We start from the raw sequence: 60,948 nt of genomic DNA, 5'->3' as shown, positions 1-60,948 counted from the left end.
GCCAGTGCTAAGTTCAGGGCCTAAGCAAGAGCCTTGTCATGTGTGGTGGCAGTGAGTACAGCTCTGCCTAAAGAAGAGCTTTGGGCCCTGATTAAGTGCAGACCAGAGCCAATGCATGCAGTGCCATCAGCAACACTGGACTTCACAGCAGAACTTATATTTGATAAAGGAAGATTTGAAGTATGTTGTGCCCAAGAGTTGACATATTTTGACATATCCCATGGCAATAAGAAAAATGAACCGTAACGTATCTTATTTGCTCTGTATGTCACAGGGCCTTATACTGACAAGGGTGACAGTCTCCCCCTGGCATTTGAGCTGCCCAGCTTCACACTCAGTCATGGTCCGGTGGGCAGCTGAGCCACTCACTTCAGCACAGATCTGGATGTCTTCCTCCTTGCATGGCCTGTCTTCATCACAAACACAGGTGCTGGATTGCTCTAAGCAAAAGCACAGAGGGAAAACACTCAGGATGGTACCCAGATCAACAAAACCCAGACTATTATATTTCTAGCAAAACTGTACAATTGAGACTAATTTTCTGGAGGGTGCTCAGTACACAAACATAAACCTGTTAGAGTGGGTCCAGAGGACAGCCACAAAAATTATCAGAGAGATGGAACATCTTCCTTATGAGCACAGGCTGTAAGTTGGTGTTGTTCAACACAGAGAAGGGAGACTTTATTGTGGTCTCTCAATATAAAGATGTTTACAAGAAAGAGCTGATATTCAGGTTCAGCAGGAAAACTGGAAGTGGAAATGAGCAGTGCACTGCTGGACCTTTCTGTGATTGGAGAGGCTGATTGTGCTTGTGGGAAAAACTTGTTCCAAGTGCCTGTGACATTGAACTCATTGAACTGGTGAGTGTGTCTACCAGTCCAGAGTCCAGGCAACGTATAAAATGAGAGATCTGTCCTTGGACAGTGACAAACTAATTATGCAAACATTTATAACTGGTATCTTTCTTTATAAACAGGTAGTTTTGCTGAGTTCAAAGGATCTACTCCTAAGAGTGAATAGTTGTATCAGTGACAACAGCTAAATAATTACAAAAGAAGATCCCTTCTGAGATCTATTCTTCATAACTATGTTTTAGTTTTAGTGTTGAACTTTGTTCTTTTTTTGCCTGTATTTGTCTCTCCTGAAGTTCCAGACAGTTTTGATTATCAATTTCTGTTTGGGTTTGGCGTTTCTTTGGGTTTTGTTTTGTTGTGTTTTTTTGGGTGTGGGTTTTTTTTTTTTTTTTTTTTTTGTTGTTTTGGGGTTTTTGTTTTGGTGTCTATTCAACCTTGTTTAACAAACCAGATTAATTCCTATCAAGTAATCTTCTTTATTTTAAAAATATTGCAATAACCATGCCTTTATCTGGGGCACTCGTAAAAACCTAATTTACTTCTTTGTCTTTCCACTTCTTCCCCTCCATTAAACGCAATGAAGTGTAGGACAGTCAGGGAAGTGAGATCAGGGAATTTGAAAACTTCCACTGCAGATAGACTGCAAAAGACTGGAATTATTTCTCTGACTGAACAGACATTCACCTTTGATCAAAATGGGAGAAACTGGGCATAGGCAGTGAAGCAAAAACAGAAGTGGTGTTCCTAGACAGTAGAGAACAAAATATGCAATTCCTTACCACGAGACACTCCTGGGGGTGCTGCTTGACAAATTTCAGGAAAAGATTAGTTACTCCTCTGGGCCATAAGGACTCCCACAATTACTGTGTTAAGGAATTTAAAACAGGTGGGTACTGTAAAGAGAGAGCTGGGCAAGGGTTTCACCCAAAACTTTCAGAGGACCAACGTGGTAATTCACTTCACAGTGAACTAGGAATAAGATTTTCCTCTAGATGGTGCATTTTGTTACAACATCCTGCAGGGTTTTCTTTGCCATAGTTGGAGCTTCCTCCCATATTTGGACACCAAACACTGGCTGATGGTTTGAACCAGTCTAGCAGATGCTTCTGAGAGGGTCTGGAGATACCATGCCAGGGCAGACTTACAGCTAATGCGCAACTAATGTCATATGAACAATACTGCTTACAATTGTGAAGAATTTATTACCATCACATTTTTCCCACGAACGGCACGATCCACACGGTATTGCAGCTGCCTGAGGTATTTTGCAGTTTTCTCCATTAGTAAGAGTGTATTTTCTGCCCATACACTCCAAGGCACGCATCTTGCAAACAGTTAAAGGTGTGTTGCGCTTAGTTCTTTGATCTGTAGCACAGACATCCAGGGAAGGACTGAAAACAAAAACAAGGATCAAGTTATTAAAACATTTTTATCTTGGTATTTTGAAAAAAGAGCTGAGGGAGTCCAGTTCCAATTTAGGGTCCATTTCCAATTTTCCTGTTCATTGAAGTACATCTTCAGACTGCAGCAAGGGAGCTCAAGACATAGACATATGAATAATTCTGAGTCTTTTCTTTTCCACAGGATGCTGCCTCTCAGCAGAACCAGGCCCACCAGGCATTGTACCCTCTGAAGGATGTGAGTATTACAGGGTATTTGCCATTATGGTCAGTAGCAGTGAGAGCAAGACTTAAGAAGAGTTCAAATCTCAATTATTCTTTAATATATTACAAATGTGTGCACCTAAGAGCATATGCAGAAAATATTTCCTATACATATAATGATATATATACACACAGGCACATATATTTAACTATTTTATAAGCATTTCTTAATTATAAGACATTAGAATATACTTTTTTAAAGCCTCAGCTTTTACTAAATAAAATGTTATGATCCAATGTCAGAGATCAAAGACATTTCTGGAAATATGTGTGCATCTCCACAGAAATGTTATGAAAAATCTGCTCTACTTATCCAGGGAATTTCCTTGTTTGTTTCTTGAAACTTGAATATTGTTCCACCACACAAACATTAGCATCTGAAAGTGGTAATAACAATTCTTGTACAACCATACACAGTTTGCTTTGCAGACAGTCTCAGAAAGTCATCATTTATGTTTCACAGATTCACAGATTGCACTGGGTTGGAAGGGACTTTCAAAGGTCAGCTTGTCCAACCCCCCTGCAGTGAGCACGGTCACCTCCAACTAGATCAGGCTGCCCAGAGCCACATCATGTCTGAATTTGACTGTCTCAAGCGGTGGGGCCTTCACCATATCTCTGGGCAACTTCTTTCAGTAATTCAGCACTGTCATTGTAAAGAACTTCTTCCTAATATCCAACCTAAACCTACTCTGTTCCTCATCTAAACAGTCCCTCCCCAGCCTTCCTGTAGGTCTTCTTCAGATATTGAAATGCTGCTATAAGGTCTTCCTGGGGAATTCTCTTCTCCATGCTAAACAACTCCAGCTCTCTGTAGGAGAGGTGCTCCAGCCCTCTTGTGGTTTCCTCTGGATCCACTCCAGCAGGTCCATGCCATTCTTGTGTTAGGAGCCCCAGAACTGGACACAGCACTCCAGGAGAGGCCTTATGAGAACAGAGTAGAGTGGCAGAATCACCTCTCTTTATCTGCTGGCCATACTTCTCTTGATGCAGCCCACAATGTGATTTGCCTTTGGGCTGCAAGTGTATACTGCTGGCTCATGTCCAGGTTTTCATCCACCAGTACCCCCAGGTCATTTCCAGCTTCTCATCCATCAGCACCTCCAAGTCCTTATCTGCAGGGCTGTTCTCAGTCTCATCATTCCCCAGCCTGTATTGATATTGAGGATTGCCCTGACCCAGGTACAGGACCATGCACTTTGTATTATTGAACTTCATGAGATCCATTTCAGCCTGTCCAGGTCCCTCTGGATGGTATCCTGTCCCTCAACTGCACTACTCAGCTAGGTATAATCAGCAAACTTGCTGAAGGTGCACTGCATCCTGCTGTCTATGTCACTGATAAAACCATTAAACAGTACTGGTCCCAGCATGGCCCCTGAGGGACACCACTGGTCACTGCTCTCCATCTGGACTTTGAGTCATTGAGCACTACCCTCTGGATGCAACCATCCAGACAATTCCTTATCCACTGAGCAGTTCACCCATCAAATCCATATTTCTCCAGTTCAGAGTGAAGGACTGTGTCAAAGGCTTTGTGGAAGTCCAGATGGATGACATTTGTTGGGTCTTCTCTTGTCCACCTATGTAGTTACTCCATTGCAGAAAGCCACTATGTTGGTGACGCAGGACTTGCCCTTGCTGAAGCCATGCTGGATGTCTCAAATAACCTCCCTGTCCTCCATGTGCTTCAGTATAGCTTCTAGGAGGATCTGTTCTGTGATCTTCCTAGGCATGGGGGGTGAGGCTGACAGGTTGGTAATTCCCTTTTTAAACATAAGCACAACATTTCCCTTCTTCCAGTCTCTCTAGGGACTTCACCTGACTGCCAGGACTTTTCAAACATTATGGAGTGGGGCTTTGTGACTACCTCAGCCAATTCCTTCAGGACTCTGGGATGCATTTCATCAGGTCCCATAGATTTACGAATGTTCAGGCTACTCAAGTGGACCTGAACCAGATCTTGCCTTTCAGTGGGATGGACTTTATCCCCATGGTTCTCACCTAGTGGTCCATCAACCTGGGAGGGGTGAGGAGCAAGATTGCCAGTGAACACTGAGGCAAGGAAGTTACTGAGTACCTCAACTTTATCCTTCTCTATTGACACCAGCTCACCATCCCCGCTCACCAGAGGAGGAAGGCTTTCTCTAACCTTCCCTTGCTGGTTGAGGTATCTGTAGATGCCCTTCTTTTTATTTTTTGCAGCACTTGCCAAGTTCAGCTCCAGCCATGCCTTGGCCTTCCTGACCTCATCCCTACACAACTGTGTGGTGTTCTTGTACTTCTCCCAGACTAACTGTCCCTGCTTCCACTGCCTGTACAGTTCTCTCTTGCTATTTATGTTTACCAGCAGGTCTCAACTCCTTTCAATGAGTTGTAGAGATCAAGAAGGTCTTCCCTCAGTTTCCTTTTCTCCAGGCTAAACAACCTGGGTCCCTCAGATGTTCCTCACAAGACCTGTTCTCCAGACCCTTTGCCAGCTTTGTTGCCCTTCACTGGATCCACTCTAACACCTCGATGTCCTTCTAGGACAAACTCATTGAGCTTTGGCCAACGCTCTTTGCCCAGAGGCCAAGCAGAATGGCCAAGCTCACTGCCCCAAAAGAAGGGGGCCATCTTCACACCTAGCACTGGCAAGGACTCCCAGCTCATGCTCCACCTTCTGCTCTGCCTAAGGATTCTTTGGCTCAGATTTTGTTGGCACAAATCAGAACCACGTCATGAACATGCTGACCATCTCACAGTGTCTTTTCACCCTTGGAGTCCAAAACCAGAGGCACACATAAGCCTTCCCCTGCAAGAGGCTGCCTCAAGGTTCATGTTTCTTTCTCTGCTGCAGCTCAGGTTTCAATGCCAAGCTGAAAAGCTTCCCCTGAAGTAAGATCACACGCTCAGCATGTGCTTGGTGTCTTCTGAGGTACTCATGAAGGTCACGTGGGATAGGGTCCTAGATGGTTATCCGGATGCCCAAGTGAGCTGGTCAATACTCAAGTGTCATTTCCTCCAAGCTCAAGATTGGAGCATCCCAAAGGGTAAGAAATCAGGGAAGAGAGCTAAGAAGCCTGGACTATTTATGTCGGTCACAGTGGTTAACAAAACTGAAATAACCCCAAATTTTTGAAGAAGAGAGATCAAGAGAAAAAAAATCTGAAGTCTTTGGAACTGGATGAGAACTGGAGACATTCTGACACCAGAAAAGACAATGTAGGCTTAGCAGTTCACAAAGAAGAGGATTTTAGTTAAAATAAGGTGCAAGAAAGATGTAACAGCTTATAAACAAGTTCTGACCTAAATACATCAAGAAAGACTGTAAAGGATAAAATTCAGTCTAAAGGATTATTTAAATCCGTTTTTCACTTACTATCAGCTGAAATTCAGGAGCCAAACTAGACAGTACTTCAGTGGCTGATGCGAAGAGACAGGTGATGTTGAATCCCACTCATCAAGTGCAAGTCAATCACCAGCTCAAAACAGATGAAAAAGCAACAGCACAACAAACAACTCCCTGTACATAGGATCTCAACATATCTAGCCTTCTGTTTCTGAGTTCACAAAATCACAGAATGGTAGGGGTTGAAAGGCACCTCCAGAGGCATCTCCTCTGGAGATCGAGCCCAACACCCTGCTGAAGAGAACCCCTAGGGCAGGCCACACAGAAATATACCCTGACCAGCCCTGAAAGTCTCCAGCGAAGGAGGTTCTACAGCCTCCCTGGGCAGCCTGCTCCAGTGCTCTGCCACCCCCATAACAAATAAATTTCTCCTCATGTTGATGTAGAACTTCCTATACTGCAGTCCATGTCCCCTGGCCCGTGTCGTATCACAGGACACCACTGAAAAGAGACCCCAGACCCCTGCCCCAAACACCCACCCTTCCAGGCACCCATAAACATCAGTAAGTTCCATTCTCAGACTCCCTCTCTGTAGACCAGAGTACCCCAGCTCTCTCAGTTCTTCCTCATCAGATAGGTGTTCCAGTCCCCTCATCATCCCCATAAACTTCATTGGGACACTCTCCAGTATATCCCCATCACCCTAGAACTGGACACAATACTCCAGATGTGGTCCTACTGGGGCAGAGTAGAGGGGAAGGAGAACCTCCCTTGAAGGTGGGGTTGAAGAGTCTGAATTAATCATTGCCTTCCTTTCTCTCCTCTCTTTCCCATCTACCTCTTCTGAACCAAGGTTTGAATTTGTGCACAAAGCAACCAAAACCACAGAGATAATTTGAACTGTGCTTTAGAGAACATGTACAAATGAGTTCTTCAGCTGTTGGAGTTGAAAATCAAATTCTCTTCCATGCTGTATGAAGTTATTTTGGAAAACAAACAAACAAACAAACAAATCCTCCCAGGATGATTATCTTCAATGTTTAACATTCAATATGTTAAAACAATCTCAAGTGTTTCAAATACAGAAGAAAGGTAGATTTAGGTTTTGGTTTTTTGGTTTGGTTTGGGTTTTTTTCTGAGAGAATAAAGCACCTACACATTTCACAGAAATAACCCAGAAGCTGGAGAGAGCTCACCTGAAACTACAATAGGAGACCAGACTGACTTGAAAGCAGAGAGTTGAAGGAAGCTTATAAATACACTATGAGGAAAACTTCAGCCAGATTCTGCAGATGGTGAGGTAACTGCATCAGAAACCACAGAAGCATGGAATGGTTTGGGTTGGAAGGAACCACTAAGGGTCATCTAGTCCAACCTCCCTGCAGTCAGCAGGGACACCAGCAACTTGGCTGCTCAGAGCCCCATCCAACCCCACCTAGAATATTGAGCCTCATGAAGTTCTCCCACTTCTCAAGATTAGCCAGATCCCTATGGATGGACCCCATCCTTCCAGCATGTCAAACACATCACTCAGCTTGGTGTCATACACAAACTTGCCGAGGGTGCCTCTATTCCACTAGCCATGTCGTGGGGAAGACAGGCTCTAGCATTGGTGCCAGTAGGAATCCGGGAGGGACACCGCTCCTAACTGGTTCCCAGTTGGACATGGAGATGGAATTCAGAGATTCCAACTCTTCTTTTAACTTCTAACCCAGCCTTCCCCTGTCAAAAGCTGGCAGAGCTGGCAGGGGTGGGGCAAAACACTGGAACCCCCACATTCTGTCTCCCAGGAGACAAACTGAAGCAGCCAGATTTGCAGCCACTTAACTCCATTGAGCATGAGACTCTCTCTTGATGTGAATCAACAAAGATAAAATCACCTTTGCTCCTCACCAGACAACAGCTGCCCAGGGAGGGGAAGGTGGAAAGACCCTCTGGCAATAGAAACATGTAATGGGCGGACCCCACTGGTGCTCCCTGGAATGTGCACAGACAAGATCAACTACCCGGGAAGGGGAGAATGGTGAAAAGGATACAATGGATTCACCACCTGGCATGATATTCCCCTGATGTGTATTGTGTGTACGGGCAGGGAAAAGGCAAAGGAGGAGGCAGAAGCCTCCCCCCTTACAGGACCCCTGTAAGCACACAAGTAATACAGAGGAAGATTCTCTGGGGACAATATCTGGACACATACCTAAAAAAACCTGTGACTAAAAGACCTGTGCGATGCCTACTCAGGAGAAGAAAAAACAAAGAGAGAAAAAGACAGACAGAACTAAAACCATCACCATGAACATCCAGCCTCAAAGCAGTCCAGGAACCCTCTCTTCACCACCACCAGCAAAGCTGTGCCCTAAGTTTTGCCTGCTGTAAGAAGAAAGGTAGAACTCCTGGAGAAGCGAAAAGACATCTTACTGAAGACACCACATGTTGGAGGCTGCTCAGAGAAGAACTTGGTCTTGGACTTTGAGATCTTTCCCACCCCTCCTCCAGGGCAGACAGCACAAGCCAACCAGGATGTAGCAGCACCCTTCCACAGACCCAAATCGTCTTGGGGCTGGGAGTGGGGCAGGGTGGTAATATAACACTTTCACTGCTCTCTCTCTCTCCATTTTCCCCCTCTCTCCCTTCTTCTGCTCTGTCCACTTTACTCTGTTAATAAATAGCCTCAATGTTTATATTTTGGCCTCATTTGTGCCTCTAATTTCACAACATGGGAATGTTCAAAAGGAACCAAGTCTCTTTCTCCCTCTGGACCTAGACACCATGGCACTGCCAGCCACAGCCATGGTGCAGCCACCCTCTGTCCCTTGGGCCTCTGCATTGCCCCAGTTTCTGAAGCCACCCAGCTTTCCCCAGAGCTTCTCTGTCAGAGGTAAGGACTCCAGCAGCTGCCTGACTCCAGCAGCCTAGAGATGCCCTTCAGCCAAATTCATAGCCCACCTCCAGAGCACCTCTGCCTGCTCCTGCTCATTTCCCTTGAGCATCCTCCTGCCCCAGGTTGGCATGTGACTGCCACCCTCATCTCCCTTCATCTCTCTCAGGATCAGCCAGCCTCTGCCAAAGGCCTGGGTAGCAGCCGCAGCCCTTCCCTGCACCGTGGGCAGCCCCAGCTCAACAACACCCAGTGACCACAGCTACTGGCTCCTGGCCAATACATGCCCAAGAAATAGGATCTATGGGCCCTTTCCCAGGAGCCTAGGGATGTCTCCCTCATTTCACCTTCTCAGATCTTGACATCTCTCTCAACACCAATGTTGAAATGCATGATGCCAGCTCAACACACCATATCTCCCTTGCTACCAATGTAGAAATGGATGATGCCACCTCAACATTCCTTGACATCTCCCTTCCCACTGATGTTGATGCAGCTCCCCAGCTGCAGCCATCTACCTGAGCACTGCTGGCACCAAATGTCAGCACAACATCAGCTGGCCTGCTCCACCCAAGGTCTCTGCTGAGAAATGAGTCCCCAGCACCTCCAATGTCAGCTGGAGCAGGGACCAACTCAACAGCAAAACCATCAAGCCTCAACATCCATGGGAGTGTGCTGGGACAGCCCAGAGAGCAGCCTAAGGCAGTGTGGCCAAGCACAACAGCAGGATGGAGAAGTGTGGCCAGGATCAGCACAATGGTTCCAGTGCTGGGGCAGGAGGGAGGGTTTAAGGGGGGAAGGGTGGTCGTGTGTGTCTAGGGAGAGGGTCGGAATGTTGATGTAGGAACTTATATTACCCTTTTCTTCTTCCTTTTTCCATTAAAATCTATGATCCAGAACTTCTCTGGGCCTGGCTAGGATGGTGAAGGAGGGCAGGAGACAACAGGAAACGGCACCAAGGAGCTGCTAAAGTATTGCTGAGCCCCACACCTGATACACCAAGCCTCAAGGGCAGCAAGCCTATGGTGGCACAGACAGGACAGACAGATCAGGCAGGACAGACAGCTAGGCAGGACTCACAGACTTGGCCCCACAAAGAAAGCAAGGACGGACCTGTGCAGCCCTGACTTCAAACTTCCCATTCTGTGGCTTCAGCAGGGCATTTCCCCTGTTCTAAGCCACCCCACCATGGCCCCACTTCAGCTTCAGAGATGGCTCTTCAAGATCAAAGGGGCTGCCTGCCCTAATGGAGAGCTGGGAATGTTGTGCAAGGAGGGGAAGAAAAAGTCCTTCCATTATTCCATTATTTCATTATCTATCTCAAACTCCAAATTTCTCCACCTGTTCTTAGTGAGATCAATGGCACCTCTATGGAGTGAACAAAAAAGTGCCTGTGCCCTCCTGGGTGAACTTTACAACAACAGGTAAGATGCCATGTAGCATATGAAAGCAACAGCCATGCTCCTAGGGGATGGAGTGTCAAAGGCTTATTTTCATCATGCCTACTCCTTTTGAGACCACACACAGTCCTACAGAAACTTTTAATGTTTAATAGATCAGTTCTGAGGGTCAACCTCAGCTAAACAGGTGAAGAGGCTGATAAGGAACAGGCAAATGTCCCTGATGAGCTTCACAGAATGTCAGCGGTTGGAAGGGACCTCAAAAGATCATCTAGTCCAATGCCCCTGCCAGAGCAGGATCACCTACAGTGGGTCACACAGTAATGCATCCAGGTGGGTTTTCAAATGTCTCCAGAGAAGGAGACTCCACAACCTCTCTGGGCAGCCTATTCCAGTGTTCTGTCACCCTCACAGTGAAAAAGTTTTTCCTTATGTTTATGTGGAACCTCCTATGCCTCATCTTGCACCTGATGTCTCTTGTCGTATCATAGGACATCTCTGAGATGAGCCTGGCTCCATTCTCCTAACATTCACCCTTTACATATTTATAAACATTAATGAGGTCACCTCTCCAAGCTAAAGAGCCCCAGCTCCCTCTGCCTTTCCTCATAAAGGAGATGTTCCATTTCCTTAATCATTTTTGTAGCTCTGCACTGGGCTCTTTCAAGCAGTTCCCTGTCCTTCTTGAACTAAAAGGCCCTGAACTGGACACAATATTCCAGAGGCAGCCTTCCCAGGGCAGAGTAGAGGGGGAGGAGAACCTCTCTGGACCTACTAACGACACCCTTTCTAGTACACCACAGGATACCATTGGCCTTCTTGGCCACAAGGGTATATTGCTGGCTCATGATCATCCTGTGGTCCAGGACAGCACCAAGCAGCTGATAAAGGAAGCCAGATCATTTGTCTGCATTGCATTGTTTGCTCATCTGGCTACATGGTCTATGAGTAGTTAGTGATGCACTGATTTCCAATCTGAAAGATCCCTAGGGAACCACTAGGGTCAATTCACACAGTATAGCTGGTGTCCATAGTGTTAAACCCTCTGCCTCCAAAAGATGGAGACTGCAGCAGACTGCCTGTTAGGAGCTATCTCTGAGGCTAGTAACTTCTGTGCTGTGCCTGGGAATTATCTGGGAGCTGACTCTTGCCAAACTCTGCCAAGAGTTGCTTTAGCAGTTTCGCAGCTCTGGTCCTCAGCATTGTTCCCTGCCTTTAATTCTTGAGGGAAGATGTAGCCTAAGGCACCACATGATGAGGGACAATCAACCCCTCACCAGTCCATTGTGGGGTTCTCATGATGTCCCTGGAAGTCTCAATTGTTAGTCTCTTGGAAAGTGAAGAAGGATAGATCTGGAACCATGCTGTTCTGGAATTCCCACATGAACTCTTTATTCAAGCTCAGGTTGCTGCTAAAAGTCACTGCCACAGGAAAGCAAACCAAGTTACTTCTGCTCTCTGAGGAAGGACCACGATCTGCTTACATGCCTCACTCCTACAGTTTTCACAGGCTGGCAGATTAATCTGAGTTGACAGTTGATGATTTATCCTTCTATTATTAGATGTGTTATTTCAAGACAGAGTGAAAAGATGGCATCAGGTAATAGAAATTACTGTTATCTATCTTTCTGCCATTTTGAACATAATTATAAAAAAAGACAGAAACAGGCAATTGATAGATTAATTATAACCTGAATGCCTATCTGAATGTGATTAACTACTAAGATTATTGTGACTCTGCCCAAAGCTGTCCCTAGCATTGTGTCTTACCCTCATCCTTCACTCAACTAACCTCTGATGAAATAGAGGAGGGGTTGTTGCCTCACTGTAATGAATATTGAGATAAAAACAGTAGGACCTAATTATTTAAAATATTTAGTGTTTAAGGACATCAATGGAGTCTTAGCAGAGTTGTTACAAATTTGGCTCTTATTTTTGCATACAAAACAATGGCCTCAGACCTAGGGAAGCATCCAGTAAGTCTACAAAAAAACCTGAACTAAGATCACCAATTTTAATTTTGAGTTCTTAGAGTTTCCAGACTCCTCAGCATCTGCTGTAGCATAAGTCTTGCCAGATTTCACATCCAGAGCTCACACCCACTTTGAGGACTTTATAGGAGACTTCATCCAGCCTGTGAAAACCAGCTGAGATGTTGGAAGGCTGAGCTTTTTGGCACATCCGGTCATCAGTGCCAGGTGGTCTCAGATATCTTCTTGTTTCTCTTCTGTTTTGCCTCTGTTACCTCCATGTTTAGCAAAGAACTAATTTCCTTAAATTTCTCCTGCATTGCTGTTTTGCACAATGTGGGCTTAGATACAAGAGGGAAAAATAAACTCTAGTCTGGAAGTTAAGATGTCAGAAAGGGTGATGTGACTGGTCTGTGCACACTGCTGTGTAAATGGGAGATTAGATTACTATGCCTCCAGTCCCTCAGAAGGGAAAAGAAATTTGGTTTATTTCACTAAATTACTGCTTTGATGGTTTATGTCCCAAGAGCCTCTCTTCTAACTTTTCCTGAATTTCCTAAATCTTGGAAATATTATTTTCTCTTTTTTTTCTATTTATCCTATGGATCGAATAGAGCTGAAATTATCCCTCCATCTTTTGTCATCCAACCAAATTCCACCACTTCTAAAACCCACTGACAGCTCTGCCAAGGCAGGTAAGTGTTGAGCAGGACATTGATTGAGCTGTAAAGCAAAGAAAGTACAATACCTCCTTCTCATATGAGTAAAGCTTTCTCATCTGTCATGGACTAAAGACTTAAGAAATTTAACTGGTCTTGAACAAAGTGAAAAAGTCATTGCCAAAATCAGCCTGAACTTACCCACACTCGTAGGGCATTTTGCATACACATTGCAAATGATGAACTTTCTCCCATGGTTGACATTTAGGCTCTGTCACTTCTGGTTTCACAGTGGGCACTGAAGTAGAAGAACACAGACAATGCTATTAAGGGTCAGGAAAACCAGGGCTGTTAAAGGTCTACTCTGAAATTACCCTATCAGTTGACCTTAAAAGCCACTGAATTATACAACCATGACATCCTGCATGTTCAGTAAAATACCTACTGAGTGGAAGGAATCAACACTACTAAAAGGATACAATATGCTTCACAAAGCTTCTGTTCAGTAATTTATCCACAGGTCATGAATCAGATGGAAGGAGATAGCTACTCTGTCCAAGCTTAAACATTCGTCTCCTTTCTGCAGCAGTTTGTTTCTGCTGAATTTTTCCAGAGGTGCTGCATCATAGCAGTAACAGCTTTATCACTAGCTTTCAGCGTTACTGACTTAGCTATTGTCACTAGAAAAGTTCTATGCAGAAGTGTGAACCCAAGTATCTTTATACAGTGGTGGTATTGAAAACCACATTTTTGACCACTAGTCCAAAATCTGCACAAACTTTAAAATAAAAGCAGTAGTAATTTGCGGGGAATTTTCATGATTATGCATTGCTGTGGTTCAGGCTCAGCTGGCAGCTGAGCTCCACTCAGCCTCTCATACAACTGCTCCCATACAGCCAGGAACAAGCTGTTTCTAAAGACAGAAGTATTCAAAACTGGTTCTAATTATTATTGGACTTTGAGCACATGATGTAACAAAACCCAGTGAAAATCAGCCACTAGGCTAAGCCTAAGGAGTAATCTGCAAGAGTACTTTAGCACAGGTACTCTAACACTTCAGAAGCAATGAGCTGTTTATGTACAGTTACGTTATTCCTGATGAAATCCTTACACTTCTTGTGCACAAAATAATACAATTGTTTTGGTTGGAAAAGATCTCTGAGATCACTGAGTCCAACTGTTGACCTAACACTACCATGGCCATTAATACATGTCCCGAAGTGCCACATCTACACGTTTTTTGAGCACCTCCAGGAAAGGTGAATCCACCACCTCAATGGGCAGCCTGTTCTAATACCTGGCCACTATTTCAGTAAAGACATTTTTCCCCATATCCAATCTAAACCTGCCCTAGCACAACTTGAGGCCATTTCCTTGTTCTATTACTTTATACTAGAGAGAAGAGACTGACCTTCACCTCATTACAACCTCCATTCAGGTAGTTGTAGAGGGCAATGAGGTCTCCCCTCAGCCTCCTCCAGACTAAACAATCATGGTTCCCTCAGCCACTTCTCATAAGGCTTGTTCTCCAGCCCCATCACCAGCTTCATTGCCCTTCTCTGGACATGCTCCAGAACCTTAATGTCCTTCTTGTAGCAGGGGGCCCAAAACTGAGCACAGTATTCAAGGTGAATGATGACTACAGGGGGACAATCCCTTCGCTACTTCTGCTGGCCATGCCATTCCTGTTACAGGCCAGGATGCTGTTGGCCTTCTTGGCCACCTCAGCATACTGCTGGCTCATGATCAGCTGCCTGTCAACCATTCCCCCCAGGTCCTTTTCTGACAGGCAGCTTTCCAGCCCCAGGCCTGCAGCGTTGCATGGGGCTGCTATGATTCATGTGCAGGACCCTGGGCCCCAAGGCACTTGGCCTTGCTAAACCTCATATAATTGACCTCAGCCTATCAATCCAGCTTGCCCAGACCCCTTTGCAGAGCCTTCCTACCCTCAATCAGATGAACACATTCACCCAGTCTGGTGTGGTCTGCAAACTTACTAAGGCTGTACTCAATCCCCTCATCTAGATTACTAACAAAGATACTATAGACAACTGGCCCCGGTACAAGCCTAGGGGAACACCACTTGTGACCAGTTGCCAACTGGATTTAACTCCATTCATCACCACTCTTTAGGCCCAGTCGCCTAGCCAGTTTTTAACCCAGTGAAGTGTCCATACACCCAAGCCATGAGCAGTCAAGCTTCTCCAGGAGTATGCTATGGAAGACAGGGTCAAAGTCCAGATACACAACATTCACAGCCTTTCCCTCATCCGCTAAGAGAGACCCTTGTCAAAGAAGGAGATCAAGTTTGTCAAGCAGGACCTGCCTTTCATGAAGCCAAGCTGACTGGGCCTTATCACCTGGCTGCTCTGAACATGCTGCACCATCACACTCAAGAGGATCTGCCCCGTGACTTTCTGTGGCACGGAGGTCAGACTTGTAGGTCTGTAGTTCTTGGGTCCTCTTTTCAGACCTTCTTGTGGATGAGCACCACATTTGCCAATCTCCAGTCAGACGGGACCTTCCCAGTTAGCCAGGGCTGCAGGTAAGTGACGGAAAGTGGCTTGGTGAGGATTTTTGCCAACTCCCTCAGCACCCTCAGGTGTTTGCCATGCAGTCCCATAGACTTATGTTATAAGTGGTGCAGCAGATCACTGACCATCTCCTCTTGGATTAAAGGGACTCCATTCTGCTCCTCATCCCTATCTTCCAGCTCAGGCGGCTGGATATCCAGCAGACAGCTGGTCTTACTGCTGAAGACTGAGGCAAAGAAGGTATTTAAGCCCTCAGCCTTTTCCTTATCCTTCAGCACCTGGTTCACTCTGCATCCAGCAAAGGACAGAATTTCTCTATAGTCCTCCTTTTGTTGTTAATGTATTTGTAGAAGCATTTCCTGCTCTCTTTAATAGCTGAAGCCAAATTAATTTCCAGCTGGGTTTTGACCCTTCTAATTTTCTCCCTGCATAGCCTCATGACAACATTATAGTCCTCCTGAGCAGCCTGCCCCTTCTTGCAGTGACCTTAGACTGTTTTTCCTGCTAAGCAACAACCAGATGTCTCTATTCAGCTAGGCCGCTCTCCCGCTCTGACTCCTGCATGTGGATATGACACAGTAGGCAACTTGCACTGGAAATCTCACAGCACTGTTGCCTTTTGAAGTCTAAACCTGACAGTCACCTGCTTCTTTCCTCAGGTCAGGCAACCTCAGGCAGCAGTTGGCTGTCAAGGAGAAGACAGGCATTAAATGTAGGAGTCATGCCTACAGTGGCTGCTGTGCCCAAGCAACAGTCTCCCCAGGGATATGAGAACAGATCTCTGGTGAGGATGTAACTAGCCTGACACAGTAAGCTAAGCTTGGATGTCTGTATGTCACTGACCATCATAGTAGGAGTGCACAAGATAAAGCTTTGTTTGCCTTCCGCAGCTGGAAAAGATAACTTAGAGCTGCGGTATGCTATAGCCCATTTCCTTCTTTGCCAGTGCCTGCCAGTGTCAACCCAGAGCTGAAAAAGCTGTTACTAGGAAACTCAACCAGTATCTCCCTCTTGTTTCTAGTTCCTGGAGATTTAGTCCATATAAGCTATGTGACTGCCAGATGAACAAAAGGCATCATGCAGCCCTGTTCTCTGCCATGAGAGGTTATGGTGCACTGAACAGCTTTCACATAGAAAAGTTGTATCTCTAAGGTGCAGCTCACATGGTGATGGTGTTACACAACATGAGTGGAAAGTGAAATATAATTGGGTGGCAGAAAACAGGCAGCTTACATCCCAGGCAATCTCAAAATATTGTTAGTGACAATACTTGATAGCAACAGGGGAGTGGGAAGCAGAAAGCCATAAGGAAACCTCATAAGAAACGTCTTAAGGCACCTTGTTTGAACAACCCACAGAAAACACATGCTCATGTTTTCTGTGCTTCCTGCTAGTGCTATGTTTGGCTTCTCTGTCACTGTATCAGCTATAGCTCTGTCTGTATCTTATCTGCACAATCCATAGTCTGTACAGAAAATAATCTGCAATGACTTACCTAGTCTTTTGCACTGAATAGACTTCATGTCTGGAGACCACTTGAGACTGGGCTCACACAAAACAGAGTGTGGCCCTTCTAAGTGCATGCCATGTGGACAAGACAGAGTTATCCTCTCACCAATCTCATACACAGGTTTCCATGGCTCTCCTTGCAAACCCCCTTCCAGGATGGGCAGGAGACAAGCAGTTTCTAAGGATTGAAGCATTCAAGATAGATGTAGTGAACAAGTGGATTGCAGAAAGCAGTTACATATTTTACTTTCTCCTAAATTCCTAACAAAGTGAACAATTTGCTGATTTTCCATAGTAACATATCAACCATATCAGCACAGGATATTAACTCATCACACCAGCAAAACATGCAATACCAAGGACAGAGTGACAACATCTTCTACTTCTTGCTGGCCCAGCCCCAGCTTGAAGAAGGCTTCTCTGTTCTTAGGACCCATGCTTCTGTTGAGAGTTCATTCTAGAGAGAACATTCTAGTAGAGACAGGTCATACCTACATGACCCTGGGAGACTATGTACTGAGACACAAAAAGATTAAATTTAAACAGCGTGGACTAGCATTCTGGGGCAGTGAGTCCTGGCTGGAAGGACGAAAGGATGGTGTTGAACTGCAGGTCTAAAAATTCCCTGATCTGTATGGTCATACTGAAAGTTGTCTCACAAATAAACTGTGCAGGGAAAAAAGGAAACCCTAATGACTATCTGACAGACTAAAAGAAAAGAATGAAATGGGGTGACCATCCAAGGTGTAAAGTGATCCTTGGAGTTGTGCTCTCGTGATAAGGCAGTTATCTGAGTATTTTGTGGTTGCCTAACACTCTGCTCAATCTTTTTCTCAGCTGCCTGTAGATACAAATGTAGTCCCATGGTTCCAGATATAGCACAGGACTAAAGTTTATTTCCACAGGAAGTAATTTTTGGATAGGAATTTAGTGTCCCTCACTTTCAGCCATTCTTAAACCAGGTTTCAAAGTCATGTTTCTATTTCAGTACAGCAATATCTGAATTCAAAATAAAAGTTAATTTAGGCCTCATTACCAAGGAAGTAGTAAATGCAGGTGTGTATTTTTCTCCTGTTGTTGTAAAGCAGATGTTAAGAAATGGAACTTAGGAATGGAGTTGTATTTCAAAATGAGAATTAAACATACCCTGACAATACATGTCTCCAACTTGCCACTGTAAATTACTGCCACACTTAGCAATAGGATCACCAACAAGAGAATATCCATGTCTGCAAGCAAAAACAATGCTTTTCCCAACAGGGTATGAATTTTCAGCATTCTGAAAGAAAGGAAGAGGTGAAATTTTGGATATAAAATCTATGAATCACCAGCAGCATTGAAGTCCCTTTGATTCTAGGATACAATAGCTGCAGACACTGAGAAGACAATGCACTGCTGAGAGTGTCTGGAATACTGAGAATAGTTCTGGTTTTCAACAGAGAGTAAGTGTGATCAAAGTGGAGATGCTGCTGCAAATAAGCATTTGGGCTATTTTAACTTAGCAAAAGGAGGGCTAGAGTCGAAGGTACCTTGTGACAGGGTCTGGCAGTGGAGTACCAGTGAAGGAACAGTGTTCTCCTGCCAGTGTATAAACTGACTACAAATATATCTGCTATCAAGCATCAGAAGGGGAATGTAAGATCTTGAACAACCTTACAGGGGAACCAGTGGAAAGCATATGGCTTTGGTAACTCTTAAGACAGCATGTTAACAATTTCATAAAGGTTATTTTGATGTGGTTACTCAAAAGAGCTTGATTTGAAGACAGAATTATTTTCTGATTTTATATCCTTTTATCTATTTACTGAACAAAAAGACTCTAAATAGCTTCGTAACATGGAGAAGGCATAATCCATTCCTCCAAGGGAGGAATTTAGCCTTCTTGTTAAAGAGGCCCAAATTACAGTCTGACAAATAACCTGTGAGATCATAGTTTCATCAGGGAACAAGAAAGTATGATTCTATGATTTAAACTGCAAAGTTGAGTTACAGGGTGCAGAGTAAAGAATCCTAATATCTGTTAACAATTTTGCTATGGGCTTGCCAGATGACCTTGGACAATTTACCGTGTGTTTTTTTAGTTTTTTTTCTCTCTCTCTAATTTTCTGTGCTATAAGACCTAATTAATGTGGTTTCCTGTGCTTTAATGTGTAATTTATGTGGATTATAAATTATTTAATTTATTGAGAGGGTAGAGAATAAGGAGATTATTTTTCTAAGTACCATGGTCCAGAAAAGCAACGATTTTCTTCTGGGTTTGGGGGTGGAGCTTTTTTGGTTTTCTTTTAGTTTTAGTAAGGATGGGTTAATGTCATATAACTTCAGTCAGGGAAAAATGTTCAAAGAGCAGCTATATAGTAGCTCTGATACTAAGCTTACCAAGATAAATAAAAAATTTGTAAGTGAATACCTGTATTAACTGTAATAGAGACACTTCAGCTAAGGATAGGACAGGTAACAGACCAATACAAATAACTTACTTGAACAAATCCATTTTCCAAGAGAGGAGGAGATGAACAGAATTCTGTAGGAGTTATGGATAAATCAAAACAGTGTGGTTCCATCAAGCTATGAAGCAAAGTATGATTTAGTTTGAATTTCATCTCACTTCCTTTCAAAATCCTACACTTCTCAAGGATGCACATTTTCAAGACTATTGTGTCTCCATTTACATCACAATTACACTTAAATCAGGCAGTGCTAGGCTGTCTGAGGAAGTGCTAAATAGAATGATGTCAAATTTCCTGGCTTTTAGCCCATTTTCTACTCTTGTATCAGATTCACAGCCTCTGAATTTCATTTTGTTTCAACTTAAATATAAAAACTCAGTAAGTGACCTTCTCCCTGAATTCACAGCTTATGCACTCTTCTGAAATGAATTTTTAAATCTTCCTGTAGTCATGCTCCGTATGTTTGTTTTTTACTGCTTACCGAATATGTTGTAACTCTTCATCTTCACACAGTTTGCTTTCATGCTGCTCTCCTATGCAGGCTTTTCCACCACCACTTGGGAAGGGGTTGTTGCAGGTTCGACTCCTTGATTTCCTACCCCCTGAGCAAGGACTCCAGGAAGACCAGCAGCTCCAGTGTCCATCAACAACACCTATGCAGTATTTGAGAATATTTCATGATAAGCCACCCTGTTGGTGGTTTAAAGGCATAGGCTGTTCAAAGCTAGATATGATTCAAACTGTGCTGTTACAGAGAATTCCAGATTGCAATGATTTAATCTCTCACCTTTCCCAAACTCGCTTTATACACATGTATAATTCCACAGAGTCTATATGTTATCAGATTCAGTAAAAGTAGCTAAAAGTAGCTATTGGTTACAACTAATTACAAAACTAAAAAGCAAAAATCTTTGAAGTTATTGATACTAATTCATTTAGTATATCTATATCTATATCTGTATCTATATCTGTATCTATTTATAGGTTTCATTTTGAGTGGTTAGTATTGTCCACTGCATTTAACAAAACTAATAAAAAAACAGTTCCTTATAAAGAACATCTTTGCACATGACAAGCACACGATTAGGCCCAGCAAGAAGACCCTCCTTGTGCTGTATGTCTGCAGCAATATCTCATTCAAGCATCCAGTACACATCTGTCAATCATTCAGGCTGTGTAGTGAGATGAACAGACTCCAGAAGCACAAGAGTGCATTTTGCCACTTCTAAACTCTCAAGTTTAATGAATACTGACCTGGCTGATCTTGCACAAGAGTTCCCAGCTCACAGGCTGTTCCAAAGGTGTAAGGTTTGCAGTAACACACACACTGAGTTCCTTCCACAGCTGCTTCACCACCATTCTGGCAAGGCTGGCATTTACAGGGATCGTTTTCAGCCATATATTCCTCAATGGCTTGTTTCAGGTAATGCTTTTTGGCCAAGGAGCAGGGCACTTCCTTTACCAGTTCATATAATGGTGTTAGCTACACAGAATAGAAAAACATTTATATTAAACAGTTATAATTGGGATAGAAGAGTTTATAAACACATTTCATCATACAAGATAATTTCTGATGCATACTCCTGCACATGAAAGTTGACAGATGATTTGATTTACCAGCTAGGTAGCTAAAATCTTATGTTAGTGTTTAATATTAGCCTTTTCCTGAAAAGCCAGCCCTGCTCAACAGCATCCTTTAATGTTAGTGGCAGATTAGTCATGTTAAAATATATTTGAGCAATGAGATTATGGTTGAGATAAAAGTGTAACATGGATCATCAGTGTACAGTAAGCCAAATTCTCACCCAGTTATTCTCAGCCTAAAAAGCTGGGCAACACACCGTGTTATTTCATTCATCAGCGACTGAAAACAATAAGAGAAAGCATTTTGCATTTCTAATGTCTATTTTATGGTATTCTGTGCTTTTACACAGAACCTAAAACTTCCTGATATAAATCTTTTGTCTTTACAGCATTCTTCAGTATGTGGGCAGTTACCAAAAGGGACGTAGGCAAGGTAGTGGGGAATCCATATTGATGCCCAGCTTTGAAGTGTCTGGCTTCCAGAATTTCCAGTTACGGAAAACCTCTGGATGCAGAGAGAAAGAGGAAGGATAAAAAAGATACAAATAAGCCACACAGGGCTGCCAATATACATTTTGGAAAAGGGGTCATCTCAAATCAGGACTTTCTCCAGTATAGGGTGACCCTTTATTCTTAAGCAGAACTCCAATAAAGTCATTGAAGCCTAGTTAGATTGTAGGTATTGAACTGCCAAAGGATTCATGATGCAGATGATGTTAGTTTCAAGACATTTTCCTCCAATTAATTTTAATTTTTTGTAAAGTAATCTAAAAACAAAATGATTGCAGACTACAGTCTGCTTAGTCACCAGCTATAGCTTAATCATTTCTCCCCTTGAGGTCTTCCCATCTGCTCATCCCTGCTTCATGAAAACAGCCTCACCTTTTGTTTAATTACGCTGGGATAGTCGGTCACTGATCTGGCCCAAGAGGAGTATCTCTGACTGTTCCCAGCAGGATTATTCAGCTCTAGGTAACTAAGGCCAGCAACAGCACCTGGGCTTCCTCCTTCTATGTAGGGGTCTCCTTTAATGTTATTACCACTGCTTCCTGTAGATTCAGGATGAGAAATGCAGAGAATACCAGCATTGCTATATTTGCAGATGGAAATAGAACCAATACATGCAAAAACTATGCTAACAAGTAGTGGAAGGACTCAGCAGTGCAGATTAACCACCTGTGCCTGAAACTAGAGATGCCATGTGGATAATAAATGGTGTCTTGGCAGCCTGGACTTTGAGTGTTCAGAAAAGTACTACTTACTGGGAAAGCATTAGCAAGGACTGATGAGTGTTCGAGAGCCTTTTAAACCAGGCACTCAGTGTCTATGTTCAGCATGTTACAGCAGAGTTCAGAAAAGCTGTCTACATCTGTTCCTCGTTTTGACAGCTGTTTACAAGGAGAGGAAAGATTGAGACATTACAACTGTGCAAGTCACTGTTGAACATTTACCTGAAGAAGTCTGTAGCAGCTCGTCAAGTTTGGAGCACTCTACTTTCTTCTTTTTCACAATGAATGCATTCCAGCCTGATGTAGTGCACCGGTACATGTCTGTTATACTCATACCTGCATATAATCAATCCATTAACAATACTGTTCAGAGCAGTTCTGTTGCATTAATTTCTGACTTTCCCACTGACCTGAGATGGCATGAAGTATGATTTATGATTACGCCTAAATTAGAAGGCAACTAGCTAGCATGTTCTGTTGGAAGGTCCATGCCTTTCTAAAGCCTATGGATTGGGGCTGGGAGATGGAAGCTGTATCTGGAAATAGTTTACTGTTTCTTTAAATTCTCAATCAGCAGTCACTGGTTTTGCAGCATTGCTCCATACCGAGTGTCATCATATGTGTCAGGCTGGTGTTTGCTCTGTCACTTATTCTGCTTTATATCACAGAATCATAGAATCACAGAATGCCAGGGGCTGGAACAGACCTTGAGAGATCATCTAGTCCAACTCCCCTGCCAGAGCAGGATCATCTAGAGCAGATCACACAGGAATTCATCCAGGCAGGTCTTGAATATCTCCAGAAAGGAAGACTCTACAACCCCCCTGGGCAGCCTGTTCCAGTGTTCCATCACCCTCACAGTGAAAAAATTCTTGCTCATGTTTACATGGAACTTCCTATGCCTCAATTTCCACCCATTGCTCCTTGTCCTGTTACATAGTTTTACCTAACCTTCATCTCCAAGTAACCTTTCAGCTTCAATATTATTTGAGATTTAAAATGGCATTAGAATTCAAGTTTAGCTTGATGAAGTCCTGAACCGACTAGCAAATCTTTGCTACACAGAGCAATGAAGGTCACAGATGTGGATCTAGAACTAAGTGTTTGAGCACCTTTTCTAATCCTTTTTGATTTTGACTGCAAAGAGAACATGGTGACTAGTAGAAGTCACTTACTTCATTCTGTATATTAGCATGGATTACACAAATAAATTCGTATTCTTATTTGCTTTGTTTCTCACAACAAATACACTAGTACTCTACCTTCTGCCTTCATTTTGTCAGTATCCATATAAAAAATAACTTTGTAATGTCCTCCTAGAGATCCAGATTGTAAGAAATGCGTCCCGAAGTGTTCGATAAGTCTTCGGTAGATGTTGTAGTTGTAGACGACGGGAAGGTTGGCCAGTTCCTTCCAGAATGGCTCCGCAAGAGTGAGAAAGTCTGGGCGGTTGTTAATAAACTGAGCAACTTCCACACTGTTCTCAACAACCATCAGCTGCTTACTCTAAGGGAAAGGAAAAGATGTCAGTCATGTTCCATTGTCACTATCAGGACAGGTCCTACTAGCCAGATGACATGCATGTTATTTCATCTAGTAACCCATGGCTTTATCAGAGATGTTAGATATGTCTAAGCAACTTAGAAAATGCAAACGAATACCCTGAAATTAGGAAATAGCTTTTGGACCTTTAATTATAATTGCTGCAACATCTTTCTTTTCCTTCTGTGAACCTGAAAGATACTGTAAGGAAGAATAAGAAAGGAAAATATCACTCTTCAAAGCTAATGGCATTTCCAACACCAGAAATCTGCCAGTAGCAGGTCAACAAGTCTTGTCTCAAAGCAAGAAGCACTAGAAAGATCTTCTTTGCACTCTGTTTTGACCAGAGAGCCTTTCCCTGCAAAAGCCAGCAGCCACATTGAGTATGCTGTTGAATTATAAAATTTTTTAAGCCTATGTAATATTGTTCACCTCAGCCTCTCAAAGTTCACAGGATCATAGGATCACAGGATGCTAGGAGTTGGAAGGGACCTCCAAAGATCATCAAGACCAATCCCCCTGCCAGAGCAGGACTATAGAATCTAGCACAGGTCACACAGGAACACATCCAGATGGGTCTTGAAAGTCTCCAGAGAAGGAAACTCCACAACCTCTCTGGGGAGCCTGTTCCAGTGTTCCATGACCTTCACAATGAAGCAGTTCCTCCTCATGTTGAGGTGGAACCTCCTCTGCTGTAGTTTATATCCATTAGTCCTTGTCCTATCATAGGGTGCAACGGAGAAGAGCCTGTCCCCTCCCTCTTGACTCCCAGCCCTCAGATATTTATAAACATGTATTAAATCCCCTCTCAGTCTTCTCTTCTCCAAACTAAACAGCCCCAGGGCTATCAGTCTCTCCTCATAAGGCAATGCTCCAGTCCCTTCATCATCCTCATAGCCCTCCATGGGACTCTCGGTTTGGTATCACCAGCAAACTTGATGAGCAGACTCTGTCTGTCCCCTCATCAATGTCACTGACGAAGATGCTGAACAGGACTGGACCCAGCACTGATCCCTGGGGGACTCCACTAGTTACAGCTCTCCAGCTGGACTTGGCACTACTGACCACCACTCTCTGGACTCTTATTTTGTAGCCAGTTCCTGATCCATCTCACTGTCTGTTCTTCTATCCCACACCTCCTGAGCTTGCTCACAAGGTTCTGAGTTCAGCTACAGAACTCTCTTCTCAACTTCTTTACTTTGGCCTAGAGTTCGTGGCTGGGCATGTTTAGGTTTTCCAAGTTGCTTTTCTTATGCTATGTCTCAAAACATATCATTCTTAGTGTCGTAAAATGAGTTTGCTTTTTGTCGGGTTGGGGATCACAAAACTTATAAATTTGTTAGTTGACTTAATTTGCTGTAAGATAGAAGTTATATTTCAAAACTGAGAGTTAGTCTCAAATTATTTAACAAATTCTACCTTTTCAGTAAATAAAAGGCATAAGCATTGAGACATGTTGATTAAGACACCAGATCTCTCTCTTAATGGAGTTCTACTCATGGAATTCATAATATAAAATAAATTAAATTTAATCATAGAATAATTTCTTTCTTTTCCTCCAAGATATTGTCAGAGTGTATATATATATATATATATATATATATATATATATATATATATATAAAACAAAAAAGACAGTAAATCATCAGAAGAAAATAGAAAAGATTAATCAGTTAGGAGAAACCAATGTTTTTATTGCTTCCGTATGGGGGAAAACAGCTAGTAAGTAAATAAATTACTAATAAAGAGGTAAAATGAAGAATGTAAAAACAGCAGCCAAGCTTCTCAAATGCTAACCAAAGCAGTGACCTCTTTGTAAATGTTTTGTGGATTTTTTTCTTTGTACCAGAAATACCTGGATAAAATAAATATTTGCATCTCATTATAAATGCACATGAAAAAGTTAATGCAAAATACTATACACCACAGTGACAACTTTTACATACCTTTTGACTTTGTTGTAGAATTTGATTCTGTGAATAACTGTGTCCATTGTTTGATTTTTCATACCTCTCTGTATGTTTCACATAGGACCAGCTACTGTTGAAAAACTCATAATTGAAATCATTCTGGATTTTAACCTAGAAAATAAAAGAATTGTGCAAAAAATGCTTCATCAAGCACGTTAAAAATGCTAACTTATGGAGTAGAGCAAATCCTTCCTGATGCAAAAAATTCTATGTGTTTTTCAGGTTAAATACCTTTTAGATCTCAGGAAAAAGTAGTTAACACCACTGGAAAAGCATTATTTTTATGTGTATATACATATATATATATATATACACACACACACACTTATGTATTAAGTGTTTATGTTATGAAGTAAAGTACATTAAGGATTGCTTGCCATGGTTTTGATAAATGTTAAGCAAAATAATTCTCTGAGACAGCGACTTCAAACAAAACACAGCTGTGGAAGATCTCCACAAAGCACCCCATAGCCTTGCACACATAACATTTCTTAGGGTGATCTGGGCCACTACTTATACTAAGGCTTTCCATTCAGTATAACTGTGAGAAAATTAGAATTCTCATTCAAGGAATTGCAATTTTTCTATTTCAAATTATTAAGTGACTGCAGAGAGGGAACAGGTGTCATTCAGCTGCATTCAGAGAAACCCACCTGCCAAGAAAACCTGCAACGTTTGCATCATTGTCCTAGTTTTAACCATGACTAAATATAAAGCTGTGCTTAATGAAAACATACCTGGAAAGTATAAGCAAGAATGCTTTCACTCAGCCTGTAGTAGTCTCTGCTGTCGCCACTAAAGACCTTCCGGCATTGTCCTCCAAAGCTTTTTGTATGAATGACTCTTCCCCTAGTCTCATGAGTGATGGCATCAAAGCTATGAGAAGAAAAGCAAGAAAGATCATGAAGAAAGAGAGGTAGCAAATTATTTTACAGGAAGAGAAAATTATAGAGCCATTGTAACTGAAAGAGTTATCCGCAGATTCAGATCATAAGCTGGTTTACCCAAGAAAAGGGGTATCAACTGATAAACTTCTAAACTTTCAGAATTGCAGTGTGCATGGCATGTTCCAGCAGAGAAAGCAAAATATTGTTTTTGATTTGTCAACAAAAAAGAACATATGTCAATATCTCTTAGTATTAAGACATGCATGTCTATCACAATTGATTCTATTTTTTATTTTTCTGGCAATCCATGTAACACAGAAACCACAGGGCATCCATTCCAAAATAGCTAAATTATATAGCACAGCAAGTGATGCAGCTATGCTCAAGAAACATAAGGTAATTATTTTCCTAGGTAATAGATGGGATGTATAAACAGAAATCCATATGTATCCGCAGTACTAAATGTAACAGCAATGAACAAAAAGAACGAGCAGTGCTGGCTCATATTTTTACTGCTAATGATAATGTGTTATTGGTTGATATTTCATTTCATATCACAGAATGCATTGGATTGGATGACCTCAAAGGTCATCTCATCTAACCCTCCTGCAGTAAGCAGGGACATCTCCAATTAAATCAGGTTGCTCAGTTTGACTTTGAAAGTTTCCAGGAATGAGGCCTCCACATCACCTCTGGGAAACCTTTTCCAGTATTTCACCACTCTCATTGTAAAGAAATTCCTCCTTACATGCAACGTAAATCTATCCTGTTCTAGTTTAAAAGCATTGCCCCTTGCCCTACATCTACAAGCTCTTCTAAATAGTCCTTCCCCAGGCTTCCTGCAGGTCCCTTTCAGATATTGAAATGCTACTTTAAGTTTAACCCAGTGCCTTCCCTTCTCCAGGATGAACAACCCCAACTTTTTCAGCCTATCTTCCTAGGAGAGATGCTTCAGCCCCCTGATCATCTTTATGGCCCTCCTCTCCTCCAGCAGATCCATGTCTCTCATGTGCTGGGGGGCCCAGAGCCAGACACAGTACGCCAGATAAAGTCTCACCAGAATGGAGTACAGTGGCAGAATCACCTCTCTTGGCTGCTGGTCACACTTCTTTTGTTGTAGCCTGGGGTGCAAGCAGCCTTCTGGGCCGCAAGTGCACATTGCTTCTCACCAACCAGTACCCGCAAGCCCTTTTCTGCAGGGCTGCTCTCAATCTCATCATTCCCCAGCCTGTATTGGTACCAACAATTGCACCAATCCAGGTACAAGACCTTGCACTTTGCATTATTACACTGAACACTTGTGCATATGGGACGTTTTACCACAGGCCCAGGAAGATTATTTGTACAGCCAGAGCTTGTAAATATAACAAAAATGTAAATGTGTTTAGCACTAATATTACTGAGCACAGATCATTACCCTTTTCCTGTAAGTTCTGAATTTGGAGGTGTTTTATCAATATCACATACAGTTGTCTTCTCATCACATCGATCTTCATCTGCACCATCTTCCTCACAATCCTGATCACCATTGCATACAAGAGATCTGCTAATGCACTGACCTAAATAAGAACGAAAATGCATGAGGAAAGGACAAGTGTTCTTCTTTCAAAAATAAATCACCTAAATTCAAAGCAGAAGTCCCATTTATCTGCTACATTAATTAGCTTGCTCACTCCCATGATGAACCATCTGTGCCCAGGAGGCCTTGTGAAACAACTGTAAATGTTGACATAAAGAAATAGGGTAAAGGACACTTAAGGGAACCACAGCTGTTTAAGGCTTATGATGTGTTAATACAACAACTGATTTCTACATTTTTTCCTGAGCTTTCATCCTTTGACCCTGTCATTTGTGATTAACCCTGATTAATTCTGTGATAGCTCCAAAACCTGTTCAGATAAACTGGTGGAGGTTTTGTGAAGGTCATGGCAGTTGCTTGGATACGAAGACTCTTTTATTATTAGTTTCTGTGACCCAGGTGATTTTCAATGTGTTTGTATGTAGGCTAGAATAGCTTTGAATAATCTTGTCTGAGGCTGCATTCCCTAATTATCTTCTCAAAATGAAAAAACAAAAAAAAGCCCCTGTATTCTGGGGTAAAGTAGTAACCCAGAATGACTTAAAGAGGCTACCAGGGCTACAGCACATTGTCTGCAAAGCTCTGCAATCCTCCAGATGAAATTAAGAAAATTTGTAATTGAGGCCAGGAAAAAAGGAAGCATTCTCCTAAATAGAATATATCTGTAGGTCAAGGGTTCTGCAAAGCCACTGCCCATTTACTAAAGTTCAAAGATAACAAAGGTATCTTCTTAACTTTATGACTGGAGAATGGTGAAAAAGATCTTGGATGGTACCTGAGGAGCATCTGAACCGATCGCCACAGCCATCTCCTGTTGGGCATCCTCTTGTGGGAGTGCATGGTCTTGTTTCAAAGGCATCCCCAGAGCAGGGTCCCCCCCCATACTGGCCATAAACTGCTACTGTCCGTCTCCGAATCTGAATGCAAATTAAGACAGACCTTAGGAATCCAAATGCAAAGCAGGAATAGTTTACCATTGTCAAGTCAATGCTAACACTCTACTACTGTAAGACATTCACTTTTTTTATCCTGAGAACAACCACACTTGGTATTATTACAATATGGTAACAAACTCTCAAGTTAATACAAAGACAACTATTTTCTTTGTAAGTTCTTTGGACTGATGCATAAGCTTTGTTAGTTGGTTCAAAAATCTAATATATAATTGAAACTAAGATAAAGCTGCTGCCAGTTTTCAGTTTCATTTTACATTTTTAATAGGATCAATGATGCTTGATATGAATTTGCTGAAGTTCTTCAAAGTAAACAATGTTGTTAAGGAAGATGATAAAATCTATCATCAAATGGACTATTTTTTGCTTCTAAAAAGAATAAGTACTGCCTCATGGCACATCTTTAATTTTAACTAATCCCCCCCCTAATTGATGCAACATCAAAGAAAATGAAAAGGAAAATCAAAAGCAAATGTGTTGTACATCAATAGAGTTGCCCTGTAAAAAATCATTGACTTGTTTTCTTTGAGGATAACACTTTGCAACCAAGTTTTCTTTCCCTGAGATACAACTCCAGTAATGAAAAATCAGTGGAATTGGTACAAACTAGCATCAGCTGTAGGAGAAATGTCTCAGTTTACCAAGTTCAGATGAAATTATCACTAAAATAAAAAGTGCACAAATTATTTTACAACATGAATATCATAGCTTTGAAGCAGAAAATATTTGGGGCAGACTGGAGGATGTCCCTTCTGAGTTCTTCATTTTTTAACCTTCTTCATCTAGGGCATTTGTGTGACACCTGCTTTGGGATCTTAAAGACAGAGTAGCTCCCAATTTACTGGGGAAAAGGTATATGCTTATGAACTCATGAGTACAGGAAAAGTGTGTCTGTCTATACCTGATTTTGAGTACAGCCATCACATTCAGACCAAGGGCCAAAAGAATTCCAGCGGCAATGGATTGGAGTGGAAGGGCTGCTCCAGCAGTATTTTTTGCATTAAAAAAAGAAGAGGAGGAGGGGGAAAAAAAAAAAAAAAAAGAAAGAGAGAGGAAAATCATCAGGGATGTCCATCTATAAGTACTTGTGCAAAAGTTTTCTAAACAGCAAAGCTGGCCTTCAATAACAATTAGAAGTATGCTTAGGCTTCCCCTAAAACCACTTGGATTTGCTTTTCCTGTGTAAGAATGAATACAAACTCAGATTTCTGGTCACTGAAAAGAAGAAACTAGGTACATTCACCTAGCCTGAAGATCAGCAAGGTCTTTTTGGAACCATAACACAAGCCTCAAAGACCAGCTTCACATCACAAAGCAGGGAGAGGCCAGACCACATATGGAGACTGGCAGGGAGATGCTAGGGATATTTGTGCTATAGCACACAGAAGAGCATCCTGTGGCAGCTCTCCAACAGCCAGTTTGCAAATGGGAGGTACTGAAGTTGTTACCTGTACCCATGATCCAGGTTGACTACAGGTAAGTTGGGTGTTTCACAGATGGCATTGCTGTGGCTCACACTGTCACTATGTGCCCTTTTCCTGAAAGGCAGCTGACTCTGCTTCACACAGGTAAGGGACACCATAATGCCTCACTCTTGCCACCACCTATAGCAGTGGTAGTGCTGCCACTGGGAAGTGTCTCCTCTCTCAGGAAACATATCTGAAGACCTCTTTAAGCTCTGCCCCATGTTACATGCCAGAAGGTCGTCTTAAATTATACATGCTTAGTCTTCAACATGTAATTTACTAAAGATATATTCACCTGGAAAAAATAGAAAAGAAGCCTGAAACTTCCAGCAGCAGAAAAGTCCCCAGCACCTGAATAGAAAGAAGAGCAAAAGCAAACTTACTTTGCTTTTCTGCACTTTCCATTAGCTCATGCAGCTGTTGTAACTTCCCACAACCTTTAAACTAGTCAGCTAAGAAATAGAGTGCCACACTCATTTTCATGAGCTTTGTTGTACAAGCTGTTAGTTTTCAGTTTTCTTTCTTGTAATAATGCCCAATTGCATTTTCAGTTAAGTACGTCTCCACATAAATCAATATTTCATTGCACTTGCCATATTCACTTCACCAGTACAAATTAATTAAACAATTGTCTTACCTTCATAGCAGATGAAATACTTAAATATCCAGCAATTACCAGGGAAAAAGCACTTCTACTCAATTCAGCAGCAAAAGGAGTCAGTCAGTCTGTCTGCTACTTTATGTCTCTTCTCACTCTGTCTTGCTATTCTGCTACTCCTCCCCTAAAAAAAGGCTGAATATTGCCAAAGAATTTTAATCTTAACTCATCTAGTTTTCTCCAGGGACTCTGGGAGCTGCTCAGTGTTTTCAAGACATAAATCAAGGCTTGACAGTACTGACTGTGACTGGCACAAAGTTGTGAAGAATGCTTACTGGAAGAATATTATTCTTTTCCACATCTTTTCTCTCGTTGTTTCTTTCTTCTGAACAAGATTTTTCAGAGATAAGAGGCCAGTCCTGGTGTCACAGCTACTACATTGCAGCTGAGTTTCCAGTTTCAATAGGAAGAGCTAATCTACATGTTGCTAAGGTTTAATTTTGATACTAACCATCAGGTTCTACATCTGCAGTCATGCCGACTTTTGTGTACTAGTTCTTTAATTGAAATCAGCTCATGGGAGCTGAGTTCAGGGATCGGTACTGGGTCCAGTTTTGTTCAGTATCTTTATGAATGACCTGGATGAGGGGATTGAGAGTACGCTCAGCAAGTTTGCTGATGATATAAAACGGGGGGCTGGCTGACACCCCGTCAGGCTGTGCAGCCATCCAACATGACCTGGACAGGCTGGAGAGCTGGGTGCAGGCAAACCTCATGAAGTTTAACAAGGACAAGTGCAGGGTCCTGCATCTGGAGAGAAATAACAACAGGCACCAGGACAGGTTAGGGGCTGCCCTGCTGGAAAGCAGCTCCACACAGAAAGACCTTGGAGTGCTGGTGGACAGCAAGTTCTCCATGGAACAGCAATGTGCTCTTCTGGCCAAGAGAGCCAATGGCATCCTAGGATGATGAAGAGAGAGGCATCCTAGGATGCCTCAAGAAAGGTGTGTCCAGCAGGTCTAGGGAAGTTCTTCTACCTCTCTACTCTGCCCTGGTGAGACCACACCTGGAATACTGTGTCCAGCTTGGGCTCCCCAGTTCAAGACAGACAGAGACCTGCTGGAGAGAATCCAGCAGACAGCCATGAGGATGACTAGGGGACTTGAGCATCTCCCCTATGAAGAGAGACTGAGATCCCTGGGGCTGTTTAGTCTGGAGGAGACTGAGAGGGGATCTCATCAATGTGTATAAATATCTGACGGGTGAGTGTCAAGTGGAGGGGGGCAGGCTCTTTTCAGTGGTTCACAGTGATAAGACAAGGAACAATGGGTTCAAACTTGAACATAGAAGATTTCACCTCAACATGAGGAGAAACTTCTTTACGGTGAGGGTGATGGAGCACTGGAACAGGCTGCCCGGGGCAGGTGTGGAGTCTCCTTCTCTGGAGACTTTCAAACCCCACCTGGATGCATTCCTGTGTGGCCTACCCTAAATGATCCTGCTCTGGCAGGGGGGTTGGACCTGATGATCTCTTGAGATCCTTTCCAAGCTCTGATATACTGTGATACTGTGATCTGAATGCAAGTTTTGGCCATTCTGGCATGGTCCTACATGTTAAAGATGTCCCAACATTGTACACTGCCCCTATTTTCAATGATATGTCAACAGCTGGGTTTTCATGGAGATGCTCTTGCAGAAGGAAGAGCACTTCAGTATATCTTTCTTCACCCTGTCAGGTTCTCTTGGATTTTCTTTTGATTTATCATTGTAACTTTATGTTCTTGCTAAACATTCCTAATGTCTACTCAGAAATAGGCCTTAAATCAATATTTGGGGGGCGGGGGAATAAAAGTGGAGTAGTTTGAGAGATGCAAAGGGTTAGCCATAAGGCAAGGCATTTCCTGTCCTGCACAAAATGATTATTCTAGCACAAGAATGATTAATGCAATGCTTCACTTGCTGGGCTAATAATATCCTCCCTGATCTGGGAACAGCATGAAACAGTATTGTCTGTATTCTACTTCAGACTAAGGTCAGACAGAATATAATTATATCAGCAATATTTCCCTGTAGACTTCCAGTCTTTTATAGGATTGATGCTAAGGTTATTCAATAGTTTACCAGGCTTTAAATACTCTTGTGTCTTCATTGCCCAAGTTCATTATGTGTTACAGCCCTAAAGACAGTCTGCGCTCTGTTACTGCTGTAAATGTCAAGGATCCAATGACAACTGAGTGGAAAAAGAATATCTTGTCATTATGGTTTTAAATTTTGAAACTGACTTGAAGAGTTTTTAGATTTATTTCTGTTTGCAAATGCCATCTCACTTTTTCATCATAAAAAAATAAAGGCATTTTAATTGCCTGTTCTGCTTTTAATGTCTTTGTCATGTTTCAACGATGAATAATAATGCCTTGGGATGTGTCTCTATGAAATATGTCAAATAGCATTAACACTGTGCTAACTGTAACGAAAATTATTCTCTCTTGGGGTGCCTTGGAGAAGGATATTGCCTGGAATCAATATGCTGCAGAAATTACACCAAACAAACAAGGGCTGTGAGAGTTTGAGTTTGAATGAACTGGGCTGAAAGAGAAAAGGCCATGTTATTATCATCCAAAACTGAGAGAGATTCACTAGTATATAGGTAATAAATCAGACTGGCCTAGACCACAGACATTTCAGCCTGTGTATACACAAAGGTGTATTGGGTTTGGCCAAGCTGGAGTTAATTCTCCAGTGCTGTGTTTTGCAGCAGCAGTTGATAACATAGCAATGTTTTGGCTACTGTTGAATAAGTACCCAGGCTATGTCTTTTCAATGTTTCCCTGCCCCAAGAGTACATTGAGGGATGGGCAGGATCTTGGGAGGTGACATGGCTGAGCTGGCATACCTGGACTGGCCAAAGAAGTATTCCATGCCATATGACGTCAGCTCAGATATAAGAATGAAGTAAAAGAAGGAAGTGGGGGGATTGGTCCATGGCGTCTATCCTCCCAAGCAACTACCAAGCTTAGAGAGCCCTGCTTCCCGAGACCGACCATCGTCCTGCTGATGGGAAGTAGAGACTAACATCTCTCTCTTGCTTCCGTGCGGTCTATTGCTTTTGACTATCATTGTTATTAAATTCGCTTCTATCTTATTATTAGCTTTGGTCAATTTTTTTTTTTTTTCTTCCTCCCCTCTCCCCCTTTCCATTTAAGAGGGGGAGTGATAGAGTGGCTTTGGTGGGCATCTGGCCTCCAGGCCAGGGCCAAACCACCACAGTCTATTTTGGTGCCGAAACCCAGGAAGAAGAAAAAGAAAATACATATATATATAATATAGCTGTAAACTCTGCAGTTTTTCTATAAGCCTGCTGAAGATACAAGCTTCTGTGCTGGTCACGTGGCTTCTTGATAATATTTGCTTTGTTTTGGAAACATTTCGGTTGTTTGGGAACATGCCGAGGCAGATAATGGCTATGTGTTTGTTTCTCCTACTTGTAGGGCTACTGTTCTGTGGGAGCTATGCTGGAGAGGTTATCATTTCTTTCTCCCCGCCTGAAATGAATATAGAGAATTTTATTATGCAGGCCCCCAAGATTTTGATCCATCCTTACGTGAGCTCTCTAGTACTGCTAATCAACGTCACTGGCATGTTACAGGTTTTGTGGAGTTTGGTTCCATCATGGTATGACAGGAAACAGCCCTTGGGTGGGGATATATTGAAACGTGCCCTGAGGTGGTCGGTCCCTGGGTGGCAGGGAGTGTGGAAGGATTTGGGCAGATTCCTAGGACGGTTATCACCTCCCATAGCCTGGGACTTTACCCCAGAAGAGCTGAGCAATCCCACTAAGCTGACTCACCATCTGATACAAGGGTGCCTTGCCTATCCCAATGAGAACCAACAACTTCTTGCACTCTATTGGGGCCTGGCCTGTGCTTACCGAGCCACAGTTCAGTGCTCTAAGAAAACTGTGGCTGAGGCAGGTACTCAAACATTACCTGAGGATATCATGGTTGAGATGGGGACCCAAATGACAGCCAAAGAGGTTGCCCCAGTAGTGAAAAAGAAACAGTGGACAAGGAGATCAACAGGTCCCTCTCATCGATTGATAAGGGATGAGGAAGATTATGCTCAAGAGGCTGGTCCATCAACTGGGAGATCAGAGGCAGTGAGCGAGATCAAGCAAGAAGCAGAAACTACTTGGTCCTTAACCTCGGCAGAGCTGAGAGACTTGCGCAAGGATTACAGCCGCCAGCCAGGAGAGCGGATTGCTGCTTGGCTGCTCCGGTGCTGGGACAATGGGGCTGATAGTCAACTGCTAGAAGGGAAAGAGGCCCAACAACTGGGTCCCATTGCCAGAAAGAGAGGTATTGAAAAAGGGATTGCAAAGGAGACAGGCATATGCAGCCTCTGGAGACGACTCTTGTTAAGTGTGAGGGCAAGGTACCCATGCAAGGAGGACCTTATGAGCTCTCCAGGGAAATGGAACACTGCAGATGAAGGCATCCAGTACCTAAGAGAATTAGCGGTGCTGGAAGTTATCTATGGTGACTTAGATGATCAAAGTGTCTCCACAGACCCAGAGGATGTCCCATGCACGCGGGCCATGTGGAGGAAAGTGATCCAAGGTGCTCCAGCATTGTACTCAAGCAGCCTAGCGTTGATGTACTATCTAGATGAGGACACACGGCCTGTGGAGGTAGTGTCAGCCTGGCTCCAGAATTTTGAAGATAACCTCTGCACCAACTCATTCCCACGAACCAGTGCCTCACCTATTAGGTGTACCCCAAGAAACCAGTCCCCTTCTGCCCCAGTTGGAGGGAAGGGGAGACCCAGGCGCACGCCACGTGGAGTACTCTGGTTCTTCCTGCGTGACCAGGGAGAGGACATGAGGAAGTGGGATGGTGAACCCACTTATAAACTGGAAACTCGTGTTCGTGAACTAAGAGGGAAGACGGCGGTTAAAAAGGGATCATCTAAGAAGGCAGCAAAGGTATCTGCTGTAGAAAGCCAGGAGAGCAATCAACGATCTTCCAGGAGGAAAAGAACTGAGGTTACACCCCTTGATCCTGATGAGGGGACCTCTGGCCACGTACCACCTGGATCAGACATTGAATATTCTGATGAAGACCAAGAGTAGAGGGTCCCTGCCTTTGGCCAGGAGAAGGAAAGGGATGACAGAGTATATTGGACTGTGTGGATTCGATGGCCTGGCACATCAAAGCCACAGAAATATAAGGCATTGGTAGACACGGGGGCACAATGCACGCTGATGCCATCTAGGCACAAAGGTGCTGAATCCATTTGGATTTCTGGAGTGACGGGAGGCTGCCAGGAGCTGTCTGTATTAGAAGCTGATGTGAGTCTAACAGGGAGCAAGTGGGAGAAACATCCCATTGTGACTGGCCCAGAGGCCCCTTGCATTCTTGGTATAGATTACCTCAAGAGGGGGTACTTCAAGGACCCAAAGGGTTATCGATGGGCTTTTGGTGTGGCCACAGTGAACACAGAGAAAATCAGACAGCTCTCTACCCTGCCTGGCCTTTCAGAGAAATCTTTTGTTTTGGGATTGCTTCGGATTGAAGAACAACAGGTGCCAATTGCTACCAGAACAGTGCACCGGAGGCAGTATCGCACAAACCGAGATTCCCTGGCTCCCATTCATGAACTGATCCACCAGCTGGAGATCCAGGGAGTGATCAGTAAAACACATTCACCTTTCAACAGTCCCATTTGGCCAGTGCGGAAGTCTGATGGAGGGTGGAGATTAACGGTTGACTATCGTGGCCTGAATGAAGTGACGCCACCACTGAGTGCTGCTGTACCAGATATGCTAGAGCTCCAGTATGAGCTGGAGTCGAAGGCAGCCAAATGGTACGCTACCATCGATATCGCCAATGCCTTCTTCTCAATTCCATTGGCAGCAGAGTGCAGGCCCCAATTTGCCTTCACCTGGAGGGGTGTACAATACACCTGGAATCGATTGCCCCAGGGGTGGAAACATAGCTCCACCATTTGTCATGGACTGATCCACAGTGAACTGGAAAAAGGTGATGCCCCTGAACATCTACAATATATTGATGACATCATTGTATGGGGTGACGAGGCAAAAGAAGTGTTTGAAAAGGGAGAAAAAATTATTCAGATACTTCTGAAGGCTGGATTTGCTATAAAGAAGAGCAAGGTCAAAGGACCTGCACAAGAAATTCAGTTCCTGGGAATAAAATGGCAGGATGGACGCCGTCATGTACCTATGGACGTGGTCAACAAGATAGCAACCATGTCTCCACCATCCAACAAGAAAGAGACACAGTCTTTCCTAGGCCTTGTGGGGTTCTGGAAAATGCATGTCCCAGGATATAGTCAGCTTGTGAGCCCTCTCTATCGAGTAACTCGGAAGAAAAATCAATTTGAATGGGGCAGTGAGCAACAACAAGCCTTTGAACAGATCAAGCAAGAGATAGCTCGTGCAGTGGCACTTGGGCCCATCCGCACAGGACCATCGGTGCAAAATATCCTTTACACCGTGGCCGGGGAACATGGTCTTACTTGGAGCCTCTGGCAGAAGACAGCAGGTGAAACCCGAGGTCGGCCATTGGGATTTTGGAGTAGAGGATATTGAGGATCAGAAGCCCACTATACACCAACTGAGAAGGAGATTCTAGCAGCCTATGAAGGAGTTCGAGCTGCTTCAGAAGTAGTGGGTACAGAAGCACCTCTCCTCTTAGCACCCAGGTTACCTGTGCTGCACTGGATGTTCAGAGGGAACGTCCCTTCTACACATCATGCGACTAGTGCTACATGGAGTAAGTGGGTAGCACTGATTACGCAGCGAGCTCGACTAGGGAAACCCAACCACCCAGGAATTCTGGAAGAGATTATGGACTGGCCAGAAGGCAGAGACTTCGGAGCAACACCTGAGGAGGTGGCTCGTGCCCAGGAGGCACCACCATACAACGAGTTACCCGAAGATGAAAGGCCTTACGCTCTGTTTACTGATGGATCCTGTCGTGTGGTAGGAAACCATCGAAAGTGGAAGGCTGCTGTATGGAGTCCTACAAGACAAGTTGTTGAAGCTGCTGAAGGAGAAGGTGAATCGAGTCAGTATGCAGAAGTGAAAGCCATCCAACTGGCTCTAGAGATTGCTGAGAGAGAGAAATGGTCAATACTTTATCTTTACACAGATTCTTGGATGGTGGCTAATGCCTTGTGGGGATGGTTACAACAGTGGAAGAAGACCAACTGGCAACGCAGGGGCAAGCCTATTTGGGCTGCTCCATTGTGGCAGGATATTGCCACTCGAATAGAGAACATGACTCTGAAGGTACGCCATGTTGATGCTCATGTACCTAGGAGCCGTGCTAATGAAGAACATCAAAACAATGAGCATGTAGACAAGGCTGCCAGAATCAATGTAGCCCAAGTGGATCTGGCCTGGGAACGTAAAGGTGAACTGTTTGTAGCTCAATGGGCCCATGAAACATCGGGACATCTAGGAAGAGATGCTACGTACAGATGGGCTCGAGACCGAGGGGTGGACTTGACCATGGAAGCCATCACGCAGGTCACACATGACTGTGAAACCTGTGCTGCCATCAAGAGAGCCACCAGAGCTAAGTCTCCCTGGAACAGAGGGCGGTGGCTGGGTTTTCGCTACGGTGAGGCCTGGCAGATTGACTATATCGGACCACTGCCACGAACATGCCAGGGCAAGCGCTACATCCTCACCATGGTAGAAGCAACTACAGGCTGGCTGGAAACATATCCTGTAAACCATGCCACTGCCCGGAACATCATCTTAGGCCTTGAAAGGCAAATCCTGTGGCGACATGGTACACCTGAGCGAATCGAATCTGACAATGGGACTCATTTCAGGAATAATGCCATCAGTTCCTGGGCCAGAAAACATGGCATTGAATGGGTGTATCACATTCCCTACCACCCACAAGCCTCTGGGAAGATTGAAAGATATAACGGACTGTTAAAGACTATGTTGAAGGCATTGGGTAATGGGGCATGGAGGCACTGGGAGACAAATTTAGCAGAAGCTACTTGGCTGGTTAATTCCCGAGGATCTGTTAACCGTCCTGGCTCTGCCCAAACAGAACCCTTGCACACTGTGGGGGGAGATAAAGTCCCTGTAGTGCACATGGGAAAGTGGCTGGGAAAGGCAGTGTGGGTTGCTCCTCCTATGGGGAAAGGCAAACCCATTCGTGGGATTGCCTTTGCTCAGGGGCCTGGATGTACTTGGTGGGTAATGAGAAAGGATGGGGAAACCCAGTGTGTGCCTCAAGGAGATATGACATTGGGGGAAAGGTAATTTGAGATGTGAGTAATGTGAGTTGTATGTTGCAGAAAGTCAGAAAGTGAGAAGGATTCAAACTGATGAAGGCCTGCAAAGAACAAGAGCGACCCAATGGCTGAGACCAAGCTGGTGTTGGTGTCCAAGAGTGGAATATCCTGCTTCTCCTATCCTGAACACTCCTAAGTAACATCTGGAGGAGCAGAAGAACTTTTTTTTTATATTCTTATATGGGTCTCTTTGTGTGAAATATTGAGATGGTTTAAGTATGTAGATTGAATCACGAGTACGAGTAAGAAAGGATTTAAGCGTGAGAATCAAATGAGATGATGAAAGGTACTGAATTGTGTAGAACCTGAGCGTGATGCAAATGGTATGGAATAAGGGGTGGAGATTGTATTGGGTTTGGCCAAGCTGGAGTTAATTCTCCAGTGCTGTGTTTTGCAGCAGCAGTTGATAACATAGCAATGTTTTGGCTACTGTTGAATAAGTACCCAGGCTATGTCTTTTCAATGTTTCCCTGCCCCAAGAGTACATTGAGGGATGGGCAGGATCTTGGGAGGGGACATGGCTGAGCTGGCATACCTGGACTGGCCAAAGAAGTATTCCATGCCATATGACGTCAGCTCAGATATAAGAATGAAGTAAAAGAAGGAAGTGGGGGGATTGGTCCATGGCGTCTATCCTCCCAAGCAACTACCAAGCTTAGAGAGCCCTGCTTCCCGAGACCGACCATCGTCCTGCTGATGGGAAGTAGAGACTAACATCTCTCTCTTGCTTCCGTGCGGTCTATTGCTTTTGACTATCATTGTTATTAAATTCGCTTCTATCTTATTATTAGCTTTGGTCAATTTTTTTTTTTTCTTCCTCCCCTCTCCCCCTTTCCATTTAAGAGGGGGAGTGATAGAGTGGCTTTGGTGGGCATCTGGCCTCCAGGCCAGGGCCAAACCACCACAGTCTATTTTGGTGCCGAAACCCAGGAAGAAGAAAAAGAAAATACATATATATATAATATAGCTGTAAACTCTGCAGTTTTTCTATAAGCCTGCTGAAGATACAAGCTTCTGTGCTGGTCACGTGGCTTCTTGATAATATTTGCTTTGTTTTGGAAACATTTCGGTTGTTTGGGAACATGCCGAGGCAGATAATGGCTATGTGTTTGTTTCTCCTACTTGTAGGGCTACTGTTCTGTGGGAGCTATGCTGGAGAGGTTATCATTTCTTTCTCCCCGCCTGAAATGAATATAGAGAATTTTATTATGCAGGCCCCCAAGATTTTGATCCATCCTTACGTGAGCTCTCTAGTACTGCTAATCAACGTCACTGGCATGTTACAGGTTTTGTGGAGTTTGGTTCCATCATGGTATGACAGGAAACAGCCCTTGGGTGGGGATATATTGAAACGTGCCCTGAGGTGGTCGGTCCCTGGGTGGCAGGGAGTGTGGAAGGATTTGGGCAGATTCCTAGGACGGTTATCACCTCCCATAGCCTGGGACTTTACCCCAGAAGAGCTGAGCAATCCCACTAAGCTGACTCACCATCTGATACAAGGGTGCCTTGCCTATCCCAATGAGAACCAACAACTTCTTGCACTCTATTGGGGCCTGGCCTGTGCTTACCGAGCCACAGTTCAGTGCTCTAAGAAAACTGTGGCTGAGGCAGGTACTCAAACATTACCTGAGGATATCATGGTTGAGATGGGGACCCAAATGACAGCCAAAGAGGTTGCCCCAGTAGTGAAAAAGAAACAGTGGACAAGGAGATCAACAGGTCCCTCTCATCGATTGATAAGGGATGAGGAAGATTATGCTCAAGAGGCTGGTCCATCAACTGGGAGATCAGAGGCAGTGAGCGAGATCAAGCAAGAAGCAGAAACTACTTGGTCCTTAACCTCGGCAGAGCTGAGAGACTTGCGCAAGGATTACAGCTGCCAGCCAGGAGAGCGGATTGCTGCTTGGCTGCTCCGGTGCTGGGACAATGGGGCTGATAGTCAACTGCTAGAAGGGAAAGAGGCCCAACAACTGGGTCCCATTGCCAGAAACAGAGGTATTGAAAAAGGGATTGCAAAGGAGACAGGCATATGCAGCCTCTGGAGACGACTCTTGTTAAGTGTGAGGGCAAGGTACCCATGCAAGGAGGACCTTATGAGCTCTCCAGGGAAATGGAACACTGCAGATGAAGGCATCCAGTACCTAAGAGAATTAGCGGTGCTGGAAGTTATCTATGGTGACTTAGATGATCAAAGTGTCTCCACAGACCCAGAGGATGTCCCATGCACGTGGGCCATGTGGAGGAAAGTGATCCAAGGTGCTCCAGCATTGTACTCAAGCAGCCTAGCGTTGATGTACTATCTAGATGAGGACACACGGCCTGTGGAGGTAGTGTCAGCCTGGCTCCAGAATTTTGAAGATAACCTCTGCACCAACTCATTCCCACGAACCAGTGCCTCACCTATTAGGTGTACCCCAAGAAACCAGTCCCCTTCTGCCCCAGTTGGAGGGAAGGGGAGACCCAGGCGCACGCCACGTGGAGTACTCTGGTTCTTCCTGCGTGACCAGGGAGAGGACATGAGGAAGTGGGATGGTGAACCCACTTATAAACTGGAAACTCGTGTTCGTGAACTAAGAGGGAAGACGGCGGTTAAAAAGGGATCATCTAAGAAGGCAGCAAAGGTATCTGCTGTAGAAAGCCAGGAGAGCAATCAACGATCTTCCAGGAGGAAAAGAACTGAGGTTACACCCCTTGATCCTGATGAGGGGACCTCTGGCCACGTACCACCTGGATCAGACATTGAATATTCTGATGAAGACCAAGAGTAGAGGGTCCCTGCCTTTGGCCAGGAGAAGGAAAGGGATGACAGAGTATATTGGACTGTGTGGATTCGATGGCCTGGCACATCAAAGCCACAGAAATATAAGGCATTGGTAGACACGGGGGCACAATGCACGCTGATGCCATCTAGGCACAAAGGTGCTGAATCCATTTGGATTTCTGGAGTAACAGGAGGCTGCCAGGAGCTGTCTGTATTAGAAGCTGATGTGAGTCTAACAGGGAGCAAGTGGGAGAAACATCCCATTGTGACTGGCCCAGAGGCCCCTTGTATTCTTGGTATAGATTACCTCAAGAGGGGGTACTTCAAGGACCCAAAGGGCTATCGATGGGCTTTTGGTGTGGCCACAGTGAACACAGAGAAAATCAGACAGCTCTCTACCCTGCCTGGCCTTTCAGAAAATCCTTTTGTTGTGGGATTGCTTCGGATTGAAGAACAACAGGTGCCAATTGCTACCAGAACGGTGCACCGGAGGCAGTATCGCACAAACCGAGATTCCCTGGCTCCCATTCATGAACTGATCCACCAGCTGGAGATCCAGGGAGTGATCAGTAAAACACATTCACCTTTCAACAGTCCCATTTGGCCAGTGAGGAAGTCTGATGGAGGGTGGAGATTAACGGTTGACTATCGTGGCCTGAATGAAGTGACGCCACCACTGAGTGCTGCTGTACCAGACATGCTAGAGCTCCAGTATGAGCTGGAGTCGAAGGCAGCCAAATGGTACGCTACCATCGATATCGCCAATGCCTTCTTCTCAATTCCATTGGCAGCAGAGTGCAGGCCCCAATTTGCCTTCACCCGGAGGGGTGTACAATACACCTGGAATCGATTGCCCCAGGGGTGGAAACATAGCTCCACCATTTGTCATGGACTGATCCACAGTGAACTGGAAAAAGGTGATGCCCCTGAACATCTACAATATATTGATGACATCATTGTATGGGGTGATGAGGCAAAAGAAGTGTTTGAAAAGGGAGAAAAAATTATTCAGATACTTCTGAAGGCTGGATTTGCTATAAAGAAGAGCAAGGTCAAAGGACCTGCACAAGAAATTCAGTTCCTGGGAATAAAATGGCAGGATGGATGCCGTCATGTACCTATGGACGTGGTCAACAAGATAGCAACCATGTCTCCACCATCCAACAAGAAAGAGACACAGTCTTTCCTAGGCCTTGTGGGGTTCTGGAAAATGCATGTCCCAGGATATAGTCAGCTTGTGAGCCCTCTCTATCGAGTAACTTGGAAGAAAAATCAATTTGAATGGGGCAGTGAGCAACAACAAGCCTTTGAACAAATCAAGCAAGAGATAGCTCGTGCAGTGGCACTTGGGCCCATCCGCACAGGACCGTCGGTGCAAAATATCCTTTACACCGCGGCCGGGGAACATGGTCTTACTTGGAGCCTCTGGCAGAAGACAGCAGGTGAAACCCGAGGTCGGCCATTGGGATTTTGGAGTAGAGGATATTGAGGATCAGAAGCCCACTATACACCAACTGAGAAGGAGATTCTAGCAGCCTATGAAGGAGTTCGAGCTGCTTCAGAAGTAGTGGGTGCAGAAGCACCTCTCCTCTTAGCACCCAGATTACCTGTGCTGCACTGGATGTTCAGAGGGAACGTCCCTTCTACGCATCATGTGACTAGTGCTACATGGAGTAAGTGGGTAGCACTGATTACGCAGCGAGCTCGACTAGGGAAACCCAACCACCCAGGAATTCTGGAAGAGATTATGGACTGGCCAGAAGGCAGAGACTTCAGAGCATCACCTGAGGAGGTGGCTCGTGCCCAGGAGGCACCACCATACAACGAGTTACCCGAAGATGAAAGGCCTTACGCTCTGTTTACTGATGGATCCTGTCGTGTGGTAGGAAACCATCGAAAGTGGAAGTCTGCTGTATGGAGTCCTACAAGACAAGTTGTTGAAGCTGCTGAAGGAGAAGGTGAATCGAGTCAGTATGCAGAAGTGAAAGCCATCCAACTGGCTCTAGAGATTGCTGAGAGAGAGAAATGGCCAATACTTTATCTTTACACAGATTCTTGGATGGTGGCTAATGCCTTGTGGGGATGGTTACAACAGTGGAAGAAGACCAACTGGCAACGCAGGGGCAAGCCTATTTGGGCTGCTCCATTGTGGCAGGATATTGCCACTCGAATAGAGAACATGACTCTGAAGGTACGCCATGTTGATGCTCATGTACCTAGGAGCCGTGCTAATGAAGAACATCAAAACAATGAGCATGTAGACAAGGCTGCCAGAATCAATGTAGCCCAAGTGGATCTGGCCTGGGAACGTAAAGGTGAACTGTTTGTAGCTCGATGGGCCCATGAAACATCGGGACATCTAGGAAGAGATGCTACGTACAGATGGGCTCGAGACCGAGGGGTGGACTTGACCATGGAAGCCATCACGCAGGTCACACATGACTGTGAAACCTGTGCTGCCATCAAGAGAGCCACCAGAGCTAAGTCTCCCTGGAACAGAGGGCAGTGGCTGGGTTTTCGCTACGGTGAGGCCTGGCAGATTGACTATATCGGACCACTGCCACGAACATGCCAGGGCAAGCGTTACATCCTCACCATGGTAGAAGCAACTACAGGCTGGCTGGAAACATATCCTGTAAACCATGCCACTGCCCGGAACATCATCTTAGGCCTTGAAAGGCAAATCCTGTGGCGACATGGTACACCTGAGCGAATCGAATCTGACAATGGGACTCATTTCAGGAACAATGCCATCAGTTCCTGGGCCAAAAAACATGGCATTGAATGGGTGTATCACATTCCCTACCACCCACAAGCCTCTGGGAAGATTGAAAGATATAACGGACTGTTAAAGACTATGTTGAAGGCATTGGGTAATGGGGCATGGAGGCACTGGGAGACAAATTTAGCAGAAGCTACTTGGCTGGTTAATTCCCGAGGATCTGTTAACCGTCCTGGCTCTGCCCAAACAGAACCCTTGCACACTGTGGGGGGAGATAAAGTCCCTGTAGTGCACATGGGAAAGTGGCTGGGAAAGGCAGTGTGGGTTGCTCCTCCTATGGGGAAAGGCAAACCCATTCGTGGGATTGCCTTTGCTCAGGGGCCTGGATGTACTTGGTGGGTAATGAGAAAGGATGGGGAAACCCAGTGTGTGCCTCAAGGAGATATGACATTGGGGGAAAGGTAATTTGAGATGTGAGTAATGTGAGTTGTATGTTGCAGAAAGTCAGAAAGTGAGAAGGATTCAAACTGATGAAGGCCTGCAAAGAACAAGAGCGACCCAATGGCTGAGACCAAGCTGGTGTTGGTGTCCAAGAGTGGAATATCCTGCTTCTCCTATCCTGAACACTCCTAAGTAACATCTGGAGGAGCAGAAGAACTTTTTTTTTATATTCTTATATGGGTCTCTTTGTGTGAAATATTGAGATGGTTTAAGTATGTAGATTGAATCACGAGTACGAGTAAGAAAGGATTTAAGCGTGAGAATCAAATGAGATGATGAAAGGTACTGAATTGTGTAGAACCTGAGCGTGATGCAAATGGTATGGAATAAGGGGTGGAGATTGTATTGGGTTTGGCCAAGCTGGAGTTAATTCTCCAGTGCTGTGTTTTGCAGCAGCAGTTGATAACATAGCAATGTTTTGGCTACTGTTGAATAAGTACCCAGGCTATGTCTTTTCAATGTTTCCCTGCCCCAAGAGTACATTGAGGGATGGGCAGGATCTTGGGAGGGGACATGGCTGAGCTGGCATACCTGGACTGGCCAAAGAAGTATTCCATGCCATATGACGTCAGCTCAGATATAAGAATGAAGTAAAAGAAGGAAGTGGCGGGGATTAGTCCATGGCATCTGTCCTCCCAAGCAACTACCAAGCTTAGAGAGCCCTGCTTCCCGAGACCGACCATCGTCCTGCTGATGGGATGTAGAGACTAACATCTCTCTCTTGCTTCCGTGCGGTCTATTGCTTTTGACTATCATTGTTATTAAATTCGCTTCTATCTTATTATTAGCTTTGGTCAATTTTTTTTTTCTTCCTCCCCTCTCTCCCTGTCCATTTAAGAGGGGGAGTGATAGAGCGGCTTTGGTGGGCATCTGGCCTCCAGGCCAGGGCCAAACCACCACAAAAGGTCATCACTGGACGAACAAGTAACTGCTGTTCTTTAAAGTTAGGTTCTGATATTAGGACACCACACATAATGAACAAATTTAGCAGCTTGAAACCCACCAAAATAGTGAGTTACTATTCTGGGTTTTTCTACATCTTTCCCTGTTTCACTTCCAATCCCCACCATGTGTGCTTTCTACACAGCTGGTGCTGACTTTTGTACACTTTGGTCCTCTCTGTAACCCACTGTGATTTTTATCACAATCATGGAAAACAAATTTTTAAGAAAAAACATCTAGGTTGTTTTGTGCTGGCTTAATAAGTTAGTCTCCAACAAGGTCTGGTGGGCAACAGCCTCAGGGAGAGGGTAAAAAATGTACAGCCTTGGAGGAGAAAGAAGGAGGTGGGAAGTGTGAAAGAAGAGAGGGTAGCAGGAAAGCTTTCTGCTCGCAGATGCAGCCAGCCAATGAATCTGCTCAAGTGCCAGTGAAACACTGCTTTGTACCGACTCTCCTGGTGGCTGCTCACTCTGTACCAGCAGATACAGACCGCCCCACTACTCACTACTTGTCAAGGGTTAAGTTGCATATTTGTTCCTGTTATTATTTATGCCGGCTTCAAAATGAAAGTGCTGGCTGGAGCAAAGTATTATGGGCCTTGAAGTCCAGACTGCCACATGAGAGGCTTCCTGTTCCTCTTGTTGATGCTTTTGGGTTCCAGGTTTTGGGTGTTGGCACTCTTCTGCAGGGATGGCAGTGATACAGGTGGGAGGTGGGTAGCATGCTGGTTTTCTTTTTTGCTGGTTTTGTTTTTTTCTGTATTTTGCTGTGCTTTTTCTGCAAATAGGCTAAACTAAGATAATCACGCATTGTACTATTAACTAAGGTAATTGTGTATTTATGTTATCTCATTTATATTAAATTCTTATCTTACCTTTTTTGTGTGGGTTTTTTGTGTGTTACATTTCCCTTACTTCTGTGATGGCAGAAACAGATGGATTACCCCAATCTCAGAGTTTAGCTGTTACACAGAACTCTCCTGGACATCCTATCTGGTGATCAGTTGCCCAGACATTGAAATTCATTGACTACTACTTAGACCATTTTTCTTTGGAGATGACTGCAACCAAAGATTTTCAGTGGGTTCACAGAGTGTTGGGAGCAATCTTAGGTCCATTGAGTCCTTCTCAACCTGAAAATCCATGCCTACAGAGCTCAGAGGGGTCAGGGCTTCTGTCAGATGTGGGCAGAAGCAGCAGTGTCCACAACGTATCTATAAACTCTCACAAGCATGCCCAGCAACAGAGAGGCTCACACATATGAAAAATGACTTCTGGAACCAGAGGTCTTGTCTCATGAATTGAGCAATTTAAACAAGCTAACACAGAAAGAGTCACATGGAACAGGTTAAAGTGGAAGCGTTCCTGCATTTGTGTTAACAATGACACAAACCCATTCACATTGCATAGGGGGTATCAGCGGTTAAATCACATGGAGGATTGCAGAACCCATTCCAAGCAATTGATTTTCAGACCCAGACAAGGTCAGTTTTTCAGAAGTATACAATGATTTAAGTGTTTGTTCATTTTTTTCTTGTATTCCTCTACATTGTGTAACTATGAATTTAATTTATACATTTTTCATAAATTCATAAGTAGCTTTCTATGACTGCCTGAGACAGCAGTACCTTCAGCTGCCGATTGAGAAGGTCTCTTGTAGCCTGATGCCTCAGTGCTTTGCAAAATATCATCTCTTTCTCATTGTTCTTTGAAGAGTGAATACAACGTCAATCGTCAGCCATTGGTAACCTTGCCCTTACTTCTACATTTTTGGTTCCTTCTGAATCAGTGGAGTATGCAAATTATGTATTTTAGAATTGTTATCGCAACTAGTCAGAAAGCTAAAACGCTTGAAGAAGAGAACTTTGAACAAAAGTCTTTCATTAAAGTCCATCAGTCTCCCTCTGAAAATCTTCAGGTGTCTTAAAAAATGTTTTTCAATAAGGAGAACAGATTCTTCTATTATAAAAAAGTGTTAGGGAAGACAATGAAGGCACAAATTCAAAGGATTGGATTTATTAGGAGGACTTTTGGAACTACAACATTTTTAGAATCACCTGAAATTCATTAAAATTTTGTCAGCTTACGAAGTCGGTAATTAACCCTAACTGCTACTGTGAATTTTTCTGAAACTAGCTTTTATAAATACCTTCCTGCTGGAACCAAAGTTCAACAAATAAAGTAAGATTTTACAGAATTTCATAAAGACAATAGAAATGCAGAACACTGTGTACATACACAATGACACAGTGTTGACCTTTGCCCTCCCTGATTCTGGGCGGGCTACATGTACGACAACCATCAGACTGCAATGAATGAAAACATATACCAGTAATAAGAAAGTATTGATTCAGTTGCAGAGATCACTTGACCTTGAGAAATTTAGGTGAGCTCAACATTACTTGCTTCTTCTGCAACAAGCTTATGAGCCTCTAAAATTGGAATAATGTCCTCTTGTGAGTTATTTGGGAGCAGTACTGAAGCACAGGGTGAAAGCACTCCCTTAAAGTATGTATGTGTGTATATATATATATGTATATATATTTATATGAATGGATGGATAGATAGATATGGGTTTGGGTGGTGTTTGATTTGTTGGTTTGTTTGGGGTTTTTTTTTGGTTGGATGGGTTTTTTTTTAGGTCCCCCTATTGATGGGTCTGTATTAATGATACACTTTGTTACGTCCCAAGATAAAACTCTCAACTTCTGCCATCAAAACATGCAATTACTTACTGATATATACCAGTTTCAATTAGTATGGAGAAGGTTGATTTGGAATTGTCTGAATAGGAAACATTTTTATCTGAAAGTGGAAGCCATATCAGTATATATCAGATGCATAAAAAATCTGCATCTCTGGAGATGGCAGTTGTTCTTAATTAGCCTGTAAACATATCCCATTCTGAGCTTATTTCATGGAGAGTCCGTCATGAGAGTGATTAAAAGTGTGGTGTTTCTAGTATTGGCAGAGGTTCTGAAGAACACTTAGTAACTAGGAAAAGGTATTCAGCAAACAGCAGTGTGCAGACTTTTTTAGAACTAGTAAATGTCTCTGATGCTTTCATAAATGATTTTTAAAAAGAGATAAATACTGATTATTCCAAGAAGGTGTAAAATATAAGGCTTGTGATAGCAACAGACAAGGAAGACTCCCATTTCCCTTTCTGCGGTTTCACAGCAAGGTATGTGCACATTTCTGCCCATTTACTGTCTATTGTCCTGCGTTAACACAACCTGCTCTTAAAAGCATGCCCCCACACACACATCAGGAGGGGAAGTGTCCTGGTTTCACAGTCTGCCTCCAAGTGAAGCTGTCCCCCAACACACAGCAGTGAAAGTAACACAAAAAGATTCTATGTTGAGATAAGGAGTTTAATGAGATGTATCATTACCTTAGCCTATTTCACAGAACAGCACAGCAAAAAGCAGAAGCAGCAGCAGAAGCCAGCAACAACAGTTTCCCCCACCCAAGCACACAGCCCAGCAGAAAAGACCAACATCCCACACCTGGAAACAGCAACTGGAACAGGAAGCCTCTCATGTTACAATCTGAACTTCATATCCCATGACACTATGCTCCAGCCTGCATTTTCATTTTGAAGTTGGCATGATGGCAGCATGGTATTGAATATTATCATCAGATTCAACTGCACCCATGACAGGATGGGTCTTCCGAGGCAGTTACAAAGCCAGGCCAGGGAAATAGCGCCATGCAAAAGAATATGTAGGCTATGAGAAGAGCACCTTGAGAAAAGCCAGTTTAATAGTGTTGACTGAAGTCAACAGCAACCTGTTAAATGGTTGAGCAGAAAACATTAATTATCAATATTGTTGCTTTAAGGGTTACTGAATGTTATTCTGCTGTTAAAATAGAGTAAGAATAAGTAGGCATGGACTCTTCGTATTTTTGTGAACTTTTTACAGTGCAACATTCCCTCAGGCGTTTTTCAGTTCTCAAGCAGCAACTTTCTAGGCTACACCTCTCCCTAAAATATGTACAAGCACAACTGAAAAAAAAACATTTTGGATTTACGGCAAATTAGTTAACAAGCACTAACTGACACAATAACCCAAATCTAAACTGTTAAGTTTTGTCATGTTCCTCACCATCTGTCTAAGTGCCAGTGAACCTGAGCTGCACTGCTTCATCCAGAGGCAGCCTTTCAGAGACAGAAAGGTGTAAGATATAGCTCCAGTCATAATAATGGGAGCTAACTAACTGTTTTCTACATATCTGCTGCCATGGCAGGCAGACCAGTAACAGCATCTCCCTGTGTCCTGCTGGCCCCTGCACAGCCTTCCCCTTCAGAAGACTGGCTCTGCAGAATGTGCTAGCCTAAAGCAGGTCTTGTGGCCACAGGACTGTGACTTCCACATTGCAAACAGATAAAAAAATAGTTCAAAAATCTCCTTTTTTCCCCCCTGTCCTCTTTGTGAATGGTAATGAACCTGGGCAATGTTTTGCCCTCTGTTTTTAAGTGAAATAGTGCAAAAGACAAACTATGCATGGGTATTAGGGGTATTCCCTGATGGAGCCAGTATGCCTCAATTCCAGTAAATGCAAAGCTGAAAACACCTGATACAGGGAAAATATATTCCAGAATAAACAGAACACTTGTAACTGCAGGATTGACCTGGCCCTTGTTAACAAAGCATTTTTACTTAGGGAAGGTTCTTGGCTGTTGAAAACAATAAAATACAATGTGATTTTGATGAAGGAAAGTAAACCTAATTCACTTGGGGAAACAATCTTTATTTTCAATAAATATAGAACTTGCATTTAACCACCTCACTCCACAGCAAAGCCTATTTTATTTAGTTTGTGTCTCATACCTAAATATTAAAGGCAAACTCCAGAATCCTATATGGAGTAAAGACTGCTATCCAAGAGACAGGTTTTTCTACTTTAAAGTGAGACTGTATTTTTATTTCTAGAGAAGGGACAGAATGACCAGGGAAAGTAGTGATTTCTGGTATTCCCAGAGCAAAATAAATACAAATTCCTTAGGATGTCTGAAGTCAGATGTAAGAAAAAGTAAATAAATAACAAATATCAGGCTTATTGTACTGATTTTCAGATTAAGTGTGAGTGCCCCAGTTTTCTTCAATGTTTTCCTCTCTGACCTCCTGCTTCATTGCAAACATACATATTTATTTCCCTGAATGTCAGATCTAAAGTAAAACCTGAGATGTACGAACAGTAAAAATTCATGAGAAGTTAAATACATACTTCTGAAAAAAAAAATCAGGTAACTTATATTTACCTAATGCACTTCTGTGCACACTTTTGTATTTATTCACAAAACTGGATGCTTCTAACTGCAACATACATGAAAAATGTGCATGATGTACCAGCGCTTTTATTGCTAACAGGTGCCAAGATTGAATTATCTGGTTACTTTTGGAGACAAAAGGTACAATAAAGTATGCATATGCATTTCTCCAGCTACCCAAAATTATTCTGGGAGGAGGACAACACTGAGTCAAGTTCTAAGAAATAGCTGGTGAGAAGTAAAATCATTCACGTACTTTTACTAAAGATAAAATCTTTCACATATGCGCTTGAATCATAGCTGAGTACACGTCAAGGGAATGTGATGGCAGAGATATACCTAAGCAAGCAGGCAATTATACAAAAAAAGTGAGAAAACTGAGGGAGTAAGAGGGACAACTGTTTGAATCTGACTTGAAATTTAAGATGTTTCCTTTCCTGAGCTTCTGGGAAAGACTTTTACTTCAAGATTTCTACTGGAAAGGGTTTCTTTTCAACCAGTTGAAATTACATTTCCTTTCCAAAGAGTATAACAGAACATTTGGAAGTGTAAAAGAATTGACATAATAATTTACGTTTAGATACTTTGCTACCAAGTAAGCAAATTTCAGCTATAATGTCTGGGCTTGGATATAGAATCAAAGAATCACAGAATTGCTAGGGTTGGAGGGACCTCAAGGATCATCTAGTTCAAACCCCCATGCCATGGGCAGGGACACCTTACACTAGATCAGGTTGCTAGGCTGTTGAATCATAGAAATTTTGGACTTTTTTTTAGTTAAAAAGAAGGGAAAAAGAAAAAAGGAAAGAGAATATTGCAAAAACATTGCTAGTATTTCCAAGGGTGTAGCTGGAAGGCTGCTCAGCAGAAAGGGACTTGGGGTTGTTGATTGACAACCAGCTGAACATGAGCCAGCACTGTGCTCAGGTGGCCAACAAGGCCAACAGCATCCCGGTCTGTATCAGCAGCAGTGTGGCCAGCAGGAGTAGAAAGGTGATTGTCCCACTGTACTTAGCATTGGTGAGGCCTCACCTTAAGTACTGTGTTCAATTTTGGACATATATATATATATATATGAGAGACATCAAGGCACTGGAGAGGGACCAGAGAAGAGCAATGAAGCTAGTGAAGTGTCTTGAGAGTAAGTCTTATGAGCAGCAGCAGCAGAGATATGGGGTTATTTAGTCTGAAGAAAAAGAGGTTTGGGTGAGACCTTCTTACTCTCTGCAACTACTTGAAAGGAGATTGTAGATAGGTGGGTGTTGGTTTCTTCTCACAAGTCACAACTGATGGTACAACAGGAAACGGCATCAAGTTACACCAGGGGAGGTTTAGTTTGGATATTAGGAAAAGCTTCTATACTGAAAGGTTAAAAATTCTGTACCCTGGAACAAGCTGCCCAGGGAAGTGGTTGAATCACCATTCCTGAATGTATTGAAAAGACATCTAGATAGGATGCTCAAGGATATGATGTAGTAGTGGTCCTGGTATAGTTGGACCCAATGCTCTTAAAAGTATTTCCAACAATGATGCTGCGATTCTGTGATTATGTGCACCTATGACTGGGCAACGTTTTCTTTTCTTTTGTTCATTAATAAATATTTTGGATTTAATGTATTTTAGAATAATTCTGAAAATGCAGATCACAGACCTACATCACTCTGGGAAAGGACAGATGCTTAAAATTCAAGCCTGTCAGCTTGCAAGGCAAGCTTGTACAATAGAGGCCATGGCAAGCTTGTAAGACAGAGGCCATAGCATTTATTTAGCCAAATACCATAATGGGAAAAGCAGTCAAAATCTGAAGGCAAAATTCATGAGAATCTGACCTTTTTTTCACAAGTATAAAGTTGGTCTAACGAGTTTGTCTGAGAACACGACATCCAGGGAGATTAGATTTATACTTAGAGGCCTCTTACAAAATTACAGCATCACAGAAACATGCCTGGAAGAAACCTCAAAAGATCACCCAGTGAATTTGTCTTCCCTTGACAAGATCTACTATACCTAAGCTATTTCAGACAAACATTTGTCCAGTCTTTTCTCGAAACCTCCAGAATCATCTAAAGTAAAATTAAGTTCAGCGCTTTATAATCTGTACCAGTCCAAAAATTTTCCTTATGACTGACTGAAATATTTTCTGCTGCAATGTAAGGGAAACGTGGTTAGGAGCTGGGCCTTTTCACTCAGAATAAAATGCAGACTATAGTTCCAGACTGTGGTGGTTCAAAGTGCATCTCCATTGAAAACTTGGTGTGTGCATACATCTGTGTGTGCATATGTCTGTGCATGAATAATGCAACAGAGGTTTAAGACAACAGTATCAAGTAAAGTAAGATTGATATAGGTTATGTTTTATCAAAATAATACTAATAAAACAAGAATATTTAGTTGTTATATAACTGTCAAGAGAAGAAAATGGCTGTCACCTTGTAAAGGAATTTGTGGCTTTCTCCTACGCACCCTTCCTGGTGCTCAGCCCAAACTGTAACACAATCAGCTCTGCAAGCCTGAGGGTAGCAAATAAAGTCTCTGAGACTTATTGCTTTGGTGTCACAATGCATTACAAACCTGTAATCACCTAAGTATAAGCATTAAAAAAAAAAAGAATGAAAGAAAATAAAGGAAAATTAAAATTGTGCATTATGCTGTTGCACTATGTATTATGTCCCAGAAGATGTGCTGCCCTTGTTCTTAACATCAGTTTCCTAAGTTAGTGACAGCTGCTTAACTTTCTTCTATCCGTTTTCATCTTAAACACACAGAAAGCCTTTTGTATTATACTCACTGGTCTCTTAGAAGTATGTAACAGCGCATTTTCTGCTATTGTCATAGAGATTTAAGAACTGTATAGATAATATTACTTTCAATTTATTAAACTCATTTCAGTGTTACTGTTTATAGAGTTTCTATTGAGCTTTAGTTGAACCATACTGCCATCTTGTGGTGATCAGTGTTTCTGGCTGAAATTCACACGCTGAAGTTTTCGAACTGAAGAATCTGAATGCTGATACAAATAAAGTTACATTTCTTGCGACTGCTTTAACTGGTTATTCACTGCAGCTTCTTCTCACTAAGTCCCACTGAAGTGTCTGCTTCTGCAATTCATGATGATATCCAGAAACAAAAGCATTTAAACTGACCCTTCAGCATTGTTACCTAAGTCAAAGTGATCAATATCCAAGACAGTACTGAAAAGTATCCTTTTTACTAAAAGATCACATTTAGATATTAAGACTTCAGCTTGCCTACACCTCTGAAGATAATTGGTATTAAGCTTCTAGTATATGTGAAGCTCAAATCTTCACTGTTCCTATTCCTTGAATTCATCCTCACCTGTTTTACATTTTCACAAATAAGTGATGCCATTAAATGGTGACAAGAGACAGAAATACCTCGGATATCAGTCTTGCATTTGTCATGTGCAAGCAGCCTACAACTTTCATACAACCAGTTCCACTATCATGTATTCGGAGCAAATCCCACCACTGTCACATCGGGGATTGCATAGCTGTACTGCACCCTGGTGATGGTGCAATGCAGCAGCATTACACCAAACCTGTGGTATAATAAAGAAACGCCACCAAGGCTATTTGGTGCTTGTACTGAACTCCCTCTCTACTCTCTAAGCTAGCCCTGGTTTTGGTCTTCTTATCACTGAGCTGGACATCTTTGCAAGGCTAGTTCTACTTCAGCTGTGGGAAGGAATGGAAGATTCTCCTTTTCCACACAAAGTGCCAGGGCAAAGAAAGTCAGAAAGGTCTTTGGGTAGGATCAGTTTGAGATAGAGAGGCTTGTAACCCAGAGAGATGAAATTAAAGTTAAAAATGGATGAGTATATCTAGTACTGCATTTTCTTCAGTATTTCAAATACAGCCAGGTCAAACAGGCTGCAGAACATGGTGCTATGGGATACAGAAAGGCACTCATCTCCACAGCATTCAGAAAACCCTGACCTAGATGCTTATTCAGATGAATGTTTGCTCACATAACAAGAAGTTTCTCCCACTACTAGAACTTGATGGACCAAAACTTATGTTCAGAAACTGTGATGGAACACTGGCTGCGGTGGCAGGTGGATGTTTCCTGCATCAGAAAAGACTGCTGAAACCCAGATGTGTTGCCTTCTAAACTGTGGACTGCTTCCTCTGGATCAAAGAAGTAGGGTGAATTAGCCAGTGCTGAATTTAGCCTGGTGCTCTTCAGCAGCTGCCAGCACATGGGCTGAGGGTTTTGAACAGGCTGGAATTCACTATGGGTGGTGAACTTGATCCTCTCCCATGACTTGTACAGGGGCTTAAGAGTCTCTGGGATTGTGCTGGATCAGCCACAACTCTGACCACTCCCTACCCTAGAAATATCCAGTGTTCCTCAGTACTAAAGACAACTGCATGATGATACCAAAAGTCTTTCTTTCCTAACAGATCTCAAGACATGTAAATGAGCAAGATTATTTTTATCTCACGAAGGACAAGAATAATTCTTGTAGCTGCATATCCTTGCAGGCAGTCAAACCAACATACTTCCTTTGGAGGCTGTTGCCATGGCATCTGTCCAATGTCTTCACAGCGTCTTCCAGATTTCTGTGATCTAACAAGATAGAAGGAGGAAAGGAGGCACTAGTTAAAAGACATAGAGAGGCTGCTGGGAGAAATATGACTCCAGTGAAGCCTGTAGGATGTATTCATAGTGTTTGAGTCAATTGGGATTTTTATTTTTTTTTTTATGTATGACATTTCATCCACAGGGCACTGAGTTTTGTCTTTTGGTTTTTGGAAAGGAAGACAGAATTATTACAAAAATATTTTTATGAAGTCAGGGCAAAATTAATTTTACCTAACTTCAGCCATCTAAGTACATAGCCTAAGGGAGCTGTCTAGGCTTCTGATAGAACTAATGGAAGGAGAAGGGTTCCTCCTAAGGATGACTTTTACAGCCTATTTTAGACATTTTAAGAAGGGATGATTTGCCCTTTGGAACCACTTATCTTTTTCATTTAACTACCATGAGGCCGCGGATGGACTAAATGTCTGGAATTTCAGGTAAGGTAAAATGATCTGAGTAAAGACCTCTGTCTTAGGTGTTACTTTGGTGACAGAAATTGCCAACCAAAATGAATGAGCTGAGTGAACAGCCTAGGACACACGTTTGTGTGTCTGGAAGCAATGCAGCCAAAATCAAAATGGCTTTTTTGCCCCTCTCTGAAACTTTAGCAGATGTCAAAAGCCTTCCAGCATATAAATCAGTGTCAAAGGACTTCAGCAAGAGGCCACTCTCAGGAAACAAGTGAGAATAAATTAATACTGAGACAAACATACACTACTGGCTTGTCCATGAGTGAAAGTGCAGCAGTCAGACACAGCTCTGGGGGCTCTGGCACTGGATGAGACCTTTTTCTGGACTGCAACCTTCACGGTACATATTTTTTAATAACTGTGGTTTTAGTCAGTAAACCAGAAGCACAAGAGTGAGACCTGGCCTGCCAGATAAATGCATACTTTTATCAAGAGCTGTTAGACAAGGTTATATAGTTCTGCAATCACAGATAAATAAACTGGCTCTATCATTCATTCCTGACTTTGACTGAGGTGACAAGGTGTTGAACTAGTGATAAGATAAATACAAATTCTTTCAGTTTCTACCTGTACATGTTATTTCCCCCCAATTAACTCTTCTAAGGCAAAATTGGTTTAGATTGCGGATCTAATGAAAACACCTGGTAGGCAGACGTGAGAATTTAAAGGGTACACCTGAGTAAAAACTGATTTTGCATTAATGATGTCCACTGCGATGGTTTGGACTGCAGGCAGACTGCCACATAGTACCCGGGAAGGCTGCAGCGGGGGAAGAGAGGGCAGGCCGGGACACAGGGGCAAGCAGATCCTGCACGAGGGGACTGCCAGTTTTTTAAGGCAGCTCACTTTGAAAAGAGGTTTTTCACATCCAAAGATACGCTGTCCCAAAACACTCATGAAAACCATTTTCACTGAATGCATACGTAGGGCCATGACTTAACTCTGCAGCCTGAAGCAGATCTAGAGACTCCTCTGAAAAGCAGCACCAGCACTACTACGGAAAAACAGCATTAGAGTTAAAAATAATGTGCCAGTATGGCAACATGGGTGCGTTAAATATTATCACCCGTTATTTCTACCAGCAACCTACGCCTGTGGCAGATCAGTTACCAGGTTTGGGAGCTATCACCAGGCAGAACGGTGCTTCCATGGCCCGGGTCCCCAAGGGTCGCGCCCGGGGGACGCTGGAGCCTTCAGGAAGCCGAACCATCCTGGCAAGCCGGACATGACGTGACCTACCACCATAAGGTGCAACTCTCAAAAACAACCAATCCCGCAACTACGCCGGCGAGTGCTGCAGCCACCGTCACACCACCGGAAGCAGTTGTCCGGCCTTAGCGGAAGCAGGGCGGAGCTTGGTCTCTTTGGTGCTGGCGGCCGGGGAAGATGGTGGGTTTTGGGGCATGGGCCTGTGGTATCCGCCGGCATCCGCCGTTGTGTGCGGATCAGCGCGGCCATGGGCCTTGCCTGGGACGCGGGGTGGTTCTGCTCTGCGGTCTGCGGCCGCTTCTAGGCCGCGGCCGTTGCTGGCCCGAGTGGGGGCGCAGGGTGTGCTGGGCGGGGAAGCCACGTTGGAGCGCGGGGCCTTCCTACCGCGGGGGTCTTCTTTCGGCGTTTCCTCTGTGCCTCCTGCGCGCGCCCGGTGGCCGGGACAGCCATTGGGATACTGTAGCCAGAGGGGGCTCGGTCCACAAAGCCGCTGGTGTGTGTGCGCCTGGTGTGCGGCAGAGTCTTTCTTCAGGAAAGCTCTTGGCTCTTTATCGGTGGTGAGCTTGCGGGCGGTGAGAAGGGAGCTGAAAGTAATCGCGGTGACTTTCAGGGCAGGGGGACGGGTATGAAATGGCGAAGGGAGGGGTGAGGAAATGATTTCTTAAAATGGAGGCTACTTGTAAAACAGTTGCTGCTTCAGAGTTCTGTGTGCCTCCGACGTTTCTATTGAACTTCATGGATTAATTTTTTTAGAGGAGCTTATTCTTTTAGTTAAGTGAATTGCAAGTGCTAATGATGGTTGCAACATGCCATGTCTTGAAATGCTTTTCAGACGAAGGGTACCTCGTCATTTGGTAAGCGACGAAATAAGACGCACACTTTGTGCCGTCGATGTGGGTCCAAGGCCTACCATCTGCAGAAGTCTACCTGTGGGAAATGTGGTTATCCTGCTAAGCGTAAGAGAAAGTGTAAGTAATAAACTTTCAACTGACTTGAGTGTAAAACCGGGACTTCCTTCGTCTTTTTTTCAGAAGTCAGTTTTTTTTTTCCCATCCAAGGAGGAATGCCGTACCATCTTGCAGGGCTTAGAACTTTTTTCAAATTAAATTGATTAGCTAATTGTAGTAAATAATGTACAGTATCGCTACATAGAAACCTGCCGATAATAATTTTTTCCTTTTGTCATATAGAATAAATACAAATGTAACGTGCAACTTGATTATTTGGTGCAGATGAATAGCAGTAATTTGTACGTTTTAGATAACTGGAGTGTAAAGGCTAAAAGACGCAACACCACTGGCACTGGTCGCATGAGGCACCTGAAAAAGGTCTACCGTCGATTCAGGTATAACATTTTATTGCAAACTAGTGTTGTGTGAAATCCTGCAAAAATACTTTAAAGTCTCACCATTCAAAGTTCGTGGTTTTGTTCGGTATGCTGAATGTAGTGCGTATGCTCTTTTCTCGTATATAATTGGCTTTGAGGATAAAAACTGTTAATACATAGGGTGTATAACAAGCTGTAGTATTTCTAGTAAGTCTAGATAGTGCTGAATGTAAAGATCATTGTAGTAAAATGCTAGCGTTTTAAAAGATCTGGTTTGGATAGTATTGCCTCTATTTGTGAATCAATTAAATTGCCAGTTTTACCAAAACTGACGTTTTAGTGTGAGACAAGTCTCGAAAGGCATTCAAAACCCTTCTTGCCTAGAAAAAATTCATGACTGGAGTAACTTCAATAGTCAGTCTTGGAGTTCTGTTAGCGTAAGGAGCAGTAACTTCAACTGCAGAGTTCCAAGTTTCTAAAACTTGTTACAAAGGTTTGAGTGTGAGAGAAGGTGCAGGGGAACTCAGTAAGGTGCGTACTGTTAAACCCATTAAGAATTGATTTTGTGTGACCTCTGTGTTGTAAAATTGAGTTAATGAAGCTCCTGGCCTTAATGCACAAGGAAGCTGGATTTAAAATGCCAAGTAACTTTACAGCTCTTGGTACAAAAATACAGACTGGATTTAATATTGGAAAGTAGGAGTCTGACAAGTCCAAAACTTAGATGTAGTTGAGGGATCTACTCATCTGTTTTGGTGAGCACAGTATTCCCCAGCAATTGCCAGAAAAATCCTTACAGCATGCAGCTCTATCTTGCTTTCCACTTGGCGTTGCTGAAGTAGAAATGCTGCAGAAGCAAGCCTTGTACTGACTCTTTTGCCATGCCTGTTTTAATCTCTTGTTGGAGGCATGGAGGACTTCTTAGAGAAGTTGCCTTGTGCTTCAGAAATGTGTAATTTTTTCCAGAGGTGCACAGTAGAAACAAGGAGGAGGGCATACGTGCAGCAAGTGTGCTGTAGCTGGTGCAGTCTTGCAGTGTTCACTCAGTAACTGAGATTTTCTGTTGGAAGACCTGAAATTTACTTCAGAAGAAGAGAGTAAAAACCACAGTGCTTACTCAAAACACCCATTAAGAGATTTCTTAGTAAAAATGTCCTAACTTAGGAACTCTGTAGTGATTTCAGCATGTTACAGAGGTAAACTGAAAAAACGGCTGGTGATCTATAACATTACATGTTGGAAAATGGCATGGAGCAGGAGTCATGCTTTCAAAAAATAACCTTACTTCTGCTTGCAGGAATGGATTCCGTGAGGGAACCACACCAAAGCCCAAGAGAGCAGCTGTTGCAGCCTCCAGTTCATCGTAAAGACTGATTTGTTTGTTAAAATAAATGGTCTTAACCAGAAAATAGTTTTTATACATGTTTTATTTCAGTGAAATGCAGGATTCCTGAAAACACATGTATCCACACAATCTGATGGTATGTGTTGAAGTGGTTAATTAAAAACAAACCTTTAATTGACTTGTGTTTCTCAAAAGAACTGACCTGCAAGAGAAGCAGAAGGTTGGCACTGTGAACGTGCCCTGCTTGCCCTTTGGCTTTCATTGTGCACTAGCGCTGAGAGTCAGAATTTTATCTTAAAGGTAGGAACTTGAATATGGCTGTGGCATTACCTGTTGGTCTGGGTGGAAGTAGTTTTAGTGATTTCCAGAATTAGTCAGTGTTCTGTGGCACTGAA

At 43.4% G+C, this 60,948-nt stretch overlaps 2 protein-coding genes across 2 annotated transcripts; one reads left to right on the top strand and one right to left on the bottom strand.

Annotated features, from left to right (window-relative positions):
- Positions 1-252: 252 nt before the first annotated feature.
- On the bottom strand, positions 253-31,593 carry C7 (complement C7). The gene is made up of 18 exons (XM_054397535.1): positions 31,582-31,593; positions 30,755-30,810; positions 29,895-29,970; positions 28,816-28,957; positions 27,879-28,020; positions 26,312-26,450; positions 25,551-25,685; positions 23,325-23,568; positions 22,285-22,398; positions 21,716-21,882; positions 20,504-20,732; positions 19,731-19,902; positions 19,280-19,367; positions 17,946-18,078; positions 16,786-16,977; positions 12,958-13,054; positions 2,061-2,245; positions 253-440 (listed from the first exon to the last, which is right to left on the bottom strand). The coding sequence occupies exons 1-18, from the start codon at positions 31,591-31,593 to the stop codon at positions 253-255; spliced, it is 2,511 nt and encodes an 836-aa protein (XP_054253510.1).
- Positions 31,594-58,011: 26,418 nt separating this feature from the next.
- RPL37 (ribosomal protein L37) lies at positions 58,012-60,711 on the top strand. Its single transcript, XM_054397721.1, has 4 exons — positions 58,012-58,061; positions 58,714-58,849; positions 59,142-59,226; positions 60,506-60,711. Exons 1-4 carry the CDS (start codon positions 58,059-58,061, stop codon positions 60,573-60,575), a joined length of 294 nt encoding a protein of 97 aa, XP_054253696.1. The 5' UTR covers positions 58,012-58,058; the 3' UTR covers positions 60,576-60,711.
- Positions 60,712-60,948: the final 237 nt, after the last annotated feature.

Source organism: Indicator indicator, chromosome Z, assembly GCF_027791375.1.
Source record: "Indicator indicator isolate 239-I01 chromosome Z, UM_Iind_1.1, whole genome shotgun sequence".
NCBI lineage: Eukaryota > Metazoa > Chordata > Aves > Piciformes > Indicatoridae > Indicator > Indicator indicator.
This window is presented reverse-complemented; position numbering and strand designations above follow the sequence as displayed.

Coding starts and splice junctions, on each gene's coding strand:
- RPL37 (XM_054397721.1), top strand. Junction 58,850..59,141: donor TGCTAAGCGTAAGAGAAAGT/GTAAGTAATAAA, acceptor TGTACGTTTTAG/ATAACTGGAGTGTAAAGGCT. Junction 59,227..60,505: donor AAGGTCTACCGTCGATTCAG/GTATAACATTTT, acceptor TTCTGCTTGCAG/GAATGGATTCCGTGAGGGAA.
- C7 (XM_054397535.1), bottom strand. Junction 29,971..30,754: donor TTCTTTTCTATTTTTTCCAG/GTGAATATATCT, acceptor CTGCTGGAGCAG/CCCTTCCACTCCAATCCATT. Junction 21,883..22,284: donor GCTGCTACAGACTTCTTCAG/GTAAATGTTCAA, acceptor CTGAATCTACAG/GAAGCAGTGGTAATAACATT.